The 71,662-nt window shown below is 48.7% G+C and overlaps 1 protein-coding gene and 2 long non-coding RNA genes across 3 annotated transcripts; 1 reads left to right on the top strand and 2 right to left on the bottom strand.

The window, feature by feature from the left end:
• Positions 1 to 12,208: 12,208 nt before the first annotated feature.
• Positions 12,209 to 36,993, bottom strand: LOC116967432 (probable 2-ketogluconate reductase). The gene is made up of 6 exons (XM_033013988.1): positions 36,816 to 36,993; positions 32,024 to 32,402; positions 25,283 to 25,454; positions 24,306 to 24,484; positions 16,720 to 16,816; positions 12,209 to 13,691 (listed from the first exon to the last, which is right to left on the bottom strand). The coding sequence occupies exons 2-6, from the start codon at positions 32,397 to 32,399 to the stop codon at positions 13,535 to 13,537; spliced, it is 981 nt and encodes a 326-aa protein (XP_032869879.1). The 5' UTR covers positions 32,400 to 32,402; positions 36,816 to 36,993; the 3' UTR covers positions 12,209 to 13,534.
• On the top strand, positions 21,577 to 25,241 carry LOC116967438. The gene is made up of 3 exons (XR_004410226.1): positions 21,577 to 21,587; positions 22,493 to 22,496; positions 25,189 to 25,241. It is a non-coding gene; the product is annotated as an uncharacterized LOC116967438 (long non-coding RNA).
• A 10,090-nt stretch (positions 36,994 to 47,083) lies between the features above and the next one.
• LOC116967424 lies at positions 47,084 to 47,949 on the bottom strand. Its single transcript, XR_004410222.1, has 2 exons — positions 47,291 to 47,949; positions 47,084 to 47,258 (listed from the first exon to the last, which is right to left on the bottom strand). It is a non-coding gene; the product is annotated as an uncharacterized LOC116967424 (long non-coding RNA).
• Positions 47,950 to 71,662: the final 23,713 nt, after the last annotated feature.

Below are 71,662 nucleotides of genomic sequence, written 5' to 3'. Positions count from 1 at the left end.
TAATTAAAGACTCAGTAAAGGTTACAGTGTGTCAGACTTGACTCCTTTACATGGTGTCAGCAAGTTAAACGCACACCTCCTGTTTATCGGGTTTTATTTGTCCGTAGTCTAACTAGTGTTTAATTCCCCATTCACCATGGCATTCTCATGCCGAAAGCCCTCTCCCCTTGTCTTTGACGCTGACATTGCGGAACGCTGGGCTACTTTTGTGATGGACTACAACCACTTCATCAACATCGTGCACCGAAATGACCCTGATGCGGTCAAAGCCTCGCTCCTGCTGAACCTTGCCGGTCCCGATGCTATGAAACGAGCTCAGGCTTTCAACTATAATCCAGCGGTCCTGGATGACAACGACCAGGTCGTCGAGCCGGCGGAATCTGCAAATGACCCGGTGTGTCTCTTACGCAAGTTTGCGGAGATTTGTGACTTGCCCTCCAACCGCATATTGGAGCGGGCTAGATTTTTTACACGGAAGCAGCAGCCTGATGAGCCTGTTGAATGTTTTATCGCTGACCTGCGCTACCTTGCTCAGCGGTGCCGTTTCGAGAACATGCGTGATCAGTTCACCAGAGATATCCTTGTCACGGCATGCTAGATCAGAAGCTACATGCGGATCTGCTGCAAAGACCAGACCTCACCCTGACTCAGGCAATGCATGCATGCCGTATAGCTGAAGTAGTTGCCCCGCCACATGAGCAGAGGGGATCTGACAATCGGGCTATTAATCTGACTGGTGTTGCTATGCCCCGTCGCAAGCAAGACAACTTTCGCCCTACACCGCGGCCGAATTATGCCCCTCGGGTCCCGCTTGTCAAGAAGTGCCCCAACTGCAACTATTTCCACTCCATGCAGTCGCAGTGCCCAGCATTTGGCAAAGCTTGCAATTTCTGTAGGAAGATGAACCATTTTTCAGCTGCCTGTCGCTCCCGTGGGAATGTTCCCCCAGCTCCTAGACAAGTTTTAAACAACCTTCAGCAAGTTGATAACAAATTCGATTCCCAGTCTTCTGTCGACACTGCCCTCGACTCTGAGCCCAGCAATTCCATGGGAGATGCTAGTGTTTACACTCTCCTTCATAGCCGATCTCGCCTCCCCGATCCTTCTGTGCTCATTACTGTCAACAACAAGTCCTTCACTGCTAAGCTCGACACGGGGGCGAAGGTGAATCATAGAATCATAGAAAGTAGGTGCGAGAGTAGACCACCAGGTCCGTCGAGCCCGCACCGCCATTCGCTCATGGCTGAACACTAAACAGACACACTTACCCACAAACAGTAGACACAAGACACAGAACACAAGACACTACCCTCCCCTTTATACCGCTATCACCCCTCTCCACCCCAAGAACTGCGTGATCTCCTGGGGGAGGCAAAAAACCGGATAAAAACCCAGGTCCAATTCGGGAAAAAAATCCGGGAAATTCCTCTCCGACCCCAATCCAGGCGATCGACACTTGTCCAGGAGATCACTCAGGTCTTACTATACTAACCATACCTAGGTCCATATCCCTGCCCTCTCCCCGTAGCCCCTTATCCCCTTGGCAGCTAAAAAACCATCTATTCTAGATCTTAAATATATTTAACGTTTCTGCTTCCACTGCTCCCTGGGGCAGTGAATTCCACAAACTAACCACCCTCTGGGTGAAGAAGTTCTTCCTCATCTCAGTTTTAAAAGAGCCCCCCCTCACTCTGCAACTATGCCCCCTAGTTCTAGCCTCCCCGATCATTGGGAACATCCTCGGTGCATCCACCCGATCAAGGCCCCTCACGATCTTATATGTTTCAATGAGATCGCCTCTCATTCTTCTAAACTCCAAAGAGTAGAGTCCCAGCTTACTTAACCTTTCCTCATATGTCAATCCCCTCATTGCAGGAATTAATCTTGTAAACCTTCGCTGCACTGCCTCCAGGGCTAGTACATCCTTTCTTAAGTATGGACCCCAGAACTGTACACAGTATTCCAAATGTGGTCTCACTAATACCGTGTACAGCTGCAGCAAGACCTCCGTGTTTTTATACTCAATCCCCCTAGCAATAAAGGCCAAAACTCCATTGGCCTTCCTGATTGCTTGCTGCACCTGCATACTGACTTTTAGTGATTCATGTACTAATACCCCTAGATCCCTTTGCGTTGCATTACAACGCAGCTCCTCCTCATTTAGAAAATAACTTGCCCTATCATTCTTTTCCCCAAAGTGAATGACTTCACATTTATTAGTATTAAATTTCATCTGCCAAGTTGTTGCCCACTCACCTAGCTTATCTATATCCTTTTGCAGACTCTTCCTATCCTCCTCATCCCCTACTTTCCCTCCCATTTTTGTATCGTCCGCAAATTTTGATATATTACACTTGGTTCCCTCCTCCAAATCATTTATATAAATTGTGAACAACTGGGGTCCCAGCACCGACCCTTGCGGAACCCCGCTAGTTACCGGTTGCCATCCCGAGTATGAACCATTTATCCCCACTCTCTGCTTCCTATTTGTTAGCCAATCCTCTACCCATGCTAATATATTACCCCCAATCCCATAATTTTTTATTTTTAGCAATAGTCTCTTATGTGGCACCTTGTCAAAAGCCTTTTGGAAGTCCAAGTATACCACATCCACCGGTTCCCCTTTATCCACCCGGGTTGTTACTTCCTCAAAGAACTCGAGCAGATTCGTTAAACACGATTTCCCCTTCACAAAACCATGCTGGTTCTGTCTGATGAAGTCATGTTTATCCAAGTGCCCCGTTAGTGTTTCTTTAATAATTGTCTCTAACATTTTACCCACCACCGATGTTAGACTAACCGGTCTATAGTTACCCGCCTTCTGTTTACTTCCTTTTTTAAATATAGGTGTTACATTGGCCATTTTCCAATCCACTGGGACCGTTCCTGCCTCCAGGGAGTTTTGGAAAATTATCACCAATGCATCCACAATCCCCACTGCTATCTCCCTCAAGACCCTTGGATGTAATCCATCAGGCCCAGGGGATTTATCCTCCTTCAGTCTCATTAATTTCCCTAATACCACCTCCTTGGTGATCTTAATAGTATTTAGCTCCTCCATTCCTACCGCCTCCTGTTTATCCAGCGTTGGAATATTTTTTGTGTCTTCTATGGTGAAGACTGATACAAAATACTCGTTTAATGCCTTTGCCATTTCCATGTTCCCCACCAACAACTCTCCAGTCTCACCCTCCAATGGACCAACGTTCACCTTAGCCACCCTTTTTCTTTTTATATAGCTATAAAAACTCTTACTATTAGTTTTTATGTTGTTCGCTAAATTCCTTTCATAGTCTATTTTCCCCGTCTTAATTAATCTCTTAGTTATTTTTTGCTGACCTTTAAATGCTTCCCAATCCTCTACCCTCCCACTATCTCTGGCTACCTTATATGCCCTTGCCTTCTGCCGAATACTATCCTTTATAGTTTTACTGAGCCATGGCTGACTGTTCTTACCCTTACCCCTTTTTTTCTTCATAGGAATAAATTTTTCTTGAAGGTTATACAGTAGATCCTTAAACGTACACCACTGCTCATGTACCGTCTTATTCTTGAGTCTGCTATCCCAGTCAACTTTGATCAGCTCAGTCCTCATACCTTCATAATCCCCCTTATTTAGACTAAGCACCCTAGCCTGAGTTTCAACCTGCTCCCCTTCTATTTGAATATGGAATTCGACCATATTGTGGTCACTTGTTCCCAACGAGTCCCTAACTATGACATTTTTAATTAATCCTGCTTCATTACACAGGACCAGATCCAAGATTGCCTCCCCCCTTGTCGGTTCTGTGACATACTGTTCTAGGAACCCGTCTCTAATACATTCTATAAACTCTTCCTCTAGTCTACCCTGCCCAGTTTGGTTTGCCCAATTAATATGAAAATTGAAGTCCCCCATGATTACAGCAGTTCCCTTTTTACATGCGTCAACTATTTGCAGATTTATGTTCTGACTAACAGCGTCACAGCTATTTGGAGGTCTATAAATTACACCCACTAGTGTTTTTTTCCCCTTGTTATTCTCTATCTGTACCCAAGCTGTTTCACTATCCCGATCCATCAACGCAATATCCTTCCTCTCCATTGCCGTTATTCCCTCCCTTATTAAAAGGGCCACCCCTCCTCCCTTTCTTTCCTGTCTATCTTTTCTAATTGTCGAGTACCCCTCTATATTTAACTCCCAGTCCTGATCCCCTTGCAGCCATGTCTCCGTAATGGCCACGATATCATAACTATATATACTTAATTGCACCGTTAATTCATTTATCTTATTTCGAATACTCCGTGCATTTAGATAAAGCACTTTCAGATGATTTTTACTACCCTTCCTTTCCGTTTGTTATGTCAACATCCCTATTCAAACAGATAAGAAATAATGAGCTGTTGACTGCTGATCGCTCCATATTGCGTGCTTATGGGGGAGAGGAGCTAACATCTGTGGGGAGGGCCACCTTCCACTGTGTGCTGCAGAAATCATCCCGTGACCTGTCGTTTTTAATTCTTGACTGTGACTGTGTGACTCTGTTGAGCAATCAGACCAATCTCGGTCTGGTGTCTTTCAATCGTACGGTCCACGAAGTGCGTGTGATGCTGAATCCACTCTCCGAGTACCCTGACCTCTTCGATGATATGTTGGGTAAGCTGCCACTTGTATGCAAGATCGCAACTGACCCATCGGTAGTGCCTGTGATCCGTGCCCCACACAGGGTGTCGTTTGCCATGAAGGGCAAGGTCGAAGCCATGCTGAAGAACATGGTTGACATGGGAGTGCTTGAAGCTGTCAGCGATCCCACCGAGTGGGTCTCCACCATGGTCGCCACCATGAAGAAGGGTAAGAACGAAATACGGGTGTGCATAAACCCCAAAGATTTGAATCTGGCAATAAAACGTCCCCACTACCCTATGAGGACTGTAGAAGATGTTGCTGCCCAGGTCGGTCAGGCCACGGTGTTTTCTGTCCTCGATGCCAGGAGCTCGTTCTTGCAAATACCTCTAGACATACGCTCCTCAGACTTAACCACTTTTGGCACACCCTTCGGAAGATTCAAATTTTTGCGGATGCCGTTCGGCATCAACTCTGCTAGCGAAGTGTTTCAACGCTCCATGGAGCAACTGTTTGCTGGTCTGCCGTGTGCCATTATTGTGGATGATATCCTGGTCTATGGGAAAGATGCTGCTGAGCATGATCACCATCTCCGACGGATTCTAGACCGCGCTCGCCAGATCAACCTAAAGCTTAACCCGTCAAAGTGCAGGTTCCGTGTAGCTGAAGTACCTATGTCGGCCACATCTTCACGGCCCACGGGCTGAAACCTGATCCGCAGAAGACCAACGCTATCTCCGAGCTGCCTGCCCCGACAGATGTTACCAGCCTGCAGCGTTTCCTGGGCATGGTCAACTATTTGGGGAAGTTTATCCCCGACCTCAGCGAGTTGAGCGCACCCCTGAGGCAACTGACGAAAAAAGACATTGCCTGGTCCTGGTTTCCCCAACACCAACAGGCTTTCGACTTCCTCAAAACGAAGCTGATCAGCAAGCCGACTCTCAAGTTTTTCGATCTGCAGCGTCCAATTGTAGTTACGTGTGATGCCTCCCGTTTCGGACTAGGTGCTGCCTGCCTGCAGCTCTATGATGATGGCTCGCTGCAGCCCATTTCTTATGCCTCGCGAACCATGACGGACACTGAGCAGCGCTATGCACAAATCGAGAAGGAGCTTCTTGCGGTTGTGTTCGCCTGCTCCAAGTTCAAGGACTTCCTTTTCGGTACCAGGTTCACCGTCGAGACGGATCATCAACCCTTGGTGACAATCCTCAACAAACCTATCCACATCGCTCCAGCCAGACTCCAGCGAATGATGCTTCAGCTACAGCGGTTCGACTTTCAGATCGTGTACAAGAGGGGCACTGAGATGCATGTGGCTGACGCGCTGTCCAGGGCCCCCCGGTCCTCCTGCGACAGACACCCCTACGAACAGGAGGATCTGCAGGTACTGAATGTCAACTTTGTTCCCTCTAAGCAGCTGCAGTGCCTGGTTGAGCACACTGCCAACGACCCCGACCTGCAACAGCTTGCAGCTGTCATCCAGCGGGGGTGGCCAAGCAAAAGAACCCCGCTGCCTGCTGGTGTCCACTCTTTCTTTCTGGTCCGCGACGAACTGGTGCTCCGGGACGGGATCATCATCAAGGGTCACAAGGTGGTCGTCCCTGCCTCCCTGTACGACTTGTACTACAACGCTGCCCACATGGGGCATCCCGGAGCCGATGCCACTGTCTCACATCCCCAAGAACAATACTATTGGCCCGGCATGGCAAAGTACATTAAGGCCCGAGTAGCCTCCTGTCCTGATTGTAACACTCTTGCCCCACATCAGCAGCGCCAGCCACTTCTGCAGCAGCCCGCCCCTGCTATGCCCTGGTCATCGCTGGCTGCCGACATATTCGAATGTCGTGGAAAGCAATACCTAGTGTTGGTCGACTCCTACTCGAACTGGTTCGAAGTGGACCTTCTCCCTGCTATCACCTCTGAAATGGTCATCAGTAAGCTGCGCCGACTCTTCGCCACTTTTGGGTCCCCGGTCTGCTTGCAGACCGACAACGGCCGTCAATTCACCAATGCAGAATTCAAAGCTTTCGCTGTGAAGTGGAACTTCACTCACTACACCAGCAGCCCTGAATACCCGCAGAGCAATGGCCTGGCCGAACGTGCTGTCCGCAGCGCCAAGAATTTGCTCGAGCAGTCTCGTCTCTCCAATGGTGACTTCTACCAGGGTCTACTAAACCTTCGTAACATTTCCCGGGACACTACCATGCGATCCCCTGCCCAACGTCTGATGTCCCGCGTTCTTCGCCCACCGATGCCGATCGCTCAGCAATCCCTGGTGCCCAAGGTCCTCCAGCCTGCTGCCGTCCAGCAACGGATTGCTCAAAAGCACGAAGTACAGCGCCGCTCTCACGACAAGTCCTGCCGCCCGCTTTCACCACTACTGCCTGGCCAGGTCGTCCGCATGCAGACAGCCACCGGATTCTCCCGTCTCGCAACCGTTGATGGGGTGGACAATTCACCCGAGATCCTACTTAGTGGACTTTGAAAGAACTATCTACCGCCGTAGCCGCCAGCACCTGTTGGCCGTTAACGAGCCTCAGCCTCCTCCTGCGGCCCCCTATGCTCCTCTGTTGCGTTTCGAGCCTCCCACTACTAACTACCCCTAAGCTCCCTGCATGCCCCGGTCAGTCCGCTTGCCGCATTCTCCTCCCTCTGCTCTTCCGGGATTCCACTCCCCTGCCCGCTCTCCATCTCCTCCTTCTCCCTCGTCTCCTTCCTCTGGCTCGCCTGTGCCGGTCGGGTCACCGTCCGCATTCCCGGTTGGGTCTCCGCCGGCTTTCTCCTTCCCGGCTGCTACTGCTCCTCCTTCTCTTCTATCGGGTGGGGAGGGTGAGGGTGCCATGCGCACTCGCTCGGGTCGGGTTGTCAAACCTCCTGTCCGCTACGGTGATTTCGTTTAGTTTTGCAGGTGTTGTATAACCACCCTGCCACTGCTATAACTTCAATTTTAAATTTCTAAGGGAAAGGATGTAGATGGTTTATGCATGCAACCTATAATGTAGCTACCTCAATACCACTAACCACGCCCAGCCATATCAGTATAACTGTGATATCCTCCCCTTGTTCCTCCCTTTTGGTTCCAGTACGCCTGAAGACTAGATGCAGTCAGTACTGGGACGTGTGTGACATGTGCCTTAATTAAAGACTCAGTAAAGGTTACAGTGTGTCAGACTTGACTCCTTTACACATCTCATCATTTTAAAGACCTCTATCAAATCCCCCCTTAACCTGCGCTCCAGAGAATAAAGACCTATCTTATTCAACCTTTCTCTGTAACTCTGTACATAAACAAACAAAAAACAATAACAGTGTAAAGACAAAAAAAAAAGCCCCCAAGTCTATGTGGTTCAGAGCTTATTTGGAGGTTGTAGTGTTTAATAGCCTGATGGTTGCAGGGAAGAGGCTATTCCTAAACCTGAACTTTACAGTTTTCAGGCTCCTGTACCTTCTTCCCGATGGCAGGAGTGAAATGAGAGTGTGGCCAGGGTGGTGTGAGTCTCCGAAGATGCTGGCTGCCGTTTTGTGGCAGCGACTCCTGCAGATCCCTTCGTTGGTGAGGAGGTCAGGTCTTGTGATGGACTGTGTAGAGTTCACCACTCTGCAATCTTCTTTGTTCCTGGGTGTTCAAGTTGCTACACCAGGCTGTGTTCATCACGTTTAAAAATTACATGGTTGAACTTTCAAGAGAGAGCTAGATAGGGCTCTTAAAGATAGCGGAGTCAGGGGATATGGAGAGAAGGCAGGAACGGGGTACTGATTGGGGATGATCAGCCATGATCACATTGAATGGCTGTGCTGGCTCGAAGGGCCGAATGGCCTACTCCTACTCCTATTGTCTATTGAACACTAATACTCTATACTACAGGGGATGGGAAATTCAATTAGACAATAGGTGCAGTAGGCCATTCGGCCCTTCATGCCAGCACCGCCATTCACGGTGATCATAGTTAATCATTCACAATCAGTACCCCGTTCCTGCCTTCGCCCCATATCCCTTGAGCTCTATCTAACACTCTCTTGAAAGCATCCAGAGAATTGGCCTCCACTGCCTTCTGAGGCAGAGAATTCCACAGATTCACAATTCTCTGGGTGAAAACGTTTTTCCTCATTTCCGTTCGAAATGTCCTACTCCTTATTCTTAAACTGTGGCCCCTAGTTCTGGACTCCCCCATCATTGGGAATATGTTTCCTGCCTCTAGCGTGTCCAATCCCTTAATAATCTTATATGTTTCAATAGAATCCCTCTCATCCTTCTAAATTCCAATGTATACAAGCTCAGTCGCTCCATTCTCTCAACTTATGACAGTCCCGCCATCCCGGGAATTAACCTCGTGAACCTATGCTGCACTCCCTCAATAGCAAGAATTACCTTACTCAAATTTGGAGACCAAATTTTCATTTGATAATAATAGCCATAAATGCCTGTACTTCTTTAAGTGTATGATTTGTTGAATGTCTATTACACAAAGTAATAGTACAAAGTGGGTTTAGTTTAGTTTATAGATACAGCGCGGAAACGAGCCCTTCAGCCCAACGAGTCCGCGCCGACCAGCCATCCCCGCGCACTAACACTACCCTACACACACTAGGGACAATTTTACATTTATAATCAAGCCAATTAACCTACAAACCTGTACCCCTTTGAATGTAGGAGGAAACCGAAGATCTCGGGGAAAACCCATACAGGTCACAGGGAGAACGTAGAAACTCCGTACAGACAGCACCCATAGTCGGGATCGAACCCGGGTCTCTGGCGCTGCAAGCGCTGTAAGGCAGCAACTCAACCGCTGCGCCACCGTGCCACCCTTGCTTTGATCTGTCATTTTCACACACTACTCCTCCATATCTCCAGTCTCCCTCTCCCCTGACTCTGTCTGAAAATGGGTCTCGACTCAAAACGTCACCTATCCCTTCTATCCAGAGACGCTGCCTGGCCCGCTGAGTTACTCCAGCATTTTGTGTCTATCTTCAGTGTAAACTAGCATCTGCAGTTCCTTCCTACACATTCTGCGAGTTCCTCCAGCAGTTTTTGTTTGCTTATCATTAATGCCATTAATGTAATAAAACTCTGCAATTTAATGGTACCTTTCTATTCTATCATTATTTGAAATTGAAAAGCAGCCTTCACAATCCATTCACAAGTACATTTTTATTAAATTTATTAATAACAGATGTAGATCAACATTATTTGAGATGACTTGTTAATTCAGGCCTGAAATTGACTTAGAGTCATAGTTATACAGCTTCCTTCACATAATGTCTGCATTACAGCAATTAATTTAGCCTCTGTTAATCTGAAGTGGGATTATGGACAAAACCTAAGCAATTAACTTAATCAGTGGATTCAATTTTATCATTTCCTAATAGAGGTGTCTTGGAGTGTGGAAATGCCTTTAGTTCATGGATTTAACTGATTACAAACACAATCAAATATTCTAGAGTTGACTCACCTTCATTAAGTCGTCAGTCTGAAGGAGGTTTTCGTCTCCCAATGTCATTTGTGGACACAAAATGCTGGAGCAACTCAGCGGGTCAGGCAGCATCTCTGGAGAAAAGGAATAGGCGACGTTTCAGGTCAGAACCCTTCTTCAGAAACCCGAAACGTCACGTATTCCTTCTCTCCAGAGATGCTGCCTGTCCTGCTGAGTTACTCCAGCATTTTGTGTCCATCTTCGGTATAAACCAGCCTCTGTAGTTCCTTCCTTCACAATGTCATTTGTCCAATTTTTTCTCCACAGATTCTGCCCGACACGCTGAGTTCTTCCAGTATTTTGTGTTTTCTCAAGATTCCAGTATCAGCATTCTATTTTAGTTTAGTTTGGAGATACAGCGCGGAAACGGGCCCTTCGGCCCACCGAGTCTGCACCGACCAGCCATTTCCGCACATTAACACAAGCCTACACTCACAAGGGACGATTTACACTTATAGCAAGTATACAATTAATACACCCAAGCCAATTAACTTACAAACCTGGAGTGTGGGAGGAAACCATGTATCGCGTACAAAATCAACGCAGACAGCACCCGTAGTCGGGCTCGAACCCAGGTCTCTGGCGCTGCAGCAAGCTCTGTAAGGCAGCGACTCTACCGCTGTGCCACCGTGCCAGCCATTCTTTGACATATGCTGACCAAGATGCCCCATCTAAGCTGGTCCTATTTGCCCACATTTAACCCATATCCTTAAGCCTTTCCCATCCAGGTACCCCTGTGCAAGTGTAGTACCTGCCTCAACCATCTCCTCTGGTAGCTTGTTCCATACACCCATCACCCTTTGTGTGAAAAAGTTGCCCGTAAGATTCCTGTTAAATCTATCCCTTCTCTCAAATAGCTAATATTGCACCGTTTTCTCATTTTTCCCCTCAGAAACAGCTTTTTACCTTCTGCTATCTAGCTTCTGAACAGAATCCCTTCCATCAGCTTGAATGCTGTTTGATTCACCTCGTCCCCCTTTACAGTTCAGTTTAGTTTATTGTCACATGTACCGAGGTACAGTGAAAAGCATCTGTTGCGTGCTATTCGGCCAGTGAAAAGACTAAAGACGATTACAATCGAGCCGTCCACAGTGTACTGATACATGATAAAGGGAATAACATTTAGTGCAAGATAATGTCCAGAAAAGTTTAAAGATAGTCTAAGTGTCTCCCTTGAGGTAGATAGTAGTTCAGGACTGCTCTCATGTTGTTGATTGGATGGTTCAGTTGCCTGATAACAGTTGGGAAGAAACTGTCCCTGAATCTGGAGGCGTGCGTTTTCACACTTCTATACCTATTGCCCGATGTGAGAGGGGAAAAGAGGGAGTGGGCAAGGTGCGGCTCGTTATGCTGCTGGCCTTGCTGAGGCGTCATGAGGTTTAACGCTGGTTACGACATTGGACTTTGTCCAAGGAACTGATGTACTACAATTCTGAGAACAGAACGGGGTCAAGGGTTCTGGGGAGAAGGCAGGAGAATGGGGTTAGGAAGGTGAGATAGATCACCCATGATGTAATGGTGGAGTAGACTTGATGGGCCGAATGTGACTGTGGTGTTGTTGATGGTGAGTGGGGTGAGGGGAGGGGAAGCTCTCCTAAAGTCTACAATCAATTCCACTGTCTTAAGGGCATTGAGCTCCAAGTTGTTGCGATGGCACCAGGACGCCAGCTGTGACACTTTCATGGTGCAGTCATTGGTGCATATGATTGCACCATGAACTTATGAACTATATACCGCACTCTGCATCTTTCCCTTTGTTCCAGTTTGAACTGATTGGATCTACCTATGGTAATATCTGATCTGTTTGGATAGCGTGCAGAACAAAGCTTTTTACTGTACCTCTGTACAAGTTGCAATAAACCTAATCCTAACCTAATAGCTTCCAAGATGGCGCCCACTCCAGGCGACTGTTTGCATGCTAGCCACAGAAGCAGATCTACAATCGCATATTACAATCTCTACACACTTTTAAATCTCTCCTCCTACAGCAACATTTCTCACTTTATCATGTATCTGTACAGTGGAGATGGCTCGATTGTAATCATGATTGCACACTGCTCAAGAAAGATCTGCAGATGCTGGAAAAACCGAAGGTAGACAAAAATGCTGGAGAAACTCAGCGGGTGAAGCAGCATCTATGGAGCGAAGGAATAGGTGATGTTTTGGGGCGAGGCCCTTCTTCAGACTTAAAAGCTTTTCACTGTACCCCAGTACACGTGACAATAAACTAAAATAAAAATTACGATCATCTCCGTACAAGGAATTTTTACTTGCCTGGAAGGGGAGCTAAATACGTATATGGGAAGAGGGAAGGAATTCCCAAAACAGACCCTTCATAATATAAAATCCTATTAAGGAAAGAAGGGAAATAAAGATTTATTCAGATATTGCTGCCTTGTGTCTAAACAGACCACTTCAACCATTCTATGAACATGCCATAAAAGATGGTATTCAAAATTCTTAACATTTTCAAGATAATATTGGTAATCAGTATATGGAAAACCCAAAAATAGACAATATGGAAACAGAAAGTGGTAGCAAGACTCAGCAGGTCAGGCAGCATCCTTGAAGACTGGACCAGAGTCAACATTTCAAGTCCGGGATCCTTCATCAAATTTTCAAGCATCTGCAGTTTGTTATTTTGAATGCCGGGAACAACTCTGACCTGGTTACAGGTGTAAATGTGGACTGGTGTAAAGGTCAGTTGTGGAACAGCATATTGGAGGTAGTGATAATTCAGTCAGGTTCAACACTTCTATGGAACAGGTCAAGGTAGATCCAGCGTTAAGCCAACCGTTCTAAGCAGAGGTATGATATAGGTAAAATAGACACAAAGTGCTGGGGTAATTCATCCGAATGTGGCAATGAATTCCACAGATTCACCACCCTCAAACTAAAGATATTCCTCCTCATCTCTTTTCCAAAGGTCCGTCCTATAGTGTAACATCTGAACGACTGAACTGCATCCTGAACTCCTATCTATCTTATCGGTGATCCTCGGACTATCCTTAATCGGCCTTTACCTTGCACTAAATGTTCTTCCCTCATCATACACTGTAAATGGTTCGATTGTAATCACGTAGACACAAAATGCCGGAGTAACTCAGCTGGACAGGCAGCATCTCTGGAGAGAAGGAATGGATGATGTTTTGGGTCGAGACCCTTCTTCAGACTGATCATGTAGTGTCTTTCTGCTGACTGGATAGCACGCAACAAAAAAAGCTTTTCGCTATACCTCAGTATTTGTGACAATACACTAAACTAAACTACATCTGTGGTGTAAGGCAATGATGTGGATCAAATGTAGGGGGGTCAAGATTAAGAACAGCCTAAATATTGCAAATCTTGTGTGTTCTCTGTGGACCAAGTGGTTTCCTTCTGCACGATATATTTCTATAATATCAAAGCTTTTATTTTCTATAAGCTTTTAACGATGATGATGATAATTAACCTGTATCCATCATGACAACAGTACTTCATTGGGAACTGGACGCCCGTGAATGGCAGCCAAAGCATTTTCAATCATTCTATCCACCAGTTTAAGAGTGGTCTGGTCGGTGGCAGTACCAAAATGAGGAGTCAGAGTGACATTTGGCAGGTGCAGCAAAGGATGATCCCTATTATTGAAGGAAAATCAAGAGAAAGGTACATTAGAGGTATTAGTGGCAGCACGGTGGCGCAGCGGTAGAGTTGCTTCTATGGAACAGGGCGATGGCTGCCCTGCCGGCAGTCTGTTCGTTTTATCATTCTTTTTGTTAATTTTTAGTGTGTTAAAAGTTTGTTTTAATGTTCTTCGGTTTGTTTTATGTGGGGGGAGGGGGAGAGGATCGGGGGAATGTTTTTTTCAAGTTCTTACCTTCATGGAGATGTGATTGATTTTCGGATCACATTCTCCGAGCGCTCTGCGGCCTTCCATCGATGGAGCTGGAAGCCTCCTCGGACTGACTTTGAGCCCTATCGCGGGGCGCGGACATAACATCGGAGTGGATCCCTTGCCTGGGATCGCTCCCACCGCGGCCTTTACCATCAAGCTCGCAGTCGGGAGAGGGTAGTCGAGAAGCTCCAACGTCGCAGAAGGTTCGACCAGCCCCGACGCGAGGTTCGATCGTCCAGCGCGCGGGAGCTGACGCCTCGACGCAGAGGGCCTGAACGCCGCCGGCTACGGGAGTCAAGATGTTCCGTCAACGGGGGCTCGAGGCCCACGACCAAGGAAGAACTAAGGGAACTTTATTTCGCCTTCCATCACAGTGAGGAATGTGTAGGAGTCACTGTGGTGGATGTTCATGTTAAAATGTGTTTTTGAGTGATCTGTTACTTTTAATTGTATGACTGACCTGGCCAATGAAATTCCTCGTACGTTGCAAAACATACTTGGCGAATAAAGTGTGATTCTGATTACAGCGCCAGAGACCCGAGTTCGATCCTGACTGCGGATGCTTGTCTGTACGTAGCTTGTACGTTCTCCCCATGACTTGCGTGGGTACCCCCTCCCCCCCACCCCCGAGAACCCCTGTTCCCTCCCACGCTCCAAAGATGTACAGGTTTGTAGGTTAATTTGTTTGGTGTAAATGTAAAAATTGTCCCCAGTGTGTGCAGGGTAGTATTAATGTGCGGGGACCGCTAGTTGGTGCGGACTCGGTGGGCCGAAGGGCCTGTATCTGCACTGTATCTCTAAACTAAACGTACAGCACAGGAACAGGCCCTTCAGCCCACAATGTCTGTGCTGAACATGATGCCAAGACCAACTCTTATCTGCCTATACATGATCCCTATACCCCCCCATTCGCTGCATACCCATGTGCTTATCTGAAAGCATCTTACTCGTATCTTCTTCCATCGCCACCCCTTCCACCACTCACTGTAAAACTTGCCCCGCACTTCTCCTTCACTTTTCCCCTCTCACCTTAAAGCTATGGCATCTAGTGTTTGGTCATTCCATCCAGGGAAAAAGGTTCCAAATATTCACACTATCTATGCCTCACAATTTGATTTGCCTCTCTCATGTCCCCCCCCTCAACTTCACAAGTTATAGGAGTAGAATTAGGCCATTCGGCGCATCGAGTCTACTCCACCATTCAACCACGGCTGATCTCTGTCTCCTAATCCCATTTTCCTGCCTTCTCCCCACAACCGTACTAATCAAGAATAACTGTCCTTGCCTTAAATATCTATTTATTAGCCTCCACAGCCGTCTGTGGCAAAGAATTTCACAGATTCAACACCCTCTGGCTAAATAAATTGCTCCTCATCTCCTTCCTAAAGGAACATTAGTTAATTCTGAAGCTATGGCGTCTGGTCCTAGACTCTCCCACTGGTGGAAACATCTTCCCCACATCCATTCTATCCAGGCCTTTCACTATTGACTGTAGTTAGATGATTGACTGTCGGGTCGCACGGCAGTCCTGATCTCCCGGTTGCTAAACACTTTAATTCTCCTTCCTATTCCCACACTGACCTTTCTGTCCTAGGCCTCCTCCATTGACGGAGTGAGGCTAAATGCAAATTGGAGGAACAGCATCTCATATTTCACTTGGGCAGCTTACAGCCCAGAGATATTAATATTAATTTCTCTAACTTTAAGTAACCTTGGCATTCCCTCCCTCTCCATCCCTCCCCCACTCAAGTCGCACCAGCTTCTTGTTCTCACCTAGCAAGCAGCAAACAGTGGCCTGTTTCCTTTATCATCGTCACTTTTTTTACATGTCTTTCATTCATTGTTCTTCATCTCCCCACATCATCGTCTATATCTCTCATTTCCCTTTCCCCTGACTCTCAGTCTGAAGAATGGTCCTGACCGGAAACGTCCCCCATTCCTGCTCTCCAGAGATGCTGCTTGTCCCGCTGAGTTACTCCAGCTTTTCGTGTCTATCGACAGGCCTGACTCGCCCGCCGTGGATCCGGTAACCCACCGGTCGAGGGAGCCGCCGAGCCCGTCCCCGAGAACCGGAGAGGAGGCTGTAGGTAGTCGGCGACGATGGCCACGGGAGCAAAGGACCGGTGAGAAAAACCGGGGGGGGGGGGGGGGTCGAAGGTGGCCGGGCGATGATAGGGACGATCCAGACAGAGGCGACGGGAAGATCCAGACAGAGGCGACGGCTGCAACGGGCCTTTAAGGCCAAATGCAGCTGGGACGTAAAATGGCGCCAATAATTCCCGTATATGGTCTCAGTGGGCTATTTTAGTTTTGTTTGGTTTAGAGATACAGTGCGGAAACAGGCCCTTCGGTCCACTGAGTCCGCGTCGACCGGCGATCCCCGCACATTAACACTATCCTACACGCACTAGGGACAATTTACAATTATACCAAGCCAATTAATCTACAAACCTGTACGTCGTTGGAGTGTGGGAGGAGACCGAAGATCTCGGAGAAAACCCACGCGGGTCACGGGGAGAACGTACAAACTCTGTACAGACAGCACCTATAGTCAGGATCGAACCCAGGTCTCTGGCGCTGTAAGGCAGCAACTCTACCGCTGTGCCACCGTATAAAGTGTACACTTTGTATTTAATGTGGGATTGTTCTTATGCATGGTAGTAATTTACTGAACTGTATGCAAATAAGAATTTCACTGTACCTCGGTAGATGTGATAAGAGAGAACTATTGAACTACCAAAGGTGGAGTAATGATAGTATCAATATATTACCTGGGCAATGGTTCGGGATCAGTCACGTCTAAAGCAGCTGCACGAATTATCCTCTTCTGCAGTACTTGTACCAGAGCATCCTGATCAATCACCGCACCTTGCAACATCAACAGAACAGTTTCTATTAGCTTTCACGTGTAGGAAGGAACTGCAGTTGCTGGTTTATACTCCGTGATGTTAAAGTCCCGTAGGCACCCGCGGTGGAGCTGTCAAAGTCGGTCTCCAGCAAAGGCCGCCAACTCCTCGATGTTAGGCCACAGTGCGGACAGAGATATTTCTCCCTTCACCTTGAACCTATGTTCTCTGGTACTTGATTCCCCCACTCTGGGCAAGAGACTGTGCATCTACCCGATCTATTCCTCTCATGAACTCCCCTCATCTTCCTGCGCTCCATGGAATAGAGACCCAGCCTACTCAACCTCTCCCTATAGCTCACACCCTCTAGTCCTGGCAACATTCTTGTAAATCTTTTCTGAAACCTTTCAAGCTTGACAATATCTTTCCGATAACATGGTGCCCTGAACTGAACACAATATTCTAAATGTGGTCTCACCAATGTCTTGTACAACTACAACGTGACCTCCCAACTTCTATACTCAATACTCTGACTGATGAAGGCCAAAGTGCCAAACGCCATTTTGACCACCTTAGCTACCTGCGACTCGACCTTCAAGGAACCATGCACTTGTACTCCTAGATCCCTCTGCTCTACAACACAACCCAGAGTCCTACCATTTACCAAAATGCAACACCACACACTTCTCTGTATTAAATTCCATCAACCATTCCTCCGCCCACCAGGCCAATCGATCCAGATCCTGCTGCAATCGTTCACAACCATCTTCACTATCTGCAAAACCAATAACTTTTGTATCATCAGCAAACTAGCTAATCTTACCCTGTGTGTTCTCATCCAAATCATTGATGTAGATGACAAACAGTAACGGGCCCAGCACCGAACCCTGAGGCACACCACTAGTCACAGGCCTCCAGTGTGAGAAGCAACCTTCCACCATCACCCTCTGCTTCCTTCCATGGAGCCAATTTGCTTTCCTTTCAGCTATCCCTTCTTGGATCCCTTGCAATCTAACCTTCCAGAGCAGCCTACCATGCGGCATCTTGTCGAACGCCTTACTAAAGTCCATGTACACAACATCTACAGCTTTGCCCTCACCAACCTTTTTGGTCACGTCCTCAAAAAAAATCTATCAGATTTGTGAGACACGACCTCCCACGTACAAAACCATGCTGACCATTGCTAATCAGCCCTTGCCCATCCAAGTGCCTGTATAACCTATCCCTCAGAATACTCTCTATTAACTTACCAACTACAGATGTTAAGCTCACCTGCCTATAGTTCCCAGCATTTTCCCTGCAGCCCTTCTTGAAAAGAGGCACAACATTTGCCACCCTCCAGTCTTCCGGCACCTCTCCTGTATTTAAGGACGATTCATAAATTTCAACCAGGGCTCCCGCAATTTCCTCTCTAGTTTCCCACAATGTCCTCGGATATATCTGATCAGGCCCTGGAGATTTGTCTACCTTCATACACGACAGTACCTTCAGTACTTCCTCGACAGTAACCCTGACTGCTCTCAAGACACTTCCAGTGACTGTTCCAATTTCCTCCGTCCTACTGTCTTTCTCCTTGGTAAATACAGAGGAGAAATACTCATTTAGGATCTTGCCCATCTCCTGTGGCTCCACACAGAGGTGACTGCTTTGACTCCTGAGAGGTCCCACTCTCTCTCTAGTTACCTTTTCCCCCTTATGTATTTATAAAATCTTTGGGGATTGTCCTTAATGCTACCCGCCAGAGCTATCCCCTGGCCCCTCTTTGCCCTTCTGATTTCCTTTTTTTGTTTCCTTCTTAGTTCCCGAAACTCCTCCAGGGATGCACTTGATCCCAGCTGCCTGTACCTGTCCCATGCATCCTTGTTTTTGACTAACGTCTCAATTTCCCTTGTCAGCCAAGCTTCCATACATTTGCCTGCTTTGCCCTTCACTCTAACGGGGACGTACACATCCTGAGCTTTCATCAGTAGACTTCTAAAAACATCCCACTTGGCCGATGTTCCTCTCCCCTCAAATAACCTGCTCCAGTCAACTTGAGCGAGACGTTCTCTCATACTCTCAAAGTTGGCCTTACCCCAGTTGAGCATTTTAACACGTGGACCCTCTCCGTCCCTATCCATAACTATCTTAAACCTAATCGAACTGTGGTCACTGGTCCCACAAGGCTCCTCCACACACACTTCATTAACTTGCCCTTCCCAATTTCCCAACACTAGATCCAGCGTTGCCCTCTCACATGTGGGAGCCTCCACATACTGCTTGAGAAAACTCTCCTGAACACCTTTGAAGAATTGCACCCCATCTGAACCCTTCACACTATGATTTTCCCAGTCTATAATGGGAAAGTTAAAATCCCCGACTACAACAACCTTATTTGACCTACAGCTGTCTGCAATCTCCCGGCACATTTGTTCTTCTAATTCCCGTTGACTATTTGGGGGTCTGTAGTACACCCCCAACAAGGTGATCATCCCTGTCTTGTTCCTCAGCTCCACCCATATAGCCTCACTAGACGAACCGTCCGTAATGTCACCTCTGAACACAGCTATGACATCCTCCTTAACCAACAATGCAACTCCCCCCTCCTCTTTTTCCATCACCCCTGTCTCTCCTGAAGCTCCTGTACCCCGGAACATTGAGCTGACTACAACGTCGCTTGTACCTATCCGTGCCCTAAGCTCATCTGCCTTACCCGTCAGGCCCCTTGCATTAAAATACGTGCAGTTTAAACCAATCCTCCTTCCTCGCTCTCCGCATTTCACCTGCCTATTCTGTCCCCTAACCTTTCCCACACCACCCTCCATACCAACATCTAGCCTCTCACGTGCCTCTGTCCTGCACGAGATCCCACCCATTTGAGCTGGGGCTGCTTCACGGCTTGGTTTGGGAACAGCTCCTTTCAAGACCCCAAGAAATTACAGAGAATTGAGGACGCAGCCCAGCCCATCACACAAACCAACCTTCCTTCCATTGACTCCATCTACATTTCACGCTGCCTCGGCAAGGCCAGCAGCATAATCAAGGCCGAGTCTCACCCTGGACTCTCCCTCTTCTCCCATCGGGCACGAGGTACAGAAGCATGAAATCGCACACCTCCAGATTCAGGGACAGTTTCTTCCCAGCTGTTATCAGGCAACTGAATCATCCTATCAACAACCAGAGAGCAGTCCTGACCTACCGTCTCCTTCATTGGAGACCCTTGGACTATCTTTCCTCGGGCTTTACCTTGCAATAAACGTTATTCCCTTTATCCTGCATCTGTACATTGTGGACACCTTGATTGTAATCATGATTTGTCTTTCCTTTAACTGGATAGCACACAACAAAAAAGTTTTGCACTGTATCTAAGTACACGTGACAGTAAAATAAACTAAACTATCAGAGATAGTCCCTGTATCTAATTATTCTTTCCACATTCCCTCTCTACCACTGAATACTAACTTGATTTATTTCCTTTTGACTTTAGAGATACAGCGCGGAAACGAGCCCTCAGGCCCACCGAGTCCGCGCCGACCAGCGATCCCCGTACACGAGCACTATTCTACACACTAGAGGCGATTTACAATTTTACTGAAGCTAATTAACCAACAAACCTGAACATCTCTAGAGTGTGGGAGGAAACCGGAGCACCTGGAGAAAACCCACGCGGTCACAGGGAGAACGTACAAACTCCTTACAGACAGCACCTGTAGTCAGGATCAAACCCGGGTCTCTGGCGCCGTGAGGCAGCAACTCTACCGCTGCACCACCGGGCCGCCCTTTTTCTCATCTGCAATTATATTGCAAGGTCCCGTATCAGAATTGTTTCTCATTCCACAGATGCTACCTGCTGACTACTTGTCTGAAGAAAGGGTCCTGACCCAAAACGTCACCAGTTCATGTTCTCCAGAGATGCATCCTGACCTGCCGAGTTATTCCAGCACTTTGCGTCCTTTTAAAAAAAAAAACCAGCATCTGCAGTTCCTTGTTTCTACTGATTATTTCCATCATTTTCTCATTTTATTTCAGAGCTGCGGCCTCACAGCGCCAGTGACCCCGGTTGGATCCCGACTACGAGCGCTGTCTGTACGAAGTTTATGCGTTCTCCCAGTTGCCGTGTGGGGTTTTTTTCCCCCGGGATTTCCCATTCCCTCACACATCTTAGAAACATGCAGATTTATGATTTTTTTTTGCAGATGAAAATTCACGGTTGTCTGCAATACTCATTAGGTCATAAGTAATATGAGCGGAATTAGGTCATTCGGCCCATCAAGTCTACTATGCCATTCAATCATGGCTGATCTATCTCTCCCTCCTAACCCCATTCTCCTGCCTTCTCCCCATAACCTCTGACACCTGTACTAATTTATCTATCTCTGCCTTAAAAATATCCACTGACTTTGCCTCCACAGCCTTCTGCGGCAAAGAATTACACAGATTCAACACCCTCTGACTAAAGAAATTTCTCCTCATCTCCTTCCGAAAAGAACGTCCTTTAATTCGAAGGCTAGTCCTAGACTCTCCCACTAGTGGAAACATCCGCTCCACATCCACCAAGCCTTTCACTATTCTGTATGTTCCAATGAGGTCCCCCCTCATTCTTTTAACTCCAGAAGGACAGGCCCAGTGCCGACAAACGCTCATCAAAGGTTAACCCAACTCATCAACTGACCAGCGCCTCAGCATTTCATGGCTTTTTTTGTATTCTGCAACATCATGTCTCACCGACCACCAGAAATATTGATCAGAGTAGTGGAGGGCTTCATTTGGCAAAGTTATTTCCCCCCGCGCCGATGAGTTTGCAGGTTTGAGGAGTCAGATTTACCACCACCATCATGAAATCAGACTCCTGGAGAAGATCGCTGACTTGGCCGCACATGTCCAGCAGGAGGCGGACAAGGTCAAGAAGATTGGGAGGGAACTACACCAAAGCCCTTCTTTACCCTGGGGCACTTTAGCCAACTTCAATCCCTGCTGGGAGTCGGGGCAGCTCTATCATACAGTGGCATTGGGGGCTTTGTTCCTACTGGTTGTCGCATTATTTTTAATCTCATGCTTAAAACCACTCTGTGGAGTGGTAGTTCAGAGAACAACACTTTCCATCATGATCCAACAAACCAGCCACCACCCCGGACATAATCGCTACTGAGCTCCAGAACGTCTGTGCTATCGAACTCTAGCAAAACTTTATGTTGTCCTTTGCGGGACAAAAGGGGGGAGTGAGGGGGGGAAAGTGTTCAGAAAGGATTCATAAAAGATTTACGAGGATGTTGCCAGGACTAGAGGGTGTGAGCTATAGGGAGAGGTTGAGTAGTCTGGGTCTGTGGAATGCTCTGCCTGCGGTGAAGGCAGGTTCTCTGGATGCTTTCAAGAGAGAGCTAGATAGGGCTCTTGAAAATAGCGGTCAGGGAATATGGGGAGAAGGCAGGAATGGGGTACTGATTGGGGATGATCAGCCATGATCGCATTGAATGGTGGTGCTGGCTCGAAGGGCTGGATGGCCTACTCCTGCACCTATTGTCTATTGTCTCCATTCCATGGAGCATAGGAGGATGAGGGGTGATCTTATAGAGGTATACAAAATCATAAGAAGAATAGATCGGGTAGATGCACAAAGTCTCTTTCCCAGAGTAGGGGAATCGTGGACCAGGGGACATAGGTTCAAGGTGAAGGTGAAAAGATTTAATAGGAATCCGAGGGGTAACTTTTTCACACAGAGGGTGGTGGGTGTATGGAACAAGCTGCCAGAGGAGGTAGTTGAGACTGGGACTATCCCAATATTTAAGAAACAGTTGCACAGGTACATGGATAGGACAGGTTTGGAGGGTTATGGACCAAGCGCAGGCAGGTGGGACTAGTGTAGCTGGGACATTGTTGGCCGGTGTGGGCGAGTTGGGCCGAAGGGCCTGTTTCCACACTGTATTACTCTATGACTCTTATGTGTGGAAACTACAGTCTGACAACGGTTGGGACAGCTGTACAGCACATCAACCTTTAGGCATTCGTTGATGCACATCTATGTCCCTGATGGGTATTCATTGACGTACCCCAATGTTTCGGGGAGGGTCTTCCTTGGCGCACATGACAAGGCTCTTGATATTGAAAATTAAATAAAGGATTAAATAGCATGTAGGTTCACTTGTATTAGTGTTGTTACATTTGTATATTATTGTTTTGAGAACGTATTGTTATTGATGATAAAAAAATTAGAAAGTGCACACAATTTCAAGGGTCAAAATCTGTACAAAATGTTGACTGTTCCGCTTGGAATTTCAGATTAGTACAGGAATTCGGACCATGATCTCTCCTAGTGCACAAGTAAATAAAGTGTGTCTGGAAAATGAATGGAAGTTGTCAGAGTCCAGTTGATCAGCGCCCACACCAGTGCCGACAAACGCTCATCATATGTTAACCCGCTCATTTCCTGGGATTGTTCTCGGACCCTCTCCAGTGCCAGCACATCTTTCCTCAGATATGGTGCCCAAAATTGCTCACAATACTCCAAATGCGGCCTGACCAGAGCCTGATAGTGCCTCAGCTTATTTCATGGCTGTTTTTGTATTCTGGAGGTCAGGTCGAGGGGAGTTCCCCCCACCACAGGTACCATGTAAACCCGTGCTACCCGCTCCATGGTCGGATAGTCGGCGACTAAACCGTCTCCCCCACCTGGTTTGCCGGGTGAGGAGGGGACTGTGGACCCCCAGCAGGACCAAAAACAAGACCGGTCAAAGGGCAGATGAGCTTCTAGTGAGCCAACGGCCATCCACACTTCAGCAGAAGTTGCGATCTCTGTCGTACACAGCGTTGTAAGGGGTGAAGAGAAACATGAAATAGCAAAAGGATTTGAGTATAGGAGCAGGGAGGTTCTACTGCAGTTGTACAGGGTCTTGGTGAGACCACACCTGGAGTATTGCGTACAGTTTTGGTCTCCTAATCTGAGGAAAGACATTCTTGCCATAGAGGGAGTACAGAGAAGGTTCACCAGACTGATTCCTGGGATGTCAGGACTTTCATATGAAGAAAGACTGGATAGACTCGGTTTGTACTCGCTAGAATTTAGAAGATTGAGGGGGGATCTTATAGAAACATACAAAATTCTTAAGGGGCTGGACAGGCTAGATGCAGGAAGATTGTTCCCGATGTTGGAGAAGTCCAGAACAAGGGGTCACAGTTTAAGGATAAGGGGAAATCTTTTAGGACCGAGATGAGGAAAACTTTTTCACACGGAGAGTGGTGAATCTGTGGAATTCTCTCCCGCAGAAGGTAGTTGAGGCCAGTTCATTGGCTATATTTAAGAGGGAGTTAGATGTGGCCCTTGTGGCTAAAGGGATCAGGGGGTATGGAGAGAAGGCAGGTACAGGATACTGAGTTGGATGATCAGCCATGATCATATTGAATGGCGGTGCAGGCTCGAAGGGCCGAATGGCCTACTCCTGCACCTATTTTCTATGTTTCTATGTTTCTAATTCTTCCCTCTCCTTGCTTCTCAAAAGAGATGTTGTTGATTAATTAATTTTGTATTCTACACCTACCTCGAGAAATATTGATCAGAGTAGCAGAGGGCTTCATTTGGCAAAGTTCTTTTTCCCCGATAAATTTGCGGGTTTGAGGAGTCAGATTCACCACCACCATCACAAAGTCAGACTCCTGGAGGAGATCGCCAAGCTTCACACAGTAGCGTGCACCGACCAACTTCTCCTCATCCTCTGGTCTAAACATAGATAAAAACACTGGAATTAAAAGGATGAGAGGATATCTTATAGAAACATTATAAATTTCTTAAACGATTGGACAGGCACTGGCGCAGGGCGCACGCACACACATGCCACACACACGCCACACAGACCTAGCAGGTGGCCTCATGATCCACTGGTCCTTTGCAATTAGCCTGAGCTTTGTTCCAAAACATCTACTTGTTTTCCGAAACAGGGTTCGAGATGCAGTGCTGCTAATTTTGCTGATAACTCCATTTTAGCTCACAGTCTGTTTCACCCTTACGATACAATACTACTTTATTTATCCCAGGAGGGATATTGATCTGCCAACAGTCATAAAACACAAAATACATGAAACATGACGAATGGAAAGTATTGGGGACATGCAAAGTTTAGGGAGGGGGAGGGGGAAGTTAGTCTCAGTCTCAGTCTACCCCACGACAGAAGGGGGAGGAGTTGTACAGGAGTTTGATAGCCACAGGGAAGAAGGATCTCCTATGGCGTTCTGTGCTGCATCTTGGTGGAAAGAGTCTGTTGCTGAAGGTGCTCCTCAGGTTGACCAGTGTGCCGTGGAGGGGGTGAGCTGTGTTGTCCAGGATGCTCCGCAGTTTGAGGAGCATCGTCCCCTCCAAGACCACCTCCCGTGAATCCAACTCCGCCCCCAGGACGGAGCCAGCCTTCCTGATGGGTTACATTACAGCAAGTGAACCTCGGCCCAACCTGAAAGGACTGTCGAGGTCCCTGGCCAGTGTCAAGGGAGGGGGTGTTGGGACAATGCTACTCAGTAATCCTACCTCCTATTCCTGTTGTGGTACAGGATTTTCATATCAAATCCTCTGGCTCTCTGAGCAACTTTGTAACCGATCCTTCCCATTCCAATGATACCAAGAGTCGCTCCGGTCACTTCCACTCCATTAAAGTTGATCGGAAAGGCTGTAATATTTGGTAACGTTGCAATCCTGTAACCTAACAGTTATAAAGGTGAAGAGGAAAAGGTGAAGGGGAAAAGATTTAATAGGAATCTGATGGGTAACTTTTTCCACACAAAGGGTGGTGGGTGTATGGAACAAGCAGCCAGAGGAGGTAGTTGAGGCAGGGACTATCCCAACGTTTAAGAAGCAATTAGACAGGTACATGGATAGGACATGTTTGGAGGGATATGGACAAAACGCTGGCAGGTGGGACTAGTGTGGTTGGGACATGTGTGGGCAAGATGGGCCAAAGGGCCTGTTTCCACATCCATATGAGTCTATGGTTCTATGGGGAAAGTTGAATCCAGTCTCAGAGCGTCTAGTGAGTGCAAGGGACAAAAATCTTGATTTTGTTCTCTTCGGAATTTTGAGAGTGGGAGTATGAGTTTTGTGTCCAGTTTTGGGCACTATGTTCAAAGAGTCATAGAGCGTGGAAACTGGCTTTTCAGCCCAACTTGCTCACACTGACCAACTTGCCCACACCGACCAACTTGCCCACACCGACCAACTTGCCCACACCGACCAACATGTCCCACCTACACTAGTCCCACTTACCTGCCGATAACCCGCTAAACCCGTCCTATCCATGTCATTGTCCAAATTCCTCTTGAACGTCGCGATTGTACCTGCAGATAATTCTCTGTCAGAAGAAATGTCAGCATCAAATCACTTCTGTAAGGTCACCTCTCATCCTCCTGCGCTCTAAGGAATAGAGTCCATGCCTGTTCAACCTCTCCCTAGAGCTCAAGCCCTTGAATCCTGGCAACATCCTCATAAATCTTCTCTGCATCTGTGTTTATACATAGCCCCCCCCCCCCCATTTCAGGACACCATAATGTTTGGGACACCTGGCTTCACAGGCATTTGTAATTGCTCAGGTGTGTTTAAATGCCTCCCTAATGCAGGTATAAGAGAGCTCTCAGCACCTAGTCTTTCCTCCAGTCTTTCCTTCACCTTTGGAAATGTTTCTTGCTGTTTATCAACATGAGGACCAAAATTGTCCCAATGAAATTCAAAGAATCCATTATGAGACTGAGAAACAAGAATAAAACTGTTAGAGACATCAGCCAAACCTTAGGCTTACTAAAATCAACTGTTTGGAACATCATTAAGAAGAAAGAGAGCACTGGTGAGCAGGGCCGGCCCTAGGCCGATTGGACTGATTTTTCCAAATAGGGACCCGCGCCCAAGGGGAGCCCCGCGTTAATTTTCCGTATTTCATATGGAAATACAAATTCACTTTGTTAAATAAAGATGAAAAAAACACATTCGCCATACGGATTTTTTTACAAAACTTACATGGTTTTGTACATGGAATACAGGCGCTGTACGACTATCAGGCACAAACGATGTGTTAACGACTGTAGCACTTGTGTTAACAAGTCGTTATCCAATGCGTCATCAATGCATGGATCCGCATTCCTCAGTAAATGTGTAATTGTGTTTTAGAAGAAGTATTAATGACGCTGCGTTCCTTTGAATACAATTCACGCGGCGTCATTAACACTTCTTCAAAACATAATCACATTTTACTGAGGAATGTAGATTGATGCAATAATGACACATTGAATTTCTTAAAACTCACCATCATGAGCAAAGATCTTATAGCTCCGCTGTGAGATCTTTGATCATGAGTGAGAACTTCTTCTTGGTCTGCAGCAGTCATTCAATTTACCTACCACCCACATTGTGTCTCTCTGTCTCGCTCTCTCCCTCCCTCTCTCTCCCGTGCGCTCTATCTCTCCCGTGCGCTCTCTCTCTCTCTCTCCCGTTCCCCACCTCGCTCTCTTGCTCTCTCGGCATTCCCGGAATCATTGACGTTTTGCGGTAGACAAAAGTGCTGGAGAAACTTAGCGGGTGAGGCAGCATCTATGTAGCGAAGGAAATATGCAACGTTTCGGGTCGAAACCCTTCTTCAGACCCGGCTATTTCCTTCGCTCCATAGATGCTGCCTTACACCCGCTGAGTTTCTCCAGCATTTTTGTCTACCTTCGATTTTCAAGCATCTACAGTTCTTTCTTCGACGTTTTGCGATGATGGCTGCATCTGCGGTTCCTTTCTGTTGGGGGGGAGGGTGGGGGAAGAGTCCTGGCCCGTGGCGGCTCCTGATAAGTGATATGTTCCCTCCGCGGGTGCTGCCTTGCCCGCTGAGTTTCTCCAGCACTCTGTGTTTTTTGTATGGCTCTGAAGTTGAAGGTGGACCCCCCTGTGTCTTCCTTCAACTCCCTGTCTGTGGTGGCTCAGCGGGATGGGCAGGGGCTCTGGGGAGAAGGTTGTGTTTCTGGTCGAGACCCTTCTTCAGACAATCACAAGTACTCTCACCGACGAGAGTTCAGTTCAGTCTGAAGAAGGGTCTTCTCTCCAGAGTCGCTGCACTGCCTGTCCTGCTGAGCTACTCCAGCTTTTGTTTATCTTCAATTTCCGAGTTAGATAAAATTGCAGACTTGATTTTTAGAATCTCAAAATTTTGTGACATTGCTGGAAAATGTACCTGCATATTGGAGGCCGAATGTTAGGTTGTTAGCCAAGAAGGATAGACTTTGTTATCCCTCAGTACAGCAACATCAAGAACAATGTTGCTGTACTGAGGTATAGCCAAGTCTATCCCTCATTGCTAGCAGCTGATGGGAAGCAGCCACAATGCGGTGGTGCCCGCAGCGGTGAGTGAGTGTTACTGGCATGAACCCGACCCCCATCCTTCTCAACGCTCATTCCCTCCTCGCAACTTTACCCTTGGCTAGACTCCCCACACGCTGTGAAAGGAACTCTCCCCCGAATTGTCATGTTACTCACGACACGCGACTCATTTATAATTATTTATTTATATTTCAACTAAAAATTTTCCCAATTGGGCCCCGCACCTCCTAAGGCCGGCCCTGCTGGTGAGCTTACTAATCGCAAAGGGACTGGCAGGCCAAGGAAGACCTCCACAGCTGATGACAGAATAATTCTCTCTGTAATAAAGAAAAATCCCCAAACACCTGTCCAACAGATCAGAAACACTCTTCAGGAGTCAGGTGTGGAGTTGTCAATGACCACTGTCCGCAGAAGACTTCATGAACAGAAATACAGAGGCTACACTGCGAGATGCAAACCACTGGTTAGCCGTAAAAATAGGATGGCCAGGTTACAGTTTGCCAAGAAGTACTTACAAGAGCAACCACAGTTCTGGAAAGAGGTCTTGTAGACAGATGAGACGAAGATTAACATATCAGAGTGATGGCAAGAGCAAAGTATGGAGGAGAGAAGGAACTGCCCAAGATCCAAAGCATACCACCTCATCTGTGAAACACGGTGGTGGGGGTGTTATGGCCTGGGCATGTATGGCTGCTGAAGGTACTAGCTCACTTATCTTCATTGATGATACAACTGCTGATGGTAGTAGCATAATGAATTCTGAAGTGTATCGACACATCCTATCGGCTCAAGTTCAAACAAATGCCCCAAAACTCATTGGCCGGCAGTTCATTCTACAGCAAGACAATGATCCCAAACATACTACTTATGCAACAGAGTTTTTCAAAGCTAAAAAATGGTAAATGCTTGAGTGGTCAAGTCAATCACTCGATCTGAACCCAAATGAGCATGCCTTTTATATGCTGAAGAGAAAACTGAAGGGGACTAGCCCCCAAAACAAGCATAAGCTAAAGATGGCTGCAATACAGGCCTGGCAGAGCATCACCAGAGAGGACACCCAGCAACTGGTGATGTCCATGAATCACAGACTTCAAACAGTCACTGTAAACATAAACACTGCTGTAATTTCTACATGGTGAAACCAAATGTATAAAAATGGCCTTTATCAAAATCTGACAATGTGCACTTTAACCATATGTGATTTTTTTTCTAGTACAGGTGCACAACCTTTTATCCGAAGATCCAAATAACGAAAACCTCTGAATAGCGGCCATTTTTTCGGTCCTTGAAGAAAGGTCCTTGAAAACGTTCACCGAGGGCGGCCTGCAGAGGTGACAGCGAAACCTCGGTCGGTCCTCGAAGAAAGGGGAACTAAATCCCCATTCATAAAAGAGAAGGTGAGGGTATATTGCGCGGGAGGGTTAATAATTGACAATATGCTGCTGCCTGTCCGCTGAGTTAAAAAGTTCCCACGGTAGACTCACGATACACAGTGTTTCGTGAGTCTTGCGTGGGAACTTTTTAACTCAGCGGGGCAGGCAGCAGCAGATTGTCGCTCGCTTCAGTTTCACCCCACCTACACCCCTCTGCTTCCCGGCCATGTGTGTGACCCCTTCCCTCCCCTCTCCAGCTCCCCGCCCATTGCACCGGCGCGGGGGCTTTGCACTGCGTCGGCGATTGCAGCAGGACCAACGGGACACCGACCCCCAGGCCCACTGCAAGCACGGAGATCCCAGAGACCCACAGCCAGCAGCAGCCCAGCCCCGTTCCAACTCCAGAGCAAAACTGCAAACTGGCCGGAGACGTCAGGACCACCAGAAGCCGTTTCCCGAGCTGCGCCCCCTCATCGGGACACCGACCCCCAGGCCCACTGCAAGCACGGAGATCCCAGAGACCCACAGCCAACAGCAGCCCAGCCCAGCCCCGCTCCAACTACAGAGGAACCTGGGTTGCGGATGACGGGGCGCAGCTCGGGGCGTCGTAGGGGCCCATCGGGGAGCGGGTTCCTGTTGGTCTTGACGTCTCCGGCCACCTGCCATCCTCCGGGAACTGTACCGCCCTTGCAGGAGAGTGGGGTTGTTTGCAGTTGCAGAGGGAGGGGGCAAGGGCGGTACAGTTTCCAGTCTCAGCTCCAGTCCAGGGGGGTGGCCGGAGACGTCAGGACCATTGCAAGCACGGAGATCCCAGAGACCCACGGCCAGCAGCAACTCCAGCCCCGCTCCAACTCCAGAGGAACACGTAGGGGCAGAAGCTGATGGTGTGCAAGGTACGTCTTGTTCTTGGGGTGGCGGATGAGGGGGCGCAGCTCGGGCTGTGGGCATACTGCCACTTGTCGCCGTAGCGGCCCATTGGGGAGCGGATTCCTCTGGAGTTGGAGGGGGAGGGGGGGTATTGTGCTGTTTTATCGCCCCCTGCTATCCCAGGGACAGGGAGACACAGCGGCTTTTTAGACTGGTGGGCAATCACTTCCAAAGTTCTGCCCACACAGTCAGTACACCTCTCCTACACTGCATTTCATACAAACATTTATTAACAAGAAAAAACTACATTGAAGACTCAAACACGCGACCGAGTTTACTGCCGGGATCAAGGCGCAAACTCGCGACCTTGCGGATATGAGCCGAGCACTCTACCACTGAGCCAGCCATTAAAATCTACGCTAAAAAATGTCCATTCCGAAGACCGACAAATTCTGAATTACGAAAAGTGTCTGGTCCCAAGGCTTTCGGATAAAAGGTTGTGCACCTGTACAAATCTCAAATTGTGGAGTAGAGGCAAATAAATAAATGATGGGTCTTTGTCCAAACATTATGGAGGGCACTGTATAACATAGATGTTTCGTTTAAGGTGTGGAAACAGGTTCTTTGGTCATTATTTAGGTTGATTATTGTCAGTGAGGTACAGTGAAAAGCTTTGTTCTTCATCCTTTCCAACACAACAGATGTACCAGATAAACACAATCTATTTCTAAAGCAAACTCAATGCTAGCATTTACTTCAAGAAGGCTCGTATACAAAAGTAGGGATGTAATGCTGAGGCTCCATAAGGCGCGGGTAAGGCCACATTTGGAATATTGTGAGCAATTCTGGGCAACATATTTGAGGAAGGATGTTCTGGCTCTGTAGAGAGTCTAGAGGAGGTTTACGAGAATGATCCCAGAAATGAGCAGGTTAACCCATGATGAGCGTTTGTCAGCACTGGACCTGTACTCACTGGAGTTTAGAAGAATGAGGAGGGACCTTATTGAAACTTACAGAATAATGAAAGGGTTGGATAGAGTGGATGCGGAGAAGGCTGTGGAGGCCATATTTTTAAGGTAGAGACAGATACATCTTGATTAGTACAGGCGTCATCGGTTATGAGGAGAGGGCAGGAGAACGTGCTTAGGAGGGAGAGATAGATCATCCATGATTGAATGGCTGAGTAGACTTGATGGGCCGAATGGCCTACTTCTAGTCCTATCACTTATGACCTGATTTCATAAGTTCTAGGTCCATCAAGTCTACTCCGCTATTTAATCGTGGCAGATTTGTCTTTCCCTCTCAACCCCATTCTCATGTTGTGTCTCTAAACTAAACAAAACATCTATGTTATACCACCCCTTGAGTTCTCCTTCACACAATATCAGAATAGGTTTGGGGTAGACTTTAGAGATACAGCGTGGACACTGGCCCTTCGGCCCACAGAGTCCACCGATCCCCGCACCCTAAAACTATCCTACTCACACTAGGGACAATTTATATCAAAACCAAGCCAAATAACCTACAAACGTGGGGGAAAACCGGAGCACCCAGAGAAAACCCAAGCAAGTCACAGGGGGAACATACAAACTCTGGCGCGGTGAGGCAGCAACTCTACCGCTGCACCACCGTGCTGCCCTCCCGGTTATTGCACATTCGGCAGAAACACGGTGAATCGCCAACCTACCTTCCAATACATTCCTGGCGGATGCCAACAGCAGAGCCATGCCCATGTCTGCAGTGGCAACGTCCACCACAGAAGGAGTGTTGGCCACCTTCACCCCAAAACTGAAGATCAAAGGCAGGTCATAGTGGTCCACACCGACGGCATTGTTCACGATCACCTTCAGGGCAGGGAGCGAGCGGAGAAGCTTCTCATCTACGACGGGACAAAACTCCCACATGAAAATAGCCTTGATTTTATTTTCAAGCTGCTCCTTGTTCTTCAGGAATTCTTCCATGGTGGCGACATCGAAATGCTCCCTGATAACGTCTGCACATCTTTGTGGAATGCCCTGCGTCTCGCTGAGTGCGGAGACCAGAACATAGGCACGATCACTCATTGTCTGTCGGGGCAGGGAAAAGAAAGGGTAGCGGTTAACAGTTTAGTTTATTGAGGGGAGAGGGGGAGGGGAGGGGGGGGAGGGGGAGGGGAGAGGGGGGGGAGGGGGAGGGGAGAGGGGGGGAGGGGGAGGGGGGGGGAGAGGGAAATGCAACCGTGCGTCACGCGTTCAGAATGTTCTGGAAATGAAGCGTCCGCGTGTCATGCACAAAAGCCCCCCCCCCCCAACCTGAGAGGCCCCCCCCCCCCACACACCACACACACACACAGCAAATGTATTTATTTTTAACTTTTTATGAAATTAAAAGTTAATGTTAAGGATTAGTGATGTTAAGTGAGAAATAATTCAATTCAATGAAAAAAAATGGAATCAACAAATTGGCAGGTTGGGGGGCCAGGCCGGGAAGCAGTTGGGCCAGGTGCAAAGGCATTGTGAGATCAGCAGCTGGGCAACCTTAATATTTTTTTTTTTTAATGTCAGTTTGGTGACAAATTTTAGTAAATATCTCTGGAAATATTCGTCCAAATTGATAGAGGATTGGATTTTTTGATATCATAAGGAAATTTTCTACCAGAAGATGTAAAAAATTCACTGTTATTGTAACGTCGGCAGTTGGGCAGCGGTCAGATTTAAAAAAAAGGTCAGATTGGTCAACAATTTTAATTAAAAAGCCAGGAAAATAATGTACCAATGGTACAGAGGAGTGGATTTCTAAACTCGCAAGGAAAATCTCTACTGAAATATCTAAAAATTTTCCCGTTTCAGCATCTGGTTTGAGGAGATACGTTTCACATGCAAAATGACCCCCCCACACACACACACACAAACACACAGAGTTTTAATAGATACTAGACCAAGTGCAGATACTAGACCAAGACCAATTGTTCCCCCATCGTGCGGTTGCGAGGGGGGCGGGCAGGGGGGGCGGCATGTAGCCCCACACACACTAGTGGGGAGGGGGAGGAGGGGGAAGGGAGAGAGAGGGGGATGAGAATGGGGGGAGGGGAGGAGAGCACTGCATCATCACACACACTAACTACTCCCCCGCACACACGCTAACTACCCCCCTTGATATTATATATTATTAATTTGCTCCTTTTACCCCATAACCACCCTATCCACTGACGCATAGCCCCCAACTCACAGGCATGTCTAGAGAGGGAGGAGGGGGGGGGGGGGGTTAGAGAGTGAGAGGAGAGAGAGAATGGGGAGAGACAGAAAGGGGCAGAGACAGAAGGGCAAGAGACAGAGGGAGAGAGGGTGGAGGGGAGGAGGAGAGGGAGGGGTGAGAGAGATGGGGGGTGAGAGAGATGGGAGGAGAGAGAGATGGGAGAGAGAGAGAGAGATGGGAGAGAGAGAGAGAGATGGGAGGAGAGAGAGAGAGAGAGATGGGAGGAGAGAGAGATGGGGAGGAGAGAGAGAGATGGGGAGAAGAGAGAGAGATGGGGAGAGAGAGATGGGGACGAGAGAGAGAGATGGGGAGAAGAGAGAGAGATGGGGAGAAGAGAGAGAGATGGGGAGAAGAGAGAGAGATGGGGAGAAGAGAGAGGGGGAGAAGAGAGAGGGGGAGAAGAGAGAGGGGGAGAAGAGAGAGGGGGAGAAGAGAGAGGGGGGAAAGGAAGGGGGGAGGGGGGAAGGGAGGGGGAGAGGGGGGGGGAAGGAGGAGGATGGGGAGGGGATGTGGTGGAGGGAAGGGGTGAAGGGGAGGAGGGAGGGGGAGAGGGGTATGGGGGGGAGAGAGGAGGAAGAGTGTGGATAGAGGGGGAGAGGGGTATGGGGGGGGAGAGAGGGGGAGATGAGGTAGGGGAGAGAGGGGGAAGAGTGGGGAGGGAGGGGGAGGGGAGAGGGGTGGGGGAAGTCCATCTATTCCCCACTCCCTATCACTCCGACTCCTCTCCCTCTATTCCCACACTCTCCCTCCTCACCTCCCCATTCCCTCCTCTCCCTCAATCCTCCCTCTCCCCCTCTTCACCTCCCCAGGATCTCGCCTGTCCGGATCTGCAGAACTTGCTCGTTCGAGAAGGAGTCAGAGAACCAAATGCCAGCGCGCGTCGGGGGTGGGGGGGTGTTGACGTAACTCGGCCTCGCGACGCCCGCAGCCGTTGATAACTGCCAGCTGACAACAGCCCTTTAAAGCCGCTAAGGCAAGATGCGTTCGCCCAGGAACGAACGTTGACAGCAAAGAAGCACCGGCCCATAAGTTAAATCCCTACCGAAATTGTAAAAATCTCCGCGTTTTAGCGTCTGGTTTTGTGGAGATACGTTTCATATGCAAAATGACACACACACACACACACACACACACACACACACACACACACACACACAGAGTTTTAAAAGTATATAGATAGATATGATAGATAGATAGATATGATATGATATACCATTTTTATAAATTTTTATACCATTTCACCATGTAGAAATCACAGCAGTGTTTATACATAAACCCCCCATTTCAGGGCACCATAATGTTTGGGACGCATGGCTTCACAGGTGTTTGTAATTGCTCAGGTGTGTTTAAATGCCTCCTTAATGCAGGTATAAGAGAACTCTCAGCACCTAGTCTTTCCATCACCTTTGGAAACTTGTATTGCTGTTTATCAACATGAGGGCCAAAGCGGCTGACAAGAGCGAAGGCGGCAAGCTGCAGGCCTCCCCCCACTCCCCTATCATACCCCTCCCCCCCACCTTTCCCTCCAAACTCCAGTCCCGTCCCGACACCCTGGGAAACTGAAGGGAGCGACAATCAACTGCCACGGATACAAATAATGTCATACACAAGAAAGGGCAGATGCTGGTTGACAAAAAGTGAACACACAGTGCTGGAGTAACACAAAGACGCAGCAAAAATTTGGAAACGTCATCCCATCACCCATTCCTTCTCTCCAGAGATGCTGCCTGTCCCACTGAGTTAAAGAGTGCCCGCGGTAGACTCACGAGTCACTACGGTAAACTCAAGGGCTACTACGTTCTTACAACAAGTTTAAAAGTTTAACATTTTTCCTTCAAGAGTAAATTTGACTCGTGGAAATATTTCATCACGTTGAAAGATTTTCACGAGTTAACACGTTACCCGAGTACCTGCCGTTAGCGTTACGAGTTCCGACGTTCCCGCTACGTTAATTCTACGTGATTACCACAAGTTTGATTTGTTTTAAACTCAGGATCACTCGTGGGTCGACTCGCACCGTGAGACAGGGGTTTAAGACGCATAGACACTGAGAATGTACAAAAGAGTTTTTGCACAATCTTTTGTTTTGTTCTGAATAAAAGTTTAAGGTGAAATAGGGAAAGATTTAATGGGAACCTGAGGGGTGACTTTTTCCACACAATAGGTGGTGGGTGTATTGAACAAGCTGCCAGAGGAGGTAGTTGAGGCAGGTGCTATCAGAACATAGAAACATAGAAAATAGGTGCAGGAGTAGGCCATTCGGCCCTTCGAGCCTGCACCGCCATTCAATATGATCATGGCTGATCATCCAACTCAGTATCCTGTACCTGCCTTCTCTCCATACCCCCTGATCCCTTTAGCCACAAGGGCCACATCTAACTCCCTCTTAAATATAGCCAATGAACTGGCCTCAACTACCTTCTGCGGGAGAGAATTCCACAGATTCACCACTCTCTGTGTGAAAAAAGTATTCCTCATCTCGGTCCTAAAAGATTTCCCCTTTATCCTTAAACTGTGACCCCTTGTTCTGGACTTCCCCAACATCGGGAACAATCTTCCTGCATCTAGCCTGTCCAACCCCTTAAGAATTTTGTACGTTTCTATAAGATCCCCCCTCAATCTTCTAAATTCTAGCGAGTACAAACCGAGTCTATCCAGTCTTTCTTCATATGAAAGTCCTGACATCCCAGGAATCAGTCTGGTGAACCTTCTCTGTACTCCCTCTATGGCAAGAATGTCTTTCCTCAGATTAGGAGACCAAAACTGCACGCAATACTCCAGGTGTGGTCTCACCAAGACCCTGTACAACTGCAGTAGAACCCCCCTGCTCCTATACTCAAATCCTTTTGCTATGAATGCTAACATACCATTCCCCTTCTTCACTGCCTGCTGCACCTGCATGCCTACTTTTAATGACTGGTGTACCATGACACCCAGGTCTCGTTGTATCTCCCCCTTTCCTAATCGGCCACCATTCAGATAATAATCTACTTTCCTGTTTTTGCCACCAAAGTGGATAACCTCACATTTAGAACGTTTAAGAGACATTTAGACAGATACAGGTTTGGAGGGATACGGGCGAAACGCAGGCAGGTGGGACTAGTGTAGATGGGACATGTTGGGCTGAAGAGCCTGTTTGCACCCTACAAGACTCTGTGACTATTTATAAACACATACTCAATGTGCGCTGCTGAAATGCCGTCGCTTGCACAAGTCTGCACCGTTAGGTTGGGAGCGCTACTCACACTTGCAATAACGTACCGTCACAAACAGACACTGGCCTCAGCCCTCTCGGTCCCTGCCCGGTAGTTTGTCGCAGACTCTGGCCCAAGTGTGCAGAAGGAAAACTTGTGCAGTTTGAGGGGACGAGCCTCTCTTCCTTGGACTTTGCTGTCGACGCTCAGTGCAATAGATCTCAGTCTCCTCCCCTTCCTTTCCTTTCTCCGTTAACACCAATCCCAGCACATGACTTCTGGAGTAAACGCACCCATTTGCTGACCTCGCCGCGAAACATAACGGGACGGTCACGCTCCTAAAACATAACCTGCCCGCGTTAGAAACGAAAACAATTGTGCCAACGAGGGGAGCAGAGCTAGAGAGTTTCATGCTGGGAATAACAGTTATATTCAGAGATATTTAAATCAAACTATTATTGTTTATTTTTTGTGACATCCTCACAAATACACGTGTATATATCATACACACATATGTGTCATATATAGATATATATTCACGTATATATCATATATGATATATATGCATATGATATAGATATATGTGCATTTGTGAGTTTTTTTTTTACACACACTGAAACTTTTTTCTCGTTTACTGAACTGTTTGCCGAGTACTATGTTTACATGTTCTGGTGTGCTGCTGCAAGTAAAGTCATTGTTCTATCTGGGACATATGACAATAAAACACTCTTGACTCTTGAGTCACAGAGTGATACAGCGTGGAAACAAGCCCTTCGGCCCAACTTGCCCACACGGGCCAACTACACTAGTCCCACCTGCCTGCGTTTGGTCCATATCCCTCCTAACCTGTCCTATCCATATGTACGTGTCTCACTGTTTCTTGAATGTTGTGATAGTACCTGCCTCAATATAAAGGTCATTTTAGCCGCCACAAATATATCTGTTGCGTTACTGAGTCACGGTGACAACGGGCACGGTGGTGCAGCGGTAGAGTTGCTGCCTTACAGCGCTGGCTGCGCCGGAGACTCGGGTTCGATCCCAACTACGGGTGCTGTCTGTACGGAGTTTGTACGTTCTCCCCGTGACCAGCGTGGGTTTTCTCCGAGATCTTCGGTTTCCTCCCACACTCCAAAGACGTACAGGTTTGTAGGTTAATTGGCTTGGTGTCAATGTAAAAATTGGCCCTAGTGGGTGTAGGATAATTCCAGTATAGTCCCTGGTGGACTCTTCGGGAACGATGACCTCAAGAAAAGACAACTCCACAGTATCCCAGAGAAATAAAGGGATAGAGATTTCAAATTCCACAGACATGTCACTGGAGTTTAGTTTAGTTTCAAGATACAGTACGGAAACAGGACCTTTGGCCCACCCAGTCCGCGCCGACCAGCGATTCCTGCACACTAACACTATCCTACCCACACTCGGGACAATTTACAATTATTTGACCAAAGCCAATCAGCCTACTAACCTGTACGTCTTTGGAGTGTGGGAGGAAACTGGAGCAGCCGGAGAAAACCCACGCAGTCACAGGGAGAATGTACACACTCTGTACAGACAGCACGCATGGTCAGGATGGAACCCGGATCACTGGCGCTGTTAGGCAGCAACTCTACCGCTGCGCCACCGTGCAAAGTAAAACCTTGCCTAGTTGAAGAAAGTTGTGTGAGAAACTAAACAACTCCATCAGCAAGTTAACTGACGACACCACTGTTGTGGGACGTATCACTGATGGGGATGAGTCAGAAAATAGAAGAGAGATCGAGCAACTGTCCAAATGGTGCCAGCACAATAACCTGGCCCCCAACACCAGCAAAACCAAGGAACTGATTGTGGACTTTGGAAGGAGTAGGAGGGGAACCCACAGCCCCATTTATATCAACGGGTCGATGGTTGAAAGGGTCAAGAGCTTCAAATTCCTGGGCGTGCACATCTCTGAAGATCTCTCCTGGTCCGAGAACACTAATGCAATTATCAAGAAAGCTCATCAGCGCCTCAACTTCCTGAGAAGATTACGGATAGTCGGTTTGTCAAGGAGGACTCTCTCAAACTTCTACAGGTGCACAGTAGAGAGCATGCTGACCGGTTGCATCGTGGCTTGGTTCGTCAATGTGAGCGCCCTGGAGAGGAAAAGTCTACAAAAAGTAGTAAACACTGCCCAGTCCATCATCGGCCCTGACCTTCCTTCCATCAAGGGGATTTATCGCAGTTGCTGCCTCAAAAGGCTGGCAGTATCATCAAAGACCCACACCATCCTGGTCACACACTCATCTCCCTGCTACCTTCAGGTAGAAGGTACAGGAGTCTGAAGACTGCAACAACCAGGTTTAGGAATAGCTACTTCCCCACAGCCATCAGGCTATTAAACCTGGCTCGGACAAAACTCTGATTATTAATAACCCATTTTCTGTTATTTGCACTTTATCAGTTTATTTATTCATGTGTGTATATATTTATATTATGGTATATGGACACACCTATCTGTTTTGTAGTAAATGCCTACTATTTTCTGTGTGCCGAAGCAAAGCAAGAATTTCATTGTCCTGTACAGGGACACATGACAATAAACTCACTTGAACTTGAACTTGAACTGTGCCTACAGGGAAAGCAGGGCTTGAGAATCTCAGGCTGGCAATAACAAAGTTATGTCTAGGAAGCAACTGCAGATGCTGGTTTACACCGAAGATAGACACAAAATGCTGGAGTAACTCAGTGGGACAGGCAGCATCTCTGGAGAGAAGTGTCTCGACCAAAAAAGTCACTCATTCCTTCACTCGACGGATGCTGTCTGTCCCGCTGAGTTACTCCAGCATTTTGTGTCTACCTTTTATTGTGTTCAGTACTGCGTTTACAGACCTGTTATGCTGTTGCAAGAAAGGATTTCATTGTTCTGTGTCCACACATATTAAACACTGAAGATTGACAAAAAAATGCTGGAATAACTCAGCGGGACAGGCAGCATTTCTGGAGAGAAGGAATGGGTGACGTTTCCAGTCGAGACCCTTCTTCAGTCTGAGAGTCAGGGGAGAGGGAAACACAGAGATATGGAAGGTGAGGTGTGAAAACGAGACATCAAAGGGAACGATGTTTAAGGAAAATGTAGAAAAGATCATTCACACACTCTCTTTTTCACACAGAGAGTGGTGAGTCTGTGGTATTCTCTGCCTCAGGCAGTGGAGGCCGGTTCTCTGGACACTTTCTAGAGAGAGCTAGATAGGGCTCTTAAAGATAGCGGAGTCAGGGGATATGGGGAGAAGGCAGGAACGGGGTACTGATTGTGGATGATCAGCCATGATCACATTGAATGGCGGTGCTGGCTCGAAGGGCCGAATGGCCTAAGCCTGCACCTATTGTCTATTGTCTATCATTAATAATCTAGGGGAAGGTGACAACGAACCATACAAAGCCAAATTTAGTCAGGAGGACTGTCAGACTGGTCAGAGAACGAGGATGGGGGAGGGATGGATTGCAAAGCAAGGGTTACTTGAAGTCATTCATACCACTGGGGTGTAAGCTGCCCAAAGAGAAATACGAGGTGCTGATCCTCCAATTTGCGTTGGGCCTCACTGACATACTTTGGTGTAAACCAGCATCTGCAGTTCCTTCCTACATAATTCAGCCATGTTGGTGTTTCAACTAATTACCTCGATATTTACAAAAAATACAGATTTAATTGAATGTATCACATTGTGTAATCAAATATATTGAAATTGAAAATGCAAAGGAAGGTGTCTCTGACTAAAAGGAATGCAAATATAACCCACTGATTGCAAATATAACTCTACAAGGGAGAAAACATTGAGACATTGTGTCTGGAATTTAGAGTAGTAATCAATACCAATGTTAACCTCTAAAATGAGAAAGTCTGAAGAAGGGTCTCGACCCGAAACGTCACCCATTCCTTCTCTCCAGAGATGCTGCCTGTCCCGCTGAGTTACTACAGCTTTTTGTGTCTACCTTGGTTTTAAACCAGCGTCTGCAGTTCCTTCCTACACATTTCGTCAACTCCTGTAACTTCTTTTGCACTTTGGCGAAAGTTCAGTTTAAATTCTTTATGAAACGTGTCTAATAATTAGGGCGGCACGGTGGTGCAGCGGTAGAGTTGATGCCTTGTAGCGCCGGAGACCCAGGTTCGATTGTGACCATGGGTGCCGTCTGTACGGAGTTTGTACGTTCTCCCCGTGATCTGCGTGGGGTTTCTCCGGTTGCTCCACACTCGAAGGGACACCAATCCCAACTGTCTCCGAAAGGCCAGTGAAGAGCCTTGGCAAGGTGTTTAACAGCAGCCTGAAGGATGCAGCATCTGTCCAGGCAACCTGTCAGGAGCTGGAGAACTGGTTGAAAGCAGTAGACCGGTCGGGGCTTCCTGGCAAGTTCAAGGCATGGATTTACCAGCATGGTATCCTGCCAAGGATACTCTGGCCACTGCTTGTCTACAAAGTCCCAATATCCATTGTAGAGAGATTGGAGAGGAAAGTCTGCAGCTTTCTCAGAAGGTGGCTGGGACTGCCCTGGAGCCTAAGCAGCATCGCCCTTGACGGAAATAACACCAAGCTCCAGCTGCCCCTGAAGCCCCTGGAGGAGGAGTTTAAGGTGACTCGGGCCAGAGAGGTGATGCTGTACAGGAACTCCAGCGACCCCAAGGTGGCTCAAGCAGGGGTGGAGGTGAAAACTGGGAGGAAGTGGAGAGCCGGCGGAGCCGTGCTGCAAGCAGAGTCTCGGATACACCACAGAGTCCTGGTGGGAGCAGTGACTCGGGGAAGAGCTGGCCTGGGAATCTTCCCATCTCCCCAGTTTGACAAGGCCAAGGGGAAGGAGAGGCACAGGCTGGTCCAGGAGGAAGTGAGGGCAGTGGTGGAGGAGGAGAGGTGTACCAGAGCAGTTGAATTGAGGCAGCAGGGAGCCTGGACAAGGTGGGAGCAGGCCATGGACCGAAAAGTCACATGGACTGAGCTCTGGCAGGCTGAACCACAGCGCATCAAGTTCCTGGTCCAGGCAGTGTATGATGTCCTGCCCAGCCCATCGAACCTCTTCATCTGGGGCAAAGCAGAATCTCCAGATTGCCCGCAATGCTCAGGCAAGGGGACGTTGGAACACATCCTGAGCTGTTGCCCAAAGTCTCTTGGGCAGGGCCGGTACACATGGCGTCACGACCAGGTTCTTAAACCCATTGCAGAAGCCATCAGCATGGGAATCAGCAGCTGCAGACGAGAACGCCCCACCACCCAGATGATCACCTTCGTGAAGGCCGGAGTGCAGCTGCCAAGAACCACAGCAGCCAGGAATCTGTCAGGAATCCTAGCGACTGCGCAGGACTGGCAGTTTTCCGTAGACCTGGTGAAACAGCTGAAGTTCCCACAGCACATTGCCACGACCACCCTGAGGCAGATATCCTCCTGGTCTCAGAGGCGACCAAAAACATCGTCTTGTTGGAACTGACAGTGCCGTGGGAGGACCGTCTGGAGGAGGCCCACGAGAGGAAGATGGCCAAGTATGAAGAGCTGGTCATAGACTGCCGCAAGCAGGGCTGGAAGGCAAGGTGTATGCCCATCGACGTTGGCTGCAGAGGTTTTGCAGGGCAATCGCTCTACAAAGCCTTGAGTGCACTGGGCATCAACGGAGTGGCGAGGAGAAAGGCCATCAAGAACACCACAGAGGCAGCAGAGAAAGGCCTCGAGATGGCTCTGGATCAGGAGAGGAGGTCCATGGGGAGGAGCGAATGCCACCTGAACACAAGTCGTGGTCTGATCAACCACGGCCGGGTCGCCTGGGTGAGGGTGTCTGATGTTGAAAGACCCGAAACACCCAATGACCCCAGGTTACATCACTGATGATGTGTTCAGGAGCATCTATCGATGTATTTGTATCAATCCCACACTCCAAAGACGTAGGTTAATTGGCTTTGGTAAAATTGTAAAATAGTCCCTAGTGTGTGCAGGATAGTGCTAGTGTGCAGAGATCGCTGGCCGATGCGGGCTCAGTGGGCCAAAGTGCCTGTTTCTGCGCTGTTTCTCCAAACGAAACTAAACTAATGCAGAAATCAGAGCAAGAGGCTGGGCTCCAGAAACAGTCACATACACAGTGTTGTTCTGTGTTATGTACAGAGGGAGACACAGGGACATGGAAGGGTAAGTGTGAAAGGTCAATGAAACACTCTTGACTCTGGGACAATGGTGCCTGCATCATTACAGGATGCCCCCCCCCCCCACCTTAGATACAGGCTGATCCATGGGTTTGTGTGATGGGAGATCATAGCTCACAAATTTGATTGAGTTTTTGATGAAGTAACTAAGTCCGCCTACAGGCTGTTTGTCTTTTTATCTTTTTTATTTTTAGTCTGTTTAAAGTATTTTTTTAGTATTTTATGTGGGGAAGGGTGGTAGGGTAAGGGGGAAACCATCCTTCAGTCACTTCCTGGCGAGGATGTGACTATTATCCGAGTCGCGCCCCCGGCCCCCTCCTCGCGGCCTTCCTACTGGAATGGCGCGGCCTTTCCTGCCGGGACCGGACCAGAGCTTCAGCAGCGGCGGCGCAGCGCTGGATACATCCCGGAGCGGGCAATGTCTCACTTGGGATCGCCGTTTGATGCTCCGGAGTGCTGGGCCTGCTGCATCGACATCGCGGAGCTGTGGTTCGCGGAGCTCCCAACGCGGGCAGCGCTGACCAACATCGCGGAATCCTGGAACCCTTTACCAGGGGCCGCCAGCGTTGAATCTCTGCCCAGCTTGGTCTGTGTATTTCGGGAGCCGCAGAATCCGGCGGGAAGTGGCCGATTCAGAGGTCCAGGCCGCTGAGGACATTCTTCCATTCGACGTTGGGGTTCCATCGTTCCCGGCGAGAGGGCCTAAACATCGGGCCGCCCGTAGCGGCGACTGCGGGAGGCCACGACCACGGGTGAACATCGGGGAACATCAGCGAGGAGGTGGACTGGACTTTCATTCCTTCCCTCACAGTGGGGAACTTTGGTGCCGCTGTGGGGATGTTTGTGTTGTGGACTATTGTTCTGTGTTTTAGTTTTTTTTTAATGTATTTGTATGACTATGGGAAATAGCATTTCGTTGTCTCTTACTTGAAGACAATGACAATAAATTGAATCAAATCAAAACAAGAAGGTTGACAAGGGTAAGACCATCTTCTTCTTAGGCCCCCCTCGGTCATGGCCATGGGTGTCTCCACGGTTTGAGGACGCCCATGCGTGACTTTGTTTAACGTGGGGAGACTGGTGCACAGACAGCCACCCCACGGTCCTTGACAGATCTGGGTCAGGATCCAGTGGCATGGAATCCTAGACAACCGGAGAACCGTTTTTGCTGCAGCCTTGATCCGCCTTCCCAGCCGTTGTGACGCTCCACTAAGGTCAGCCATCGTCCTCCGCCTGTTCCGCCGTTGAGGTCTTGGTTGGATTGCTCTTTGTCAGTCCTCCCCCTCGAAACGTTGCCTATTTCCTTCGCTCCATACATGCTGCCTCACCTGCTGAGTTTCTCCAGCATTTTTGTCTATCCATATGTACGTGTCTCACAGTTTATTGAATGTTGTGATAGTACCTGCCCTGGGGCAGATCTACTATGAAACTAATGAAGCTTAAGCTTCAGGGAACCTAATCCCAGAAGCGACTTTAGTCCAGATATTCTTCCGATTTATTCGGAATTTCCGATTTTTTTATTTTCCTAGAAATGAATCTGATTTTTCACCTCGACTAAACTTCACCTCACACTTAACCCTCAACTCACTAAACCTTGTCTCGACTAAACCTCCTACTTCACACCTAATCCCCGCCTCGACTATTGGCCGCCTCCCTCCCGCTCCTGCGGGGAGGGGCTGCAGCCGCCACCAAAGATTATAGAGGATTATAGAGGATTACTAGACCAAGTGCAGACCCGTTGGGTCTGTTCCCCCAATGTGCAGTTGTGGGGGGGGGGGGGGAAGGCGGCATGCAGCGTCACACACACTAACTATCCCCCCCCCCCCCGCACTCACGCTAATTACCTCCCTTGATATAATATTAATATTATTAATTTGCTCCTTTTACCCCATAACCAGCGTATCTACTGACGCATAGCCCCTGACTTGCAGTCACATCTAGAGAGGGGGGGGGGGGCGGGGGATGAGAGTGAGGGCAGAGAGAGAAGGGGCAGAGACAGAGAGAGAGACAGAAACACAGAGTGAGGGGCAAGAGGGAGAGGAGGGTGGGGAGGAGGAGAAGAGGAAGGGCGGATGAGGGGGGGAGGAGAGAGAGAGGGTGAGAAAGAGGGGGTGCTGAGAGGGGGGTGAGGGAGGGAGGGAAGAGGGTAGGGGTGTGGAGGGGAGGTTGGTTTAGGGGAGGGAGGGTGGGGGAAGGGGATGGAGGGAAGGGGATGGAGGGGAGAAAGAGAGAGGGGGAGAGAGGGGGGAGGGGAGACGGGGAGAGAGGGGGAGGAGAGAGGGGGGAGGGCGGGAGAGAGGGGGGGAGAGAGGGTGTGCTGAGAGGGGGGGTGAGGTGAGGGGACGGGGAGAGGTGGGGAGCAGGGAGGGGGAGGGGGAGGGGGAGGGTGGAGGGAAAGGGGTAGGGGTGTGTGGAGGGGAGGGGTGTTTAGGGGAGGGACGGTGGGGGAGGGGATGGAGTGGAGGAGGGGGAGAAAAAGAGGGGAGAGAGAGAGAGAGAGAGGGGGAGAGGGGTGGAGAGGAGAGGGAGGGGAGGAGGGGAGAGAGAGAGAGAGGGGAGGGTGGAGGAGAGATGGGGGAGAGGAGAGGGGGGAGAGGAGAGGGGGAGTAGAGAGGGGAGGGGAGGGGGGGAGTAGAGAGGGGGAGGGGGTGGAGGGGGAGGAGAGGGGTGGGAGGGGAGCGAGAGGGGGGTGGAGGGGGAGAGAGAGGGTGTGCTGAGAGGGGGGGTGAGGTGGAGGGAGGGGGAGAGGAGGGGAGCAGGGAGGGGGAGGGAAGGGGGGTATGGGGTGTGTGGAGGGGAGGTGGGTTAGGGGTGGGACGGTGGGGGAGGGGATGGAGGGGAGGAGGGGGAGAAAAGAGAGAGGAAGAGAGTGGGGGGAGAGGAGGGGGGGTGAGAGGATGAGGGGGGGGAGAGAGGAGAGGGGGGATAGGTGAGGGGGGAGAGGAGAGGGGGGAGAGGAGAGGGGGAGAGAGGAGGGGGGAGAGAGGAGAGGGGGGAGTGAGGGGGTGTGCTGAGAGGGGGGTGAGGTGAGGGAGGGGGAGGGAGAGGGGGGGGGGGGGGGAGAGGAGAGGGTGGGGGGAGGAGAGGAGGGGAGAGAGAGTGCCTTTTTATTTCAACCCAAACAACCATTTGCAGGTAGTGCTTTTTTACTTTAACCATATTTTCATTTTCAAACCACATTAAGGGTACTTACTCACAGTTGTGTGGAAATGTGTTCAATTTTATTCACAGCTCAGAGAAACGTCACCCTCTGCCTTCCTCCAGCTTGCAGACTAATTGAGGCACACCACTTCCTGGTTTAATAGTCCCTCCCCCCTGCTGCCAGCGGGGGCAGCAGAGAGAATGGAGAATTTTGTAAAATCATTAATATCTCTGTCATATTTCATCGACGGGAAAAATCCTCGGCACACATACGGCGGAGGGGGTCTCTGAGCGAGGTGGCCAAAAATGACGGCCGTAGGTGGTGGCGGTCTCTCGGAAATCGCAGCACAGATCGCCAAAACCGGTCAAGAACGGAGTTTTAGTAATATAGATAGATATATATACTAGACCAAGTGCAGACCCGTTGGGTCTGTTCCCCCAACGTGCGGTTGTGGGGGGGGGGAGGCGGCATGCAGCGTCACACACACTAACTATCCCCCCCCCCCACCCCACTCACGCTAATTACCCCCCCTTGATATATTAATATTATTAATTTGCTCCTTTTACCCCATAACCACCCTATCTACTGACGCATAGCCCCCAACTTGCAGTCACATCTAGAGGGGGGGGGGGGGGGGGGATGAGAGTGAGGGCAGAGAGAGAAGGGGCAGATACAGAGAGAGAGACAGAAACACAGAGAGAGGGGCAAGAGGGTGAGGAGGAGGAGGAGAAGAGGAAGGGTGGGTGAGGGGGGGGGGGGGAGAGAGAGAGGGTGAGAGTGAGGGGGAGAGAGAGGGGGTGCAGGTAGTGCTTTTTTACTTTAACCATATTTTCATTTTCAAACCACATTAAGGGTACTTACTGTCACGTTATTCTTATACTAAGGCTCGTACAACGACGCAATCGGAGTCTGTCTTTATTTAGCAACTCTGTACAGCAGCAGCAGCCTCGTGTGGAGGCCCCGTCGCCCCCGGTAACGCCCACAGCGCCAACTTCAGGCCGGATGCCGTCACTGCAGCCTGTCCTTACACTATTATTCCATAATACCACATCTCCCTTTCTTTGAGAACAAAGGGTGGACTACCTTTGTCTCTGCAGGTCTTAAGGGGTTTATTCTGCCCTTTTGCTGGAAGACCTGTCCCTGATCTGTCCCTGTTTCAAGCATGCAAAATAGAAATAAAATAACTTATGCGTTACCATACTGTGAACTATTACTTTAGCAAGCTGTGTTCTTCAAAACTTAAACTCTCAGGTTTCAGGTAAATGTAACAGGTTTAGCAGAACAATTTCACAATCACATTTCACTCTCTTTTTCTTTACTGTAGAAAACAAATCAATAAATCACCAATCAAGTCTCTTCGGCTTTCTAACCTCTCTCCCACACCTGGTCCGCACAGTCTCTGTGGTGGGGCCCTCTCTGCTGGGTGATGTTGTCACTGGTGGAGCTGGCTCTGGTGTAGGTGAAACTTCTCCCACCGGTGGCTCATCAGCGTCGACTACCCCACTGTTGGTCTGCAGCGGCACCAAGTGATGCCGGTTCCTCCTCAGTGTGCCCTGAGGCACCTGGACGATATAAGAGCGAGGGGTATTGTGTGTAGATAGCACTGTGCCCTGGACTCGTGCATCGGTGATCCACACATCCTCCCCAGGTACGAGTGGCTGCAGATTTCTCGCTCCGTGCCTCTTGTCGAAGGATCTTGCGTCGTTCCTCCTCTTCTCCCTTTCTTTGGCCCCCAGCGCGTTGTAGTCAGGCAAAACTGGATTCAGCAGGGTTGGAAGGGCAGGAACTGTAGTGCGGAGGCGGCACCCCATCAACAGCTCGGCCGGGCTATAGCCGTTCTGTAGAGGGGTTGCTCTGTAGGCCAGCAATGCAAGATATGGGTCTGATGCCTTTGTTAGCAGGTTTTTCACGGTATGTACAGCGCGTTCCGCCTCCCCATTGCTCTGAGGAAACTTGGGGCTGCTCGTGATGTGCACAAAGCCATACTCTGCTGCAAAGGCTTTAAAGTGGCTACCTGAGAACTGGGGCCCATTGTCACTTTTAAGAAATTCACAAATTCCATGACGAGAAAACATGGATTTCAGGTGCACCACCACATCTGTGGACCTTGTGGGTGACAGCAGCGCAACTTCCACATACCTTGAGAAATAATCTACTACTAGTAGATAAGTCTTGTCTTTCAGCGTGAACAGGTCAGCTCCCAAGGTTTGCCAAGGCCTGTCTGGCATCTCCGTTGGCATCAGCGGCTCTTTGACGTTCCTTCTCTCTTGGATGCAGGTTCTACATTTCAGCACCATGTCATTCAGCTGGCTGCTGAGTCCTGACCACCATACCGTCTGTTTGGCCCGGCCCCTGCACTTTGTCACCCCCAGGTGTCCCTCATGTAGTCTCTGCAGCACATCACCTTGTAAGGCTGATGGGATGACGAGCCTCGTGCCCCGCAGCAGCAGCCCATCGTGCACAGTCAGCACTGCTCTATCAGCCCAGTAATGTCTCAGCACTCCCTGCAGTTGGCTTTTGTCGGGCCAGCCGTCTGTGCAGTACTCCATCAGTGCAGAGCATGTGCTGTCTGCCTTCAGATGCTCACGTAGGCTGCTCAGATAATCTCCACTGACAGGAAAGTTGCTGATGACAGAGTCTACATAGAGGTTGGTGTCCTCTAATAGGCTTGTGTCTGTGTGTGTTCTTGCGGCTCTCAGAGGAGCACGAGATAAGGTGTCGGCTGTCCACAGGCTTTTGCCAGGGACATGATCGACTGTATAGTTGTACCTCATGAGTCTCATCCTAAATCTTTGGACTCTTGGTGGGAGGTCATCCAAAGCTTTCCCTCCCAGCAGACTCACCAACGGCTTATGGTCAGTTTCCAGCTCGAATGGTCTTCCCAGGATGAAACAGCTGAACCTTTCACATGCCCACGTTGCAGCCAATGCCTCCTTCTCTACTTGAGCATAGCGCTGCTCTGTTGGTGTCATTGACCTGGACGCATATGCCACAGGTGACCACATGGCATCGCTCTTCTGCAGCAGGACTGCCCCCAGGCCAAAGGAAGAGGCATCAGCAGAGATCTTTAGAGCACTGTTTGGGTTGTATAATGTGAGCACTGGTGTGGATGACAGCTCTGTTTTTAACTGATCAAAGGCGACCTGCTGCTCTGTCCCCCAGTACCAGTGGTTCTTCTTGGACAGCAGGTCTCGTAGCACTTTGTCTTTTTCAGCCAGGTTAGGCAAGAAGCGGCCCAGCTGATTGACCATGCCCAGAAAACTCCTGAGTTCGCTGACATTTTTGGGTGCATCCATCTCTTGTACTGCTCTCGTCTTCTCTGGATCTGGCTTCACTCCATCTGCTGAAATCACATCACCCAGGAATCTGACTGTGTGGCGTGTGAGCTCACATTTGTCCATGTTGAGCGTAATGCCGGCCTTATGTGCCTTCTCTAGCACCGCATGTAGCCGCACATCATGCTCCTCCTGCGTCTGTCCCCAGACCAGGATGTCATCCATGTGACACAGTACCCCCTCCAGGCCACCGGTCACCTGTCATCATCATCCTTTGAAAGTGCTCGGGGGCTGATGATATGCCAAAGGGTAGACGGTTAAAATAGTAGCGCCCAAAAGGCGTGATGAAGGTGGTGTATTTGGCAGACTCTTTTGTCAATGGTACTTGCCAAAAGCCCATGTTGGCATCTAATTTGCTGAATACTGTTGCGCCAGCTAGCATGCCCAGAGTGTGCTCGACAGAAGGCAGGATAAACTTTTCTCTGCATACTGATTCATTCATCATTGTGAAGTCTACACAAATGCGAACATCACCTGCTTTTTTCGGCACCACCACCATCCCGGCACACCAATCAGTCGGCTCCTCAATCTTGGTGATTACGCCCATCTTCTCCATACGGTCTATCTCCTCCTTCACTTTTCCCATAAGCGGCAGAGGGACTCTGCGTGGTGTGTGGAGAGAGAAGGGCACAGCCTCTGGCTTCAATTTAATTGAGTATGGCCTCCGAACAAGACCCAAGCCGCTACACAGCTTCGGATATTGTTGTTTCACTGATTCCAAGGTGATGCCGTCAACCCTGCACACAAGCTGAAGCCGTTCTATGGCAGGCCTTCCCAACAGTGCAGTGTGCACGTCTTTTACTACATAAATGTTCTCTATGGCTGTCTTTTTGCCTCTGCGCAGTGTTTCTCTGGCTACACCCAGGACAGAGAGTGCATTGCCCCCTGGCCCAAACAATGGCCGTGTCGACACAGCCAGGTGCTTCACATCATGCCCCTTTGTAATGTCATGGTACACCTCGGCTGGCATGGCGGTGACATCAGCACCAGTGTCTATTTTAAAGCACACTTTTTTTTGTCTCACTTGTAGCTACACCGTCCACGGGTCTTTTCCAGCATCCAGGGCTCCCAGGAAAAAGCTCTCTTCTTCCTCTGTAGTGACAGCATTCAGAGATTTTGCACTGTTTTTGCACACTTTGCCATAATGTCCCTTTTTGCCACAGTTGTGACACATAGCATCTTTAGCAGGGCATTCCAATTTTCCATGCGAGGGCATTTTTCCACATCTATAACAGGCCTTTGAACCTGGCTGTGGCCGTGTATTAAGTTTATTTTTGCCTGGTGTTTGTGCTTGTGGCTGAGGCTTTGAGGGAAATTTGGGTTTTCTGTAGCTTTTAGCATGCACAGCATCAACATTAGAGCACTTGCTATTTTCTCCTCTTAAGGGCCAGTTCTCACGGTGCGACCTGAAGCAAGATGTCACCCGAGTGAAGTGGTCGTGGTCCAGCACGAGTTCCGCATGATAAAGAGTTCCCACGATAAAGAGTTCCCACGGTACTCGGCATTTCTGTTATTTGTGTGAGTGACTTGTCCGTCTCCCGATCGTTCCCGTTAATCTTGAATGAACATCGTGGACTGTAGTGTTGTTAATCACGTGGCACAAATGATGTTACTTTTTTTCACACACTATATTGTTTTTTTTCACCCGAGCTCTTTAATGAGCTGAAGAATAATCTGTTTTTTTTAAGACAAATGTTGTTTGGTGTGATGCACCTTCTCTCAATATGTGCAAGAAGTCGTCTTTTTATTTTGTCAAATAGGAATAAAGACTGTGTCTCACATTGACCGTGATGATTGTCTTATTTTATTATCTACTGAGAGGTGAAACTTTCAGTCCGAAGAAGGCTCTCGACCCAGTTTGCCTGGGAAAGTGCGGGGGGCTCGACATTAAAGAGCTCGGGTGAAAAAAAACAATATAGTGTGTGAAAAAAAGTAACATCATTTGTGCCACGTGATTAACAACACTACAGTCCACGATGTTCATTCAAGATTAATGGGAAAGATCGGGAGGCGGACAAGTCACTCGCACAAATAACAGAAATGCCGAGTACCGTGGGAACTCTTTATCGTGGGAACTCTTTATCGTGCGGAACCCGTTCCTTCTCTCCAGAGATGCTGCCTGTCCCGCTGAGTTGCTCCAAGCAACTGGTGTCTATCTTCAAAGGACTGACCTTTGGATGTCGGGGCTGGCGTGTTGCGTTTCACAGACCGAACTGTCCAATTAATAGTAACAGATGGGCACTCCCTCTCAACCACATTCTCTTGCCTTCTCCCCATAATCTCCTGACAGCCGCACTAATCAGGAATGTATCTATCTCTGCCCCTATTCTTCACCCTTTTGACAGTAGTTTTGTTTTATTGGAGATGCGGGAGACAGCGGATGCTGGAATACTGAGCAAAACACGAAGTGCTGGAGGAACTCGGTGCATTTGTGTATAAGAAGGAAGTGCAGATGCTGGAAAATCGAAGGTACACAATAATGCTGGAGAAACTCAGCGGGTGCAGCAGCATCTATGGAATGAAGGAAATAGGCAACATTTCGGGCCGAAACGTTGCCTATTTCCTTCGTTCCATAGATGCTGCTGCACCCGCTGTGTTTCTCCAGCATTTGTGTGTGGGGGTGGAAGTTGGGGGGAGGGGGGGGGGGTGGGGAGAGAGATAAGGCAGCCTGAAGAAAGGGTCGCATGTCCATTTCCCTCCGTAGATGCTGCCTGGCCCGCGGAGTTCCTCCAGTCTTAGAAACTGCTTTAGACAAAAAGAGACACAAACTGCTGGAGTAAAATAGCTCAGCAAGTGAGGTACCTGAACACTCAAAAATGAAAGAGAATGAAAATGTGATTATTTCACCTCCCTTCAACTATTTTGTGTTTCAGCATGAGAGGGATTATAACATTAGAGACATTCATCTTGTAGTGATGTAATAATGAAGAATTGCAGACATCAATCTGATAGTAAAAATATATTTATTTGGTAAATATGAGGTAAAACAAGCACTGACAATCAAACTGCTCAGTTACTCACCATTCGCAGGAGTTCCCACGGTACCCGCAAGAGTTATTACGGATATCGCACGTGCCACTGCGTTCATACAATGTTGCAACGCTCACCAAAAAGTGCTCAAGGCACTCTTGGAGAAATTCAAAAATGTTTGAATTTTCTCCCGACCTTACCAAGTCACACGACTACCTGCCGTTAGCGCCACGGAGGTCCTCGGTGGTCCACGAATGCCGTACTGCTATCGCAGAAGGTTCCCACGATGTTAAATCTTGTTAAGTCTTGCTTCAGGTCGCACAGTGAGAAAGCCCTTTAAGTCAGACCGCTGTCGTCTAACTTCTTCAGACTGCCTTGTCTTTGTTATAGCAGTTCCAAGGGTTAGGTCTTTGTCTAGCTGTAGCTTTTCTGACAATGAGACGTTTCTCAGCCCGACCACTAACCTGCCGCGGATCAGCTCGTTCTGCAGTGTTCAGCTAATCCGTATAGAGCAGTGATGAAGGAATCCACCGTTTCTCCTGGCAGTTGCACACGCTGATTGAACTTGGCTCTTTCGTAGATTACATTCTTTTTAGGCACAAAAAATGCATCAAAGCCCGCCTTGACATCCGTGTACATCCTCCTCTCATCTGCAGTTAGCGTTAGCCCCTTTAGCACATCTTCGGCTTCATCGCCCATGCAATACACTAACGTGTTCACCTGGTTTTCTGCCGACGTCGCGTTTAAGTTGCTTGCAAGCCGAAAGCGGTCGAATCTCCTGATCCAACGCTCCCATTCTTGAGGCTTGGTAAAATCGAATGGCTCTGGAGGTTGTATTGTGAACGTAGCAGTTGGTGTAGGTTGCGCCATATCTGCCGGCTCGTCTCCCATTTCCTGCCAAAACGATACACCTTCCTCTTCTTTTTTTTTTTTTCGCTTACAAGTCTCCCATTTCTGACACCATGTCAAGTTTTCTTATAATAAGGCTCGTACAATGACGTAATCGGAGTCTGTCTTTATTTAGCAACTCTGTACAGCAGCAGCAGCCTCGTGTGCATGCCCGGGCATTCCCTCACACACCCCGGTAACCACGTCACATCCGGTTACGCCCACAGCGCCAACTTCAGGCCGGATGCCGTCACTGCATTCCTTACACTATTATTCCATAATACCACACTTACTCATAGTTGTGTGGACATGTGTTCAGTTTTATTCACAGCTCAGAGAAACGTCACCCTCTGCCTTCCTCCAGCTTGCAGACACTGATTGAGGCACACCACTTGCAGACACTAATTGAGGCACACCACTTCCTGGTTTTAGAGTCCCTCCCCGCTGCTGCCAGCGGGGGCAGCAGAGAGAATGGAGAATTTTGTAAAATCATTAATATCTCTGTCATATTTCATCGACGGGAAAAATCCTCGGCACACATATGGCGGAGGGGGGCTCTGAGCGAGGTGGCCAAAAATGACGGCCGTAGGTGGCGGCGTTCTCTCGGAAATCGCAGCACAGATCGCCAAAACTGGTCAAGAACAGAGTTTTAGTAATATAGAAGATAGATAGAGGATTATAGAGGAATATAGCTCCTCTATAATCTTTGGCCGGCACGGGCTGGGTTGGCGGGGCTCGGGCTCGACGTCAACGTCAGCGCGCGTGCGCCCCTCCCCTCCCACCGGCTCTCTCGGGCAGTGCGCCTGCGCCGCTCTCCGCGCTCGGCCCCGCCCCCCTGGTTGGAGCCGTTCAGCTGAGCGAGAGCGGGAGCGGGAGAGAGGCGGCGATTAGGTGTGAGGTGTAGTCATGAGGTGGGAGGTTGAGCTAAGTTGAGGTGGGGTTAAGGTGTGATGTTTATTTGAGGGGCGAAGTTTAGTGAGATACGGTTTAGTCGAGGCGAGGTTTAGGTGTGAGGAGGTAGACAAAAATGCTGGAGAAACTCAGCGGGTGCAGCAGCATCTATGGAGCGAAGGAAATAGGCAACGTTTCGGGCCAAAACCCTTCTTCAGTCTTCGAGGTTTAGGTGTGAGGATATGTTTGGTAGTGAGGTATCGTAGAGGCGAGGGGTTTAGTGAGGTGAGGAGATTAGTCGAGGTGTGTAGGTGAGGGGAAGTAAGCGTAGGTGAGGTGAGGAGAAGTGGATGCCTGAGCTCAGGAAGGGAGACCAAGGTGCTGCTGAAAGAGATAAGACCACTGCCTTCTGTGGCGGAGAATTCCACACATTCACAACTCTGGGTGAAAAAGTTTTTTCTCATCTCAGTGCTAGAGACATTTCAGGAAACATTTTTTGTCAAGATTTTTTTTAGCTGTATGAGGCCATTTATTGAAACATATAAGATTATTAAGGGTTTGGACACGCTAGAGGCAGGGACCACAGAACCAGGGACCACAGTTTAAGAATAAGGGGGAAGGCCATTTAGAACGGAGATGAGGAAATACTTTTTCACACAGAGAGTTGTGAACCTGTGGAATTCTCTGCCTCAGAAGGCAGTGGAGGCCAATTCTACACAGGTTCAGTTTCAACTTTCTTTAAAGCACAGAATTATGTATGACACAAGAAGAGGACTTTACACATGTTTAGGCACTCCACCTGTCCCTATCCCCTGCTGTCTTCTTGAAGCTTAGCGGTGTATTTCTGACACAATGGTCCATTCTACATTTGCTTAGCAACATCTGTTTTGATCTCTCGTTTTCACACCTTACTCTTCAATATCTCTATGTCTCCCTCTCTCCTAATTCTCAGTCTGAAGAAGGGTCTCTACTGGAAATGTCACGCATTCCTTCTCTCCAGAGACGCTGCCTGTCCCGCTGGGTTACTCTGGCATTTTGTGTCTGTCTTCGGCATAAACCAGCATCTGCAGTTGTTTCCTACACACTGTATAGAACTAGCTCGCTCTTCTTGGATGCCATGCGATCTGACCCTCCAGAGCAGCTTACTATGTGGAATCTTATGAAAGGCCTTCCTGAAGTCCGTATGGACAATGCATATGGTCTCCGTGGATTGTCACCTTGTCGTGGTGGTGAAGCTTGCTTGGACCTGAGATCCTGAGAGCGATGCCGTCTGGAGCTATGCTCCTGGCAGGGCCACCCATGGCGGTAAGGTCGAGGGGGAGGACTCTGACAAAGAGCAATCCGACCAAGACCTCAATGGTGGAACAGGCAGAGGACAATGGAGCGTCACAACGGCTGGGAAGGTGGATGAAGGCTGCAGCAGAAAGGGGTCCCCGGTCGTCCTGGACTCCATGCCACTGGAACCTGACCCAGATCTGTCAATGACCGTGTAGTGGCTGTCTCCCCACGTTAAATAAAGTCACGCACTGGTGTCCTCCAACCCTGGAGACACCCATGGGTCAGCCATGACTGAGGGGGGCCTAAAAAGAAGATGGTCTTACCCTTGTCAACCTTCTTGGTTACTTCTTCCAAAACTCAAACAAGTTCATGAGACATGATCTCCCATCACACAAACCCATGGATCAGCCTCTATCTAAGGGGAGAGAAACCTTCCAGTAGTAATCAGACACCATTGTCCCAGAGTCAGGAATCAAGAGTGTTTCATTGACCTCTCACACTTACCATTCCATGTCCCTGTGTCTCCCTCTGTACATAACACAGAACAACACTGTGCATGTGGCTGTTTCCGGAGTCCAGCCTCTTGCTACGATTTCTGCAATAGTTCAGTTTAGTTTAGTTTAGACAACAGCGCGGAAACAGGCACTTTGGCCCACTGAGCCCGTGTCGGCCAGCGATCTCTGCGCACTAGCACTATCCTGCACACACTAGGGACTATTTTACTATTTTACCAAAGCCAATTAACCTATGTCTTTGGAGTGTGGGAGGAAACTGGAGCAACCTAAGAACCCCCACGCAGATCACGGGGAGAATGTACAAACTCCGTACAGACGGCACCCATGGTCACGATCGAACCTGGGTCTCCGGCGCTACAAGGCATCAACTCTACCGCTGCGCCACCGTGCCGCCCTAATTATTAGACATGTTTCATAAAGAATTTAAACTGAACCTTCGCCAAAGTGCAAAAGAAGTTACAGGAGTTGACAAAATGTGTAGGAAGGAACTGCAGACGCTGGTTTAAAACGAAGGTAGACACAAAATGCTGGAGTAACTCAGCGGGACAGGCAGGATCTCTGGAGAGAAGGAATGGGTAACGTTTCGGGTCGAGACCTTTCTTCAGACTTTCTCATTTTAGAGGTTAACATTGGTATTGATTACTACTCTAAATTCCAGACACAATGTCTCAATGTTTTCTCCCTTGTAGAGTTATATTTGCAATCAGTGGGTCGTATTTGCATACCTTTTAGTCAGAGACACCTTCCTATGCATTTTAAATTTCAATATATTTGATTACACAATGTGATACATTCAATTAAACATGTATTTTTTGTAAATATCGAGGTAATTAGTTGAAAACACCAACATGGCTGAATTATGTAGGAAGGAACTGCAGATGCTGGTTTACACCAAAGTATGTCAGAGTGAGGCCCAACGCAAATTGGAGGATCAGCCCTTCGTATTTCTCTTTGGGCAGCTTACACCCCAGTGGTATGAATGACTTCAAGTAACCCTTGCTTTGCAACTCCAACCCTCCCCCATTCTCGTTCTCTGACCAGTCTGACAGTCCTCCTGCCTAAATTTGACTTTGTATGTTTCGTTGTCAGCTTCCCCTAGATAACAATGATACACAACAGACAATAGGTGCAGGAGTAGGCCACTCGGCCTTTCGAGCCAGCACCGCCATTCAATGTGATCATGGCTGATCATCCACAATTAGTACCCCGTTCCTGCCTTCTCCCCATATTCCTTCAGTCCGCTATCTTTAAGAGCCCTATCAAGCTCTCTCTTGAAAGTGTCCAGAGTACCGGCCTCCACCGCCCTCTGAGGCAGAGAATTCCACAGACTCACAACTCTCTGTGTGAAAAAGAGTGTGTGAATGATTTTCCTTAAACATCGTCACCTTTGATCTCTCGTTTTCACACCTCACCTTCCATATCATATGTTTCCAGCATCTGCAGTTCTTTCTGAAACACTTCCATATCTCTGTGTCTCCCTCTCCCCTGACTCTCAGTCTGAAGAAGGGTCTCGACTGGAAAAGTCACCCATTCCTTCTCTCCAGAAATGCTGCCTGTCCCGCTGAGTTACTCCAGCATTTTTTTGTCAATCTTCAGTGTTTAATATGTGTGGACACAGAACAATGAAATCCTTTCTTGCATCAGTATAGCAGGTCTGTAAACGCAGTACTGGACACAATAAAAGATAGACACAAAATGCTGGAGTAACTCAGCGGGACAGGCAGCATCCCTCGAGTGAAGGAATGAGTGACTTTTTTGGTCGAGACCCTTCTCTCCAGAGATGCTGCCTGTCCCACTGAGTTACTCCAGCATTTTGTGTCCATCTTCGGTGTAAACCAGCATCTGCAGTTGCTTCCTAGACATAACTTTGTTATTGCCAGCCTGAGATTCTCAAGCCCTGCTTTCCCTGTAGGCACAGTTGTTTAGTTTCTCACACAACTTTCTTCAATAAGGCAAGGTTTTACTTTGCACGGTGGCGCAGCGGTAGAGTTGCTGCCTAACAGAGACCCGGCTTCCATCCTGACCACGCGTGCTGTTGAATTGAATTGAATTGAATTGAATCCTTTATTTGTCATTCAGACCTTTCGGTCTGAACGAAATGCTGTTGCCTGCAGCCATACATGTAATAATAACAGAACACAATAAACACAAATTAACATCCACCACAGTGAGTTCACCAAGCACCTCCTCACTGTGATGGAGGCAAAAGTCTTAGAGTTACTGTCTCTTCCTTCCTCTTCTCCCTCTGCGCCGAGGCGATACCCCACCGGGCGATGGTAAGTCAGTCCCGCGGTTCAAACTCCGCGGCCCGGGGGGTGGTCGAAGCTGCCGCCCTCCAGTCCAGCGGATGCAGCTGTTGCAACGGGTGCTCCGGAAAACAGGCACCAGCCTGTGACCTGCGAGCTCCCGACATTGTCCTCCACTGGCCCGCGGCCGAGCCCCGGATCCAGGTCGCCGCCGCCAGAACGCCGCCTCAGCCGCCGTAGCACCGTCTCCGCCCCGCACCGGGCCGCCCACAAGGCAGCGTCTCAGCCCCGCACCGGGCTGCCCCCACGGGAGCACCTTCCAGCCGGGAGCCGGTCCGCCCACACGGCAGCGTCTCAGCCCCGCACCGGGCTGCCCCCACGAGAGCACCTTCCAGCCGGGAGCCGGTCCGCCCTCACCGGAGCGCCTTCCAGCCGATAGCCAGGCCACCCACACGGCAGCGTCTCAGCCCCGCACCGGGCTGCTCACACGGGAGCGCCTTCCAGCCGGTAGCCGTGCCGCTCACACAGGAGTGTCTCAGCTCCGCGCCGTCCGCCCTCACCGGAGCGCCGAGTCGTGCCGCTACCCGGACGTCGCCACAGCTCGAAGACGGACAGCCTCGCGTTGGTGAGTCCTGGCTGGCTCTACCTCCGGACCCTCGAGGTCGGTCGCAGGTTGGAGGCCGCCAGCTCCGCCATTAGGCCTCAGCGCAGACGGGGGAAGAGAAGGGGGATACGACAAAAAGTCGCATTCCCCCGAAGGGAGAGACAGAAAGCCCTGTTTCACCCTCCCCCCACACACATAACACCACCTAATAACCAAAAAAATTACTAAACTAGACAAAAAAAACAAACAAAAAAAGTAAAAACAGACAGACTGCAGGCGAGCCGCAGCTGTAACACAGCGCCGCCACTGTTTGTACGTTCTCCCTGTGAGCTGCGAGGGTTTTCTTCAGGTGCTCTGGTTTCCTCCCACACTCCAAATACATACAGGTTAGTAGGTTAATTGGCTTCAGTAAAAAATTGTAAATTGTCCCGATTGTGTGTGGGGTAGTGTTAGTGTGCGGGGATCGCTGGTCGGCGCAGACTCGGTGGGCCAAAGAGCCTGTTTCCGTACTGTATCTCGAAACTACACTAACGAAATCTAAACTCCAGTGACAGGTCTGTGGAATTTGAATTATCTATCCCTTTATTTCTCTGGGATACTGTGGACTCAGCAGCGGTGTCTGTCTGCCTCACTGTAACCCAACAGTCAACAATTAACTCAACTAGATAAATTTGTGGCTGCTAAAATTATTTTTATCTTGAGGCAGGTACAGTGGCGGACCTACATTATTGGGGCCCTGAAGCTTGAACTGTTAAGGGGGCCCCTTCGCAACCAGCACCGAGGTCTGGCTAACCACTGTTATCTTCTGCAATGGGGTTGTTCCACGACAGATCACCACAAATTTTAATTTCTGTCATAAATGTTAATGGTATTTTAAATTATTTATAATTATTTTATATTAAATATATTTAGAATGAAACATCCTTAAATTGAACATTTTTTCGTTTACGGCTAGCCTACATGATACTTTAGTAACCTTTTAATTTTTATCTTAACTATTATTTTGTATTGACTATCATACAGTAGTCCCAACATTTTTAAGCAATATGGACATTGAAAAAAAGTAGGAAGTATTGGCCGGGGGTCCAGGAAGTTGACTAGGCCCCCGGCGGGGTCCAGGGGCAGCGCCCCCGGTGGGGGTTCAGGGGAAAACGCCCCCGGTGGGGGTTCAGGCGAAAACGCCCCCTGAAGCTCCTGTATTTTCAATAAATTGAACGTGATTCTCAAGTTTTGTGCTAGTAGAGATGCACAACCTTTTATCCGAAAGCCTTGGGACCAGACACTTTTCGTAATTCGGAATTTTTCGGCTTTCGGAATGGAAGATTTTTAGCGTAGATTTTAACGGCTGGCTCAGTGGTAGAGTGCTCGGCTCATATCCGCAAGGTCGCGAGTTTGCGCCTCGATCCCGGCAGTTACTCGATCGCGAGTTTGAGTCTTCAATGTAGTTTTTTCTTGCAGAATAGGAGAGAATAGGGAGGGTTAGGCTGGGATCATTCTCTGCGAGATGATCTTAGTGCGGGAGACAAGTGTAGGAGAGGTGTACTGACTGTGTGGGCAGAACTTTGGAAGTGATTGCCCACCATTCTCAAAAAGCCGCTGTGTCTCCCTGTCCCTCCAACTCCAGAGGAATCCGCTCCCCGATGGGCCGCTACGGCGACAAGTGGCAGTTCGCCCACAGCCCGAGCTGCGCCACCCCAAGAACAAGACGTACCTTGCACACCATCAGCTTCTGCCCCTACGTGGAGCGTGTTCCTCTGGAGTTGGAGCGGGGCTGGGCTGGAGTTGCTGATCTGGGATCTCCGTGCTTGCAGTGGGCCTGGGGGTCGGTGTCCCGATGAGGGGGCGCAGCTCGGGATGTGGGCGAACTGCCACTTGTCGCCGTAGCGGCCCATCGGGGAGCGGCTTCTGGTGGTCCTGACGTCTCTCAGCTCCTGTCCAGGGGGGTGGCCGGAGACGTCAGGACCAACAGGAACCCGCTCCCCGATGGGCCGCTACAGCGACAAGTGGCAGTTCGCCCACAGCCCGAGCTGCGCCCCCTCATCCGCAACCCGGGTTCCTCTGGAGTTGGAGCGGGGCTGGGCTAGATCTGCTGCTGGCTGTGAGTCTCTGGGATCTCCGTGCTTGCAGTCGGTGTCCCGTTGGTCCTGATGTCTCCGGCCACCCCCCTGGACAGGAGCTGAGACTGGGAACTGTACCGCCCTTGCCCCCTCCCTCTGCAACTGCAAACAACCCCACTCTCCTGCAAGGGCGGTACAGTTCCCAGTCTCAGCTCCTGTACAGGGGGGTGGCCGGAGACGTCACAGCCTGAGCTGCACCCCCTCATCCGCAACCCCAAGAACAAGACGTACCTTGCACACCATCAGCTTCTGTCCCTACGGGGAGCGTGTTCCTCTGGAGTTGGAACGGGGCTGGGCTGCTGCTGGCTGTGGGTCTCTGGGATCTCCGTGCTTGCAGTGGGCCTGGGGATCGGTGTCCCGTTGGTCCTGACGTCTCCGGTGACTGGCACTGACCTGCTGGCATCGCCAACGTGAAGACAGTGCAAAGGCCCCGCGCCGGTGCAATGGGCGGGGAGCTGGAGAGGGGAGGGGAGGGAAGGGGTCACACACATGGCCGGGAAGCAGAGGGGTGTAGGTGGGGTGAAACTGAAGGGAGCGACAATCTGCTGCTGCCTGCCCGCTGAGTTAAAAAATTCCCACGCAAGACTTACGATACACTGTGTATCGTGAGTTTACCGTGGGAACTTTTTAACTCAGCGGGCAGGCAGCAGCATATTGTCAATTATTAACCCTCCCGCGCAATATACCCTCACCTTCTCTTTTATGAATGGGGATTTAGTTCCCCTTTCTTCGAGGACCGACCGGAGGTTCCGCTGTCACCTCTGCGGGCCGCCCTCGGTGAACGTCTTCAAGGACCTTTCTTCAACGACCGAAAAAATGTCCGCTATTCGGAGCTTTTCGTTATTTGGAATTTCGGATAAAAGGTTGTGCACCTGTAGTTTGCAATACAGAAGCTTAGAATTTTTCTAAGACATAAGCAGTAAAATAACCCCCAAAAGATATATATTTCATGGTAGACAATAGACAATAGGTGCAGGAGTATGCCATTCGGCCCTTCGAGCCAGCATTGCCATTCACTGTGATCATGGCTAATTTTCCAAAATCAGTACCCCGTTCCTGCCTTCTCCCCGGTTCCCTTGACGCTGCTATCTTTAAGAGCTCTATCTAACAGCAGTCTACTTTGAAGTCTGAAGAAGGGTCTCGACCCGAAATGTCACCCATCCCTTCTCTCCAGAGATGCTGCCTGTCCTGCTGAGTTACTCCGGCATTTTGTGTCCATCTACAGTCTACTTTAGTCAGATTCTGGTCTCTGTTGTGAAAGGACAAATGGAAATCGTAAAACATTCAAATCAGGTGGAAAGGAGTAGCAGGACATTTGTTTATCTGCAATAGGGTGAAATTGGGCAGCGTTTTCTCTTCTGTGTCCTTCCGAGGTGCATGATTTATAATTGTTATTAGACCATTTGGAGGAGAAGGAAAAATGCTAAAGTGCCTGCCGCAGTAAACAACACACTGTCACTGTATGTCATGCTGGCACTTGCGAGCGGAGCACCAAGGCAAATTCCTTGTATGTGAATACTTGGCCAATAAACTTATTCATTCATTCACATCAAAGGAAAATCCTGTATATAAGGAGTAGATGAAGCTTTGTTGGTCGGGCAATCTCCTAGATTGCTTCCAGTGATCATTGTATTTGACGCTCTGAAATAAAGTCTTGATTGTCTTGCCCGATCTTTGTGTTGTGTTTTAAAGTTTTCTCCGACAAGTGTTGGCTGAGGGGAAGGTGACAACGAGGATCCGGGGAGCAAGATATCACAGAGGGCGAGCAGCAAGAGAGGGTGTCGCAGAACTCTCGTCGGAGAGAGGAGGAGAACTTCTTCAAAGTCGGCATACCTCAAGGAGATTTCGCAGTGAAGCGGACAAAATGGGTCGGAGGGAACTGCAGATGCTTGTTTACACCAAAGATGGTCATAAAATGCTGGAGTAACTCAGCGGGACAGGCAGCATCTCCGGAGAGAAGGAATGGCGTTGAGACACTTCTTCAGACTGAAAGTCAGGGGGGAGGGAGACTGGGGATATGGAAGGATAATTGGCTTCATGTAACAAGGCACAAGGCAGTGGTGGATGTTTGTTTCAGACTGGAGGCCTGTGACTAGTGGTGTGCCTCAGGGGACGGGAGCCCATTGCTGTTTGTGGTTGATATTGACGATTTAGATGAGGATGCACATGGCATGATTACTAAGTTTGCAGATAGCATTAAAGTGGGCGGTTTGATTAATGTAGATAAGTGTGAGATGTTCACAGCAGGACCTTCACAGTGAATGGTTGAAGGTGGAGGGGTGAAAGATTTAATAGGAACCTGAGGGGCAACTTTTTCACTCAGAGGATGGTAGGTGTGTGTAGCGAGCTGCCGGAGGAGGTAGTTGAGGCGGATGCAATGACTACGTGGGTTTCCTCCGGGATCTCCCCTCTCCTCCCATATCTGAAAAACATGTGCAGCCCCTGTTCCAATACCGACAGCAAAGGGGCTGCTCCTCGCCTTCTGGCTGCTTTTCACACCCACCATAGAAACATAGAAACTAGGTGCAGGAGTAGGCCATTCGGCCCTTCGAGCCAGCGCCGCCATTCAAAATTACCATGGCTGATCATCCAAAATCAGTACCCCGTTCCTGCTTTTTCCCCACATCCCTTGATTCCGTTAGCCCGAAGAGCTAAATCTAACTCTTTCTTGAAAACATCCAGTAAAATGACATCCTCTGCCTTCTGTGACGGAGAATTCCACAGATTCACAACTCTTTGGGTGAAAAGGTTTTTCCTCATCTCAGTCCTAAATGGCCGACCCCTTATTCATAAACTGCTACCCTTAGTTCTGGACTCCCCCCAACATGGGGAACATCTTTCCTGGCATCCTCACCTTTGGATACCCCTGTGCGTAGAGGAGAGAGTAGGGCTGAAGATGTCCTGGTTTGGTCCTGGGCCTGGCCAAGTTGGCCATCCGCGAGTCACGGCACCAGGAGGAAGAGGGCTCTGCTCGAGCCGGCTGCCTGCCCCTTTTCCGGGGATACGCCCGCGCCCCAGTGGTACTAGAGAGGGACTACGCACTGTCCACGGGCACCCTGGGGGATTTCCGGGACCGCTGGGCACCACAGGAGGGGGGGGAGGGGGGGCGGGGAGGGGGGGATATATCCTCAATAAGGATTGTATTATAGTTATAGGAAAATTTAGTGTCTTCGATAATTTGGTGATTTTTGTACTACGGTTTTGTTTTGTAAGTAGTATTTTGTATTGTAAATTAATAAGCTGTCCCTAGGGTCTAGGGAGTGAATGCGAAAAGGGGATATGATAAAACGAGTATGAATTGGTGATCGATGGTCTGCATGGACTCGGTGGGCCGAAGGGCCTGTTTCCATGCGGTATGTTTCTTGCTTTCAATCGACCGACCGACCAATCAATCAATCAATCAGGCGGCACGGTGGCGCAGCGGTAGAGTTGCTGCCTTACACTGTTAGAGACCCGGGTTCGATCCTGACTATGCATGCTGCCTGTACGGAGTTTACACGTTCACCCCATTACACGTTCACCCCACTCCTCTTGCCCAAGGACACACACAGGCAAAGGTGGGTGAAGTGTCTTGCCCAAGGACACAACGACACTTCACCCACCTTTGCCTGTGTGTGTCCTTGGGCAAGACACTTCACCCACCTTTGCCTGTGTGTGTGAATGTAATTATGTGAAGCACTTTGGGGTCAATGCAAGTTGACTAAAAATGTGCTATATAAATAAAGAAATTTAAAATTTATTTATGACATGCGTGGGGTTTTTCCGGGATCTTTGGTTTCCTCCCACACTCCAAAGACATACAGGTACAGGTTAATTGGCTTAGTAAAATTGTAAATTGGCATTAGTGTGTGTAGGATAGTGTTAGAGTGCGGGGATCGCTGGTCGGCATGGACTCGGTGGGCCGAAGGGCCTGTTTCCGCGCTGTGTCTCTAAAACTAATAGATACTCAGATACTCAGCAGGTCAGACAGCACGTGTGAAGGGAGAATATGTTTCTTTTCATGCTCTCCAAAAGAAGGCAAATATGTCACCTGTACAACTTTGTTCTCTAATCCCGCACTGATATTTCCTTTTGGTCCTTCCACCTCTCCCTCTCTCTGCCACTTAAAGCACATTTGATTTCTAACTTTTCCAGTCCGGATGAAAGATTATAGTGACCTAAAACTTTAACTCTCTTTATCTCTCCAGGACGGCAAGGTGGCGCAGCGGTAGAGTTGCTGCCTTACAGCGCCAGAGACCCGGGTTCGATCCTGACCATGGGTGTTGTCTGTACGGAGTTTGTATGTTCTCCCCGTGACCTGCGTGGGTTTTCTCCGAGATCTCCGGTTTCCTCCCACGCTCCAAAGACATACAGGTATGTAGGTTAATTGCCTTGGTATCAATGTAAAATTGTCCCTAGTATGGGTAGGATAGTGTTAGTGTGCGGGCATTGCTGGTCGGAGCGGACTCGGTGGGCCGAAGGGCCTGTTTCCGCGCTGTATCTCCAAACTCAGTGGGTTTGAGGAAGCCGAGTTCAAATTAAGTGGGCTTGAGGAAGCCGCTGATTGGTCGAACGGACTAGAGGAAGCAGCTGATTGACTTGTATCCCGGGTAAGGCTTTGTATTGTATCCAGGATAAGGGGGGGAAGAATGAGGGCCAGGGCAGTTTGCTGTTCTGGATGTCAGATGTGGGAGGTCATGGAGTCTGAGTGCCCTCCAGACGTCCACATCTGCGCCAGGTGCGTCGAGATGGGGCTCCTAAGGGACCATATTAGGAACCTGGAGCAGCAACTCGATGACCTCTGTCTGGTCAGGGAGAGCGAGGAGGTCATAGAGAGGAGTTACAGGGAGGTGGTCACTCCAAGACCACGAGAGACAGAAAACTGGGTCACAGTTAGGAAGGGCAACGGGCAGAGGCAGGGACTGGTGAGTACCCCGGTGGCTGTACACCTTGAAAATAAGTACTCATGTTTGAGTAAAGGTGGGGGAGACAGCCTACCTGGGGGCAGCGACAGCGGCCGGGCCTCTGGCATAAAGACAGGTCTTGTTGTTCAGAAGGGTAAGGAAAAGAAGAGGAGGGCAATTGTAATAGGGGACTCTATAGTCAGGGGGTCGGATAGGCGATTCGGTGGACGCAGACAGGAGACCCGGATGGTAGTTTGCCTCCCTGGTGCCAGGGTCAGGGATGTGTCTGAACGTGTCCAAGAAATCCTGAAATGGGAGGGAGAGGAGCCTGAGGTTGTGGTACATATAGGTACCAACGACATAGGTAAAAAAAGAGAAGAGGTCCTGAAAGAAGAATTTAGGGAGTTAGGTAGAGAGTTAAGGAGAAGGACTGCAAAGGTAACAATCTCAGGATTACTGCCTGTGCCACGCGACAGTGAGAGTAGGAATGGAGCGAGGTGGAGGATAAATGAGTGGATGAGGGACTGGTGCAGTGGGTATGGATTCAAGTTTCTGGATCATTGGGACCTCTTTTGGGGAAGGTGCGACCTGTACAGAAAGGACGGGTTACACTTAAACTCGAGGGGGACCAATATCCTGGCGGGGAGATTTGCAAAGGCTACTGGGGAGACTTTAAACTAGAATGGTTGGGGGGAGGGACTCAAATAGAGAAAGCTAGCAGTCAGTGTGTGAGGCAGGAGGCAGAGAATGGTAGCACTCTGACCCAAAATGTAGGGGAGAAAGAAGAAAAAGACAATAAACAAAGAATAAGAGGGGGTGGGTTTCTTAAATTTGTATATTTTAATGCTAGGAGCATTGTAAGAAAGGTGGATGAGCTTAGAGCCTGGATTGACACCTGGAAGTATGATGTTGTGGCGATCAGTGAAACATGGTTGCAGGATGGCTGTGATTGGAAACTAAATATTCCAGGATTTCGTTGCTTCAGGTGTGATAGAATTGGAGGGGCAAGAGGTGAAGGTGTTGCATTGCTTGTTAGGGAAGATATTACAACAGTGCTTTGGAAGGATAGATTAGTGGACTCGTCTAGGGAGGCTATTTGGGTGGAACTGAGAAGTGGGAAAGGTGTAGCAACACTTATAGGGGTGTATTATAGACCGCCAAATGGGGAGCGAGAATTGGAAGAGCAAATATGTAAGGAGATCGCAGATATTAGTAGTAAGCACAAGGTAGTGATTGTGGGAGATTTCAATTTTCCACACATAGACTGGGAAACACATTCTTTAAATGGGCTGGATGGTTTGGAGTTTGTAAAATGTGTGCAGGATAGTTTTTTGCAGCAATACATAGAGGTGCCTACTAGAGAAGGGACGGTGCTGGATCTCCTGTTAGGAAATGAGACAGGTCAGGTGGCAGAGGTATGCGTTGGGGAACAGTTCGGGACCAGTGATCACAATACCATTAGTTTCAATATAATTATGGAGAGGGTCAGAACTGGACCTAGGGTTGAGATTTTTGATTGGAGAAAGGCTAACTTTGAGGAGATGCGAAAGGATTTAAAAGGAGTAAATTAGGACATTTTGTTTTATGGGAAAGATGTGGAAGAGAAATGGAGGACATTTAAAGGTGAAATTTTAAGAGTACAGAATCTTTATGTCCCTGTTCGGTTGAAAGGAAATAGTAAAAATCGGAAAGAGCCATGGTTTTCAAGGGAAATTGGACACTTCGGTTGGAAAAAGAGAGAGATCTACAATAATTATAGGCAGCATGGAGTAAATGAGTTGCTTGAGGAGTATAAAGAATGTAAAAAGAATCTTAAGAAAGAAATTAGAAAAGCTAAAAGAAGATATGAGGTTGCTTTGGCAAGTAAGGTGAAAGTAAATTCAAAGGGTTTCTACAGCTATATTAATAGCAAAAGGATAACGAGGGTTAAATTGGTCCATTAGAGTCAGAGTGGACAGCTATCTGCAGAGCCAAAAGAGATGGGGGAGATATTAAATAATTTATTTTCTTCGGTATTCACCAAGGAGAAGGATATTGAATTATGTGAGGTAAGGGAAACAAGTAGAGTAGCTATGGAAACTATGAGATTCAAAGAAGAGGAAGTACTGACACTTTTGAAAAATATAAAAGTGGACAAGTCTCCAGGTCCGGACAGGATATTCCCTAGGACATTGAGGGAAGTTAGTGTAGAAATAGCAGGGGCTATGACAGAAATATTTCAAATGTCATTAGAAACGGGAATAGTGCCGGAGGATTGGCGTACTGCGCATGTTGTTCCATTGTTTAAAAAGGGTTCTAAGAATAAACCTAGCAATTATAGACCTGTTATTTGACGTCAGTGGTGGGCAAATTAATGGAAAGGATACTTAGAGATAATATATATAAGCATCTGGATAAACAGGGTCTGATTAGGAACAGTCAACATGGATTTGTGCCTGGAAGGTCATGATTGACTAATCTTCTTGAATTTTTTGAAGAAGTTACTCGGGAAATTGATGAGGGTAAAGCAGTGGATGTTGTATATATGGACTTCAGTAAGGCCTTTGACCAGGTTCCTCATGGAAGGTTGGTTAAGAAGGTTCAATTGTTGGGTATTAATGGTGGAGTAGCAAGATGGATTCAACAGTGGCTGAATGGGAGATGCCAGAGAGTAATGGTGGATGGTTGTTTGTCAGGTTGGAGGCCAGTGACCAGTGGGGTGCCACAGGGATACGTGTTGGGTCCACTGTTGTTTGTCATGTACATCAATGATCTGGATGATGGTGTGGTAAATTGGATTAGTAACTATGCAGATGATACCAAGATAGGTGGTGTTGTGGATAATGAAGTAGATTTTCAAAGTCTACAGAGAGATTTATGCCAGTTGGAAGAGTGGGCTGAAAGATGGCAGATGGAGTTTAATGCTGATAAGTGTGAGGTGCTACAAATCAAAATAGGACTTCCATGATAAATGGTAGGGAATTGAGGAATGCAGTTGAACAGAGGGATCTAGGAATATCTGTGCACATTTCCCTGAAGGTGGAATCTCATGTAGATAGGGTGGTAAAGAAAGCTTTTGGTGTGCTGGCCTTTATAAATCAGAGCATTGAGTATAGAAGTTGGGATGTAATGTTAAAATTGTACAAGGCATTGGTGAGGCCAATTCTGGAGTATGGTGTACAATTTTGGTCGCCTAATTATAGGAAGGATGTCAACAAAATAGAGAGAGTACAGAGGAGATTTACTAGAATGTTGCCTGGGTTTCAGCAACTAAGTTACAGAGAAAGGTTGAACAAGTTAGGTCTTTATTCTTTGGAGCGCAGAAGGTTAAGGGGGGACTTAATAGAGGTCTTTAAAATGATGAGAGGGATAGACAGAGTTGACGTGGATAAGCTTTTCCCACTGAGAGTAGGGAAGATTTCAAACAAGAGGACATGACTTGAGAATTAAGGAACAGAAGTTTAGGGGTAACATGAGGGGGAACTTATTTACTCAGAGAGTGGTAGCTGTGTGGAATGAGCTTCCAGTGAACGTGGTGGAGGCAGGTTCGATTTTATCATTTAAAAATAAATTGGATAGTTATATGGACGGGAAAGGAATGGAGGGTTATGGTCTGAGCGCAGGTAGATGGGACTAGGGGAGAATACGTGTTCGGCACGGACTAGAAGGGCCGAGATGGCCTGTTTCCGTGCTGTAATTGTTATATGGTTATACTAAGTTGCTGCTTGGCCCGCCCAGTATTTCTAGCATTTTCTGTTTTATTTTTATTTCAGATTTCCTCCTTGTATGGCTCTGGGCTTTTTAACATAGAACATAAACTAACATAGAAAATAGGTGCAGGAGGAGGCCATTCGGCCCTTCGAACCAGCACTGCCATTCATTGTGATCATGTCTAATCGTCCCCAATCAATAACCCGTGCCTGCCTTCACCCCATATCCCTTGACTCCACTAGCCCCTAGAGCCCTATCTAACTCTCTCTTAAATCCATCCAGTGATTTGGCCTCCACTGCTCTCTGTGGCAGGGAATTCCACAAATTCACAACTCTCTGGGTGAAAAGGTTTTTTCGCACCTCAGTCTTCAATGGCCTCCCCTTTATTCTAAGACTGTGGCCCCTGGTTCTGGACTCGCCCAACATTGGGAACATTTTTCCTGCATCTAGCTTGTCCAGTTCTTTAATAATTTTATATGTTTCTATAAGATGCCCCCTCATCCTCCTAAACTCCAGTTTTCAATCTTTCCTCATATGACAGTCCCGCCATCCAAGGGATCAATCTCGTGAACCTACGCTGCACTGTCTCAATCACAAGGATGTCCTTGCTCAAATTAGGAGACCAAAACTGTACACAATACTCCAGATGTGGTTTTACCAGAGCCCTATACAACTGCAGAAGAACCTCTTTACTCCTATACTGAAATCCTCTTGTTATGAAGGCCAACATTCCATTAGCTTTCTTCACTGCCTGCTCTACCTTCACGCCAACTTTCAGTGACTGGTGTACAAGGACACCCAGGTCTCCTTTTGCTTGGCCAGCTCCTCCCTCATGCCTTCCTAGTCCCCTTTGTTCCACGCCGACCAGCGATCCCCGCACACTAATGCTATCCTACACACGCTGGGGACAATTTACCGAGCCAATTAACCTACAAACCTGCACGTCTTTGGAGTGTGAAATCCTGGGGGAAACCCACGCAGGTCACGGGGAGAACGTACAATCCCCGTACAGACAACACCCGTAGTCAGGATTGAACCGGGGTCTCTGGCGCTGTAAGGCAGTAGCTCTACCGTTGCATTGCTAAGTTACCCCTCAGATTCCTATAAAAATCTTTCCCCCTTCACCTTAAACCTACAAGATACAAGACACAAGATACATTTATTTGTCACATGTACCAATTGGTCCAGTGAAATGTGTGGTCACCATACAGCCGTACAATAATAAAGAGCACATAACACGATAGTCTTTAACACAGACATCCCCACACAGCAGGATCAAAGTTTCCCACTGTGAGGGTAGGTTCCAAAATTCAGTCATCCTCCTCTGTTGTCCTCCCGTGGTCGGGGGGCTCCCAAACCCCCCGCTGTCGCCGCTACGGGCGGCCCGATGTTCAGGCCCGCTCGCTGGGGTGATGGAAGTCTGACGTCGGGACTAGAGGACATCCTCAGTGGCTTGGAGCTCCGAATCGGGCACCTCCTACCGGAGTCCGCGGCTCCGAAGCCCACAGGCCGCGCTGGGCGGAGATTCAACGCTGGCGGCCCTCGGCAAAGGGCCCCGGGACTCCGCGATGTTGAAGTCAGCGCTGGAAGCTCTACGAACCACAGCTCCGCGATGTTGAAGCAACAGGCCCAAAACTCCGGAGCTTCAACGGCGATCCAGGTAAGCAATCGTCCGCTCCGCGATGTATCCAGCGCTGCGCTGCCACTGCTGAAGCTCTGGTCCGGGTCCCCAGCAGGAAAGGCCGCTCCAATCCAGGTGGCAGGCCGCGAGGATTGGGTGAGGATGCGACTCGGAGAATAGTCGCATCCTCGCCACGAAGTGACTGGGAAACGGATTCCCCCTTACCCTACCCCACTCCCCCACATAGAAAAGCTAAAGAAATCTCCAAAAACAAACTTTTAAAACTGGCTAAAAAAAAAGACTGAAAAACAGACAGACTGTAGGCAGAGGCTGCCATCAATGCGACGCCCCCTTGTGGCTATGCCCTCTGCCCTCTGGTTCTCGATTCCCCTACTCTGGGCACGAGACTGTGCGACGAATGTGATCCCATTTCTCAATACCTTTCCTCACTGTAGACCAATTCCTTAGTGCACTTCATCATGTACCTGCTTATTTGTTACTCCCACTCAACCTACTCCATCCGTTAGATCACATAATGATCTACAACTACTCAAACCTCAGCCCTGCTGTTTTCATAAG

Source organism: Amblyraja radiata, chromosome 2 (genome assembly GCF_010909765.2).
Source record: "Amblyraja radiata isolate CabotCenter1 chromosome 2, sAmbRad1.1.pri, whole genome shotgun sequence".
In the NCBI taxonomy this organism is placed as follows: Eukaryota; Metazoa; Chordata; class Chondrichthyes; order Rajiformes; family Rajidae; genus Amblyraja; species Amblyraja radiata.
The sequence above is the reverse complement of the archived record's forward strand: the minus strand, read 5'-3'. Positions and strand labels throughout refer to the sequence as shown.

What these genes read in the sequence shown, in the direction of transcription:
- LOC116967432 (XM_033013988.1), bottom strand. Translation starts at nt 32,399, where the DNA reads ATGAGTGATCGTGCCTATGTTCTGGTCTCCGCACTCAGCGAGACGCAG. An exon ending in TACCACAACAGGAATAGGAG is followed by an intron (nt 24,485 to 25,282) that starts GTAGGATTACTG and finishes ATCTATGTTTAG; the next exon opens with ACCAGAGGATGAGGAGAAGT. An exon ending in GATCCCGAACCATTGCCCAG is followed by an intron (nt 13,692 to 16,719) that starts GTAATATATTGA and finishes CTTCAATAATAG; the next exon opens with GGATCATCCTTTGCTGCACC.